The sequence below is a fragment of the Oreochromis aureus genome, linkage group 1 (genome assembly GCF_013358895.1).
Source record: "Oreochromis aureus strain Israel breed Guangdong linkage group 1, ZZ_aureus, whole genome shotgun sequence".
NCBI lineage: Eukaryota > Metazoa > Chordata > Actinopteri > Cichliformes > Cichlidae > Oreochromis > Oreochromis aureus.
Window position 1 is genome coordinate 24,384,221 of NC_052942.1, and position 68,915 is coordinate 24,453,135.

General features: G+C 39.1%; 6 protein-coding genes across 8 annotated transcripts in view; all 6 read left to right on the forward strand.

Moving 5' to 3' along the window:
• The first annotated feature begins 218 nt into the window (after window positions 1–218).
• Window positions 219–38,402, forward strand: si:dkey-234i14.2 (heterogeneous nuclear ribonucleoprotein C). 2 transcript variants are annotated; one of them, XM_031759563.2, is made up of 7 exons: window positions 222–446; window positions 4,741–4,816; window positions 27,140–27,190; window positions 33,310–33,479; window positions 34,922–35,035; window positions 36,148–36,305; window positions 36,680–38,402. In XM_031759563.2, the coding sequence occupies exons 1-7, from the start codon at window positions 425–427 to the stop codon at window positions 36,716–36,718; spliced, it is 630 nt and encodes a 209-aa protein (XP_031615423.1). In that variant the 5' UTR covers window positions 222–424; the 3' UTR covers window positions 36,719–38,402. The 2 variants fall into 2 exon arrangements, with proteins under 2 accessions (XP_039467077.1, XP_031615423.1); XM_039611143.1 differs by lacking the exon at window positions 27,140–27,190 and having other exon boundaries at window positions 219–446.
• A 947-nt stretch (window positions 38,403–39,349) lies between these two features.
• uraha (urate (5-hydroxyiso-) hydrolase a) lies at window positions 39,350–41,167 on the forward strand. Of its 2 annotated transcripts, none has more exons than XM_031759542.2 (4): window positions 39,350–39,530; window positions 39,850–39,989; window positions 40,110–40,245; window positions 40,410–41,167. In XM_031759542.2, exons 1-4 carry the CDS (start codon window positions 39,477–39,479, stop codon window positions 40,497–40,499), a joined length of 420 nt encoding a protein of 139 aa, XP_031615402.1. In that variant the 5' UTR covers window positions 39,350–39,476; the 3' UTR covers window positions 40,500–41,167. The 2 variants fall into 2 exon arrangements, with proteins under 2 accessions (XP_031615402.1, XP_039467100.1); XM_039611166.1 differs by having other exon boundaries at window positions 39,392–39,530; window positions 39,814–39,989.
• A 67-nt stretch (window positions 41,168–41,234) lies between these two features.
• Window positions 41,235–45,910, forward strand: pdcd5 (programmed cell death 5). Its single transcript, XM_039611173.1, has 6 exons — window positions 41,235–41,427; window positions 43,401–43,438; window positions 44,084–44,145; window positions 44,235–44,326; window positions 44,856–44,927; window positions 45,013–45,910. The coding sequence occupies exons 1-6, from the start codon at window positions 41,362–41,364 to the stop codon at window positions 45,058–45,060; spliced, it is 378 nt and encodes a 125-aa protein (XP_039467107.1). The 5' UTR covers window positions 41,235–41,361; the 3' UTR covers window positions 45,061–45,910.
• Window positions 45,911–46,340: 430 nt separating this feature from the next.
• Window positions 46,341–51,882, forward strand: mvda (mevalonate (diphospho) decarboxylase a). Its single transcript, XM_031759539.2, has 10 exons — window positions 46,341–46,568; window positions 46,792–46,862; window positions 48,028–48,142; window positions 48,243–48,389; window positions 48,508–48,707; window positions 48,830–48,904; window positions 49,032–49,250; window positions 49,635–49,750; window positions 50,847–50,955; window positions 51,344–51,882. The coding sequence occupies exons 1-10, from the start codon at window positions 46,493–46,495 to the stop codon at window positions 51,422–51,424; spliced, it is 1,209 nt and encodes a 402-aa protein (XP_031615399.1). The 5' UTR covers window positions 46,341–46,492; the 3' UTR covers window positions 51,425–51,882.
• Window positions 51,883–52,248: 366 nt separating this feature from the next.
• Window positions 52,249–55,662, forward strand: LOC116335780 (cytochrome b-245 light chain). The gene is made up of 6 exons (XM_031759540.2): window positions 52,249–52,424; window positions 52,632–52,701; window positions 54,132–54,206; window positions 54,294–54,377; window positions 54,518–54,599; window positions 55,011–55,662. The coding sequence occupies exons 1-6, from the start codon at window positions 52,367–52,369 to the stop codon at window positions 55,200–55,202; spliced, it is 561 nt and encodes a 186-aa protein (XP_031615400.1). The 5' UTR covers window positions 52,249–52,366; the 3' UTR covers window positions 55,203–55,662.
• Window positions 55,663–56,849: 1,187 nt separating this feature from the next.
• The window catches only part of tcf25 (transcription factor 25 (basic helix-loop-helix)), a 17,795-nt gene continuing 5,729 nt past the window's right edge, over window positions 56,850–68,915 (forward strand). The window contains exons 1-15 of the mRNA XM_031759575.2: window positions 56,850–57,207; window positions 58,538–58,684; window positions 58,783–58,851; window positions 58,976–59,100; window positions 60,086–60,151; window positions 60,270–60,352; window positions 61,629–61,759; window positions 63,197–63,296; window positions 64,558–64,651; window positions 64,809–64,901; window positions 66,809–66,914; window positions 67,012–67,171; window positions 67,347–67,434; window positions 67,568–67,726; window positions 67,888–67,978. Coding sequence (XP_031615435.1) covers window positions 56,986–57,207; window positions 58,538–58,684; window positions 58,783–58,851; window positions 58,976–59,100; window positions 60,086–60,151; window positions 60,270–60,352; window positions 61,629–61,759; window positions 63,197–63,296; window positions 64,558–64,651; window positions 64,809–64,901; window positions 66,809–66,914; window positions 67,012–67,171; window positions 67,347–67,434; window positions 67,568–67,726; window positions 67,888–67,978 — 1,734 coding nt within the window. The 5' untranslated portion in view covers window positions 56,850–56,985. The remainder of the gene's footprint in view (window positions 57,208–58,537; window positions 58,685–58,782; window positions 58,852–58,975; window positions 59,101–60,085; window positions 60,152–60,269; window positions 60,353–61,628; window positions 61,760–63,196; window positions 63,297–64,557; window positions 64,652–64,808; window positions 64,902–66,808; window positions 66,915–67,011; window positions 67,172–67,346; window positions 67,435–67,567; window positions 67,727–67,887; window positions 67,979–68,915) is intronic.

Consider the following 68,915-nt stretch of genomic DNA (forward strand, 5'->3'; position numbering starts at 1 on the left):
ACACACAAATGCACTACATGCACTATAGCAGCTTCCTTTTCGCCTGGTTTGAATTTGTAAGCCCGAAGCTCCTGCCAAAGCTCCTGTTGCTGTGGGGAGAAGCAGCTGCGCACTCATCCTACCCTCCTTCCAGTTTTCCAGCTAATGGAACATTCCAGTGCTCCCGTACACCCCTGCCACAATAACAAATTTGGTACATCCCATTGGTGTTTCTCTAGCTGGTTTGTCACTGACTCAGTAGTATCACAGCAGTCAGCCAAACAGTATTTTGAGCACACGCTTACCGGCGCGCGTACACACAAACAACACCGCGCACATAGTCTGAGAGTGAGGACATAAGACGAGAGAGTTATAAAACAGAAGGAAAGAAATCCTCGGCTAGTCCTTCCACTCAACAGTCTCCTGGTTGTTCTTCATCCCTGATATGACCCTGTTCAGTCCAAGATGTGAGTATACCGAAGTGTTTCTCTGTGTATGTGTGATGATGCCTGTTTTAGTGGATGTTTGCATGCACCACGGTGTTTCTGAAAGACAGTATTTGCCACTCTTCCTCTTATTCCTTTTCTCTCCACTGCCATTTTTCCCCTTCATCCTGGAAGCTTTTCAGCTTGTGTGTGCTCATCTGTGCACTTCAACCTGAAGCTCAGGTTTCTCTTCATTTGTACCTCAGAGCTGTTTTTCTTGCTTTTCCCTGTCCCTAAACATTAGTCCAATCAGAAAGTGCTGTGGTAATATAGGAGACACTGGACTTGAGGATGTTAAACACTGTGATGCATTAAGAGGTGTTTCAGGCAAATTTACCTTTAAGCAAAAGCCAAATGTGTCTCTCATATTGGCAAGGTCAGCACCTGGTCTAGTCTGGATACGAAGGCTTTTGCTAGTAAAATGACTTAAAGCTTAATTATGTTGTAATACCCATCTCTCCATATGGATTGAGATTTCTTTATAGTTTTCTTCTTCATCTGCAAAGTGAACAGTGCATCCATGAACAGTTCCTAATAAGACTACATAACCATGCAGGCACAGTGCCAACATCTTCTCACAACTTCCACACTAGTTTGGAAACCTCAGTCTGTTCTCAAAGCTACTTGTCTGGTGGGGAAGCAGAGGCTTCAGACAAGTTCAATATAGGCTAAAAGGCTTCACAGTGAAAGTAAAACTCATCTTAAACTGTTGAATATTTCCACAGTGCATAAATAAAGTCAAGTCACTGTTGTCGTCTCCCTCACTATAATGCGAGAGCTTTCTTTTAGCTGCGTTCTGCTTCATTGTTGAGACGTGGTTTTTAGCACACTAGCATCTCTCTCAACTTACCATGTATCCATGCCAACAAACAGTATATTTCCTGTTTTTTATTTGTTCCTTAGATCTGTAAGTAATAATATATGTTACACAGTTTCATGTCTTTATCTGTGAGTGGAAAGTGTTCATGGTTGCAGGAATGTGCAGAGACTTGGTATATCGACAAGAGCTGCACACGCTGCACTTATACCTAGACATCGTCAACACTTTAATATACAGGGTACCAGGATGTGAATTAATTAATAAGCTATATGACAAGTGAGGATGATTTATATGATCCTGCAGTCACAATGATCTCGTCAACTGTAAGTCTAAATCATATTTAGGTTAATAAAATGTTAATTTCTGCTCTTCTGGTTGTACTGCTTGATAGCACTGTATATACTGTACCTTGACAAATTTGTTCTGGTCCAGAATAAGTAGTAGTAAAAAAGTTGTATGCTTAAATAATGCCAATAACCAGTGATCAAAAGAAAAGGCACTAAGGACAGACAAAGAACAATACAAGAGCAGAAAATATCTTACTGCAGTTTAATCTTTTATCAAGGTTCTTTTGTAATTTAACCAATCTGTTAAATTGAAATCAGCTTTGCAGTCCTGGTTTAAATGATTGTTGCAAAAGCGTTCAGCCATACTTGCTCTCTTTTCTTTGACTTTTAGGATGCAGCGTTTCAGAAAAGCAAAGTGAGTGTGCGAGCAGCATTACCAAATATTCCATTTGAATTAAATGCCTCTGAAAATTTCAGTGTCAGTCAGCAGCTCAAGCGTTTGTGTTCTGCTCTGAAGTTAGTTACTCGATTAAGATGTTGAATCAAATTACGCTGAAAAATACATCAAACATTTAGGGATGCGGTTCAGCCCAACGCGTGATAAATTGAAGAATTGGGATGAAAATAAAAATGATGATAGAAGATGGCAGATTTAGCTGTTTTTATCTGATCACATTATCCAATCTCCCACACATCCGTGACTTCAAGTGTGTGTGTGTGCGTGTGTGTGTGTGTGCGTGTGTTCAGACTGTTTGCTAAAAAAGAATCTGTGAAAATAAAGTAAGTGCTGTGCACAGCTTCCCCTTAATGCATCTGTTGCAGACTCTTAAAGTCTGCAACTTTCAGTGTTTTCCAAGGAGGTGAATACACAGATTCATATTTCCTGACTTTGATCCAGGTCCAAGGTTTCATCAGAGCAGGGTGGGTGCAGATTGACTGGGATCTTCAGGGGAAATCTGGGCTCCTTCTAGCTTTGAAAACTCAGAATAAGAAAAGCTTTTCCACATTGTGTCTGTGTAATTTTGTTTCCAGGTAGTGTGATTAAGCTGGCTCTAACTTTGGCTGGGTATGAAGCGGCACTCTGGCAGTCAGCCTGACATCCGCTGATACAAAGCATAGTGATGGACTGTAGCGGAGACTGAGGCTTTATAACCCATTACAGCTGATCGCATGTGACCTTGCTGTGTCCTCTGATGCTCTTTGAGCCAGTTTTACGAAATAACTGTCTATCAGATTATACTGCCGTTTGAGTTCTATATCTCCCTGCCAGTTTGCACCTGGAATCTCTCAGGCTGGTCATGGATTTGTAAATGAGTCCTGAATCACTATACAATCTTGTTATGGCTGAAATATTAGTATTCGTTGGAAATAATCCAATTTTGCACATGTAGAAGAATTGCTGTCTGTACGGTTTCTAACCACACAGTGATGTAGTAATGTTTTAATTATGTGTTTATATTTAAACCAAATATTTTCTTAAATCTGTCATCTAAACTAGAAGCAAAAATAGAAATAAAACTAAAATATTGGGGTACTTGTGATTGCCCTCCAATAAAATGGACGGTATAAATGGATAATAAATGATAATAGTGAAACATTGTGGTGGTAATCTGCAACGTGTCCAAAGGCCTAAGATAGTAGTGTGTTTCAAACGAGTTATTATTGTTTTTATAGCTCTAATAAATGTGCAATATGGTTGCTCAAAGTGAGACTGTTTGGTATTTGCAAGGGGAAAAAAATGCATATTGCATCACAACAATAACCATCAATCACTGTTTCCTTTGCGTTCACCGTGGTTAGAGCAGGGTGGAGTATTTTATAACACTGTGAGTTCACTTCTTTTTCATAGGCCTCTATGTTTCTGTAGCCAACTATAGGGCAGAATCTGTGTGTGGCTCACCAAAAACAAGTCGTCATTTTAAGTGAAGTCATTTTAATTCAAAACAGTCGTAAACTTTGCAAGACGGTTTGCAGTAAAAGAAGGAAAACGCAGTTTGCCTTGTTTTTTGAAACTATACCTCTGAACAGAAAACCCCCAAAACAAAACAAAACAAAGTATAATACGCATATATGTACGTGCATACATGCGTGGGCATAGATGTGAAGCCTGCAAAGGAGGAGCTAACCGTGGTGTATATAGGATTTTGTTTACTCTGATAGCACTCTGATTACCTCCTGAGGTTTTGCTCCTGTTGAGCGACACAACTGTGCTCAGCAGCATCCTCCCCTCTCTTCCTGTGTAATGGCTTCATCACGCAGTCAATCATACAGTCATCCTGTTGCTCAGCAAACTCATTATAAAACTCAGTTTTGTTTTCCTGCCACACAATGCCGAGCCATTATATTTAAAAGATAATGTGTAGGCCTTTTGTCCTTGTAGTGTAAGGAGATGTAGTCACTTTTTCGTGAAAATACTATGTCTACTTTGGGAGGTAAAGGCGCATACGCATGTCTAAATTTCTTTTCACACGTTCAAACCCATACTTAATTAATTGTCGCTTCCAGCCGTTTGACAATCATGCTGTGCGAGTGGATGTGCAGCTGGCCCAGTCACACTCCATTCACCACCCATCTGTCCATGTCAGACCGGACTTCTCTCCTCTCCCCTTCTTTTTGCTGCTTACCTCCTGCCTGTTTTTCTTTTTTTTTGTCTTTTACTCACCTTTGGTAAATCGACAAGCAAGCAAGCACAGTGAGAGCAGTGAGCTGCTGGCGTGTCCTGTAATCAAGATGGTTTATGGTTAAATGGCTAGTACAAACATGTATATAAAAGTGTTTGCAGGAGAGAAGAGTGAGATCAGAGCTGAGTTGAGCTTTTTAGAGGCTGTGCCAAGTTTCCAATGTGTCCTTGCAGACAGGAAATAAAAATGGAGTTAACAGTCTAGCTCAAAGTGGCTGGACATGAAAACAGCTACTGGCTTCTGTCAGTCTTAGCTGGCCCTTTAGTCAGCATCATGTCAAGCTGCTGTAGATTATGTAAATGTTGCTAGAATAAAGAAGACCCAAGTGTAGGATAAACATGACCATAAAATGTGTATGTCAGTTACTCATCTGGAGGTTCCTCTGTGTGTGTGTGTGTGTGTGTGTTTGGTACTCTCTCTTTGTTGTGTTGCAGTATGTTGCTCTTTACTGTATCAGTACAAAGTTAATTGGTTGCTCTTTCATGCAGACATGAGCATGAGTGGAGAGTTGAAGTCAAGCCGCTCTAGGGCAGCCAGTAAGAGGGCCAGCAACACCACTTATGGGTGAGTATGACACCGCCCACCTCCCCACACCCACAAAGCACACACACACACACACACACACACACACACGGGAACACTCTCCTATCCCCCACACACTCAGAGATAATCATGCGCTCTATTATTTGCTGCAGCCCTTTATCTGTAACTCAATGGTCGCACCTCAGCTTTCCAATCAATGCAGCATTATTCGTTATTAGCTTCATACCAGTTTATGTAAGCTGCTATTGATTTTGGCCAGAGGTGCTGTCTCCATCAGTCAATGTTTGAATCCATCTGTTGATGTAGTGCACACATATGATTGGAGCTGATTACTGTTTATTGCTGACAGTTCAATACTGCGGTGTGCAGCTACACTAACGTAAACTCTGTGCTCAGATGGCTGGGGAAGGGAGTCGGAGGGGTAGTGGAAGAGATGACAGTGTGTGGGCTTGTTTGAATTCGTTCATGCCTTCATTACTCAACTCAAGCTCTCTCTTTGAACTGCAGATTTTACTCTGGCTGCGGCTCTGTAGGCCAAAGCTCCTTTTATTAGCACAAACCACAGAGAGTACCGTCTTTTTGTTAAGTTTGAGTCGATCCTCATTTTGTAGCACTCACTGGCTAATGGCTCATTGTATGTAATCTGTAAGTCCGTGTATGTCCTTCAGAATTAATTAAAAAGAAAGGGGAACAAAATAGAAAAGTGCAAGAAATTTAGAAAAATTTCCCAAATTAAATGATAGTTTCTGAAACATTACAAAAGTGTTTTTTTAACATTTAAGAAGCTAGGATAAGAAAAACATTAATTTTTAAAATATGTTGCTCGACGTTCACTCTAGGATAAAAAAAATACTTCAAAGTAGGTTACAAATGCAAACAAGAATAGAAAATGAATATTAACACCTGTAATGATATTGAGGCCAACTTGTTTGTCCCGGTCTCAATCAGAAAATCTCATTAATATTCTATCTTCAGTGCAACAGGGCTTCCACACATGTGTTTCCAGCTCCACAATACACACTGATGATTTTCAATTCAAGGCAGCTGTATTCATGTCCTCCTGTTGGTTTCATCGTATATTAGAGTGGTGTATAGATGTAAAAATAGTGCAATATGGGTCATTATGTATTATGTAGACAGCATGTCCTTGAAAACAGTTAATCCAGCTCTCTGCCTGTGCTCCCTGCTCCAGTCCCTCTAACCAGCCCTGCCTAAACCTTGAACCCCCAAACATTATTCACCCGTTCCACCATGCAGTTATTCAGCAGCACTGCATGCATTAATGAGGTTAGTCATACAACACACATACTCACGATGACTAACACCAAGTGGAAAACACCTGAGGTATCAACCCCAATGTAGCCTCATATAGCCTCCGTGATATTTCGCAGAGATGACATGGACTTAAAGCAGAGGACGTTGGATTTCTGTGGCTGTTTGAGGCTTATAGACACATCCAGCAGGCTAAACTAAGCACGGGACACATCCAGCCTGTTAACACATGACAAAAACATGATTACAGTCATGCGGGTCGCTCTGTGACGCGTGTGCAGTGGTGCTTTAAGCCTGATGTTAATCTTCACGTCAGCGTATTTATGGACAATGCTGTTCTAATGATAAGCAGGTACTGTTTTGTTAACCACTTTAGTTTACTATACTGACATTTATCACTTACAGCGCAGACTTGTGGACGTATTTATTTTTGCAGATTTTTGATCATCACTCGAACTGTGTGCCTCAGATCCCGTACTTCACATACTTACACCAGGAATGGACGTTTCAACTAAAATACTCTTCAATATTTACCAGAAACTATTCAGCTTTTCTTCGAAGATGTCCAGGCCCCATTTAGCTTTGACTCTCAAATGATCGTGCATAGTTTTTTAAGGTGTTCTGTAGGTTTTCTGTAGTAGTCATTGGCTTTGCATGTCTTTACACAGATCTGACGCTTTTTCGACCAACACCATCTTGCTGTAGCACCACCTGGTGAAAATGAGGGAAAATAATCATTTTGACAGTAGAATCAGTCAGATAAACTATATTTTGTTGTGCATTGCCCTGCATATTTGAAAATCAGTAACGTCTGAAACTCAAACTTGCTATTTTGAGTCTGTTCACATTTAAGGGTACATGAATGCATGATGGTGTACTAACTGTCACAAAACATGAGGGTGAAAAACTGTATTTTTCTCACCCTTAGTGGTCATGTGGTCATTTTTCTAACCACATAGCACAAACCACCAAACAATTTTCACCCAGTGGGAAGAAGATTCATTGCCAGTAGTGGCTCAGTCACACTAAAGCAAAAATAGGACAGCAGTGTCCTTGCGAGTAGGAAAAATAAGTGGCTGCCAGTTACTGCATTTATTTATTTATTTTTCTATTTGTATTTGGCAACTAGTTACAAGTAGTTTTGGTGAGCAACTGGTTTCTTGATGGTTAAATGTCCAACATCCTCAGCCTCTGAGTGACCAGATTGTAAGGACGTTGCCCTGCAACTCGAACCAAACATCACACGTGTTGTGTCATCTTGGTTTTATTAAACACAACTGTTCTCCTTCCTGGAAATGAATTTAGCATTATGGTCGAGGACACATCAAATTGCTGATGTTCACAAAATGCACTGCATGAGTGCAGCGTGCTAACAGAAGTACCTGAGTTGAGACACACTGTAAAGTCAGAGGATTACATTATTACAGTTCATCCTGAAAGGAACACATTTTAATAAAACTGACAAAACACAAACTTGTAGTGGCACTAGAGGAAGACTCAACAAAGTGTATGCAATGAGGATTTGTGTATATAGACATTTTCCTCAATTTTAAAAGGTAATCCATCAACCAGTTATCAAGACTGATCAAAATCAAATATGCATGACAGTAAATTGCAAAATAAAAAGGAATAAAATGCTTTCTTTTGGCTTTACTCGAAGGCAATGTTTATAGTTCCTCTGCATACCATACATATTTTGATTTCTAAGGAAAATGTGAGCAATACAGTTACACATGAAAATGTTGTGAGGCAGCTACCAAAAAATCTCTCTGTCCAGGCTCCAGTAATCTTGCTTTGTGCTGCTAGCAGCAGCGTGCCCCGACTACTCCCTCCTACTATTCTCACAGCGCTGGCCAACAAACGCTCGCCTGTGGCCTAGATTACTTTGCAAACAAACTTTCTAAGTCGTGTCTAAGATGCTAAAGCAGTGTAATCTACTCATCCAAAACCATGTAGTCTACCACTCCTTCTAAACTGTTATTATGGCTTGAAAGCTGGATTATGAAGCTCAAAATAAAAATTTTAAACACTATTGATAGTAAAACCCAATAAAGCTTTTCATTTTATGTCTTAATGCACTGCAAGTCATTTCTTGCCTCATGATATCAAGCGCTGTTTTTTTTCTTCTGTCTCTTCCCGCTGCCATTCTCTCATGCACTATATCTACCCCCAGGCTATTTCCTCTAGAGCGACCCTGGCAACATATGGGTGTTGTCATCATTTATCGTTCATGCTTTCTGACTGTCACAGGTCCTGTCTATTGGTGAGCCACAGCTGTGGAAGCAGTGATGGGGTGTAGCGAGTAGCAAATGTTCCACAACCCAGATGCTGTTGATGCTGCAGCCGTGGCCCTTGTGTGCTCCAGTGCATTACTACAAAAGCTCACTGCACTGTACTGTGTGGCCCATATAGGAAGGCTCAGGTGCCATACGAGGGGTCTCAGAGGAGCGTGTGTGTGTTTGAATGTGTGTGTGTGGTCAATGTATAGTTAACCCATGGCTTGGGTTAGAAGACTGGGTTGGGTGATGGAGGGAGGCTTGCTGTTTAGTCTTTTTTGTTCTTTGTCTCTCAAAGCATTTTCTGTCATAATTAAGATGGAACAATAACACACAGGCATAGTTATGTTAACTAATATTTTCTTCTCCCCTTGTTATGTGTGATAAGACATTTGGGGCTGTAGTTATAATTGTTTTTTCTCCCTGAAATATGTCGAGTCTATCTTAAGGTTACTACAGTATTCATTTTACTATCTGCTCCATTTGGCTTCTCGGTGGTAAGGGGAAGGAGAGAGGCACAGAGGAAGGGGGTAGGAGGGTAGCCTTGAAACCGAGTGGCAATGTGCTGAGCATCTGGTCGCTGGTATTTTCATCTGATTTCTCTTTGCACTTCATTCTTTAAATATTCTTTCATCTGTTTTAATTTTGAGAGGGGCTACTCATAGAGGAGTCGATGTTAGGATGGAAACAGTGCGGCAGACCCATCTGTTAGATCAGCTCAAAGACGCTGAAGGGGGCAGAAGGGGCAAATATGAGCTCTGAAGTGGCCAGAAGCAGTAGATGATGAAGTCCTACGTTATACAAAGTGAACCAGAACTTAAAGGCTAATTTGACAGCACAGCGATGGATGAGAGAGTGACAGGAAATATTTTAAGTCATATTTCTGACTTAATTTAATGTTGGTCTTTTTTTTAATTGGTTATGGTAACACTATACAATCACCAGTCACCTCATTAGGTACAGTTTGGCCTTCAGAGATCCCTAATTTAGCAGTACATAAATTCAAGTTTTTGTTTCATATTGACATGATAGCGTCACACAGTTGCTGCAGATATGTCGACATCAATGGACATCAGTGATGTAAATCTCCCAGTACACGGCATCCCAGAGGTGCTCTGTTGGATTAAGGTGACTGTAGGCTATGAGTACAGTGAACTCATTGTGATGTTCAAGAAACCAGTTTGAGATGACCTGAGCTTTGTGACATGGTGTGCTATCGTGCTGGAAGCAGCCATTCGAAGACGGTACATTTAAACAATATTTATTTGGTACTAAGGAGCCCAAAGTTTTCTTCTTCTTCCTTTGCCTGGTCCCTTTAAACAGGTTTTATGCTTTCCACGTCCACAAGTCCACTAGGGACCGCTAGGTACCTGTGACTTAATTTTGGGTCCCTGTCCGTGTACGCAACAGAGTATAATCCGGGCTTTAGTGGTCACGAAAGTAGATCATCTGCCTCCATCTCACTTTAACCCTAGCATCCTCTTCTGTCACACCAACCCTCTGGATGTCCTTCTTTACTACATCCATGAATCTTCTCTGTGGACCCTTTTTTTTTCCTGTTGCCTGGCAGCTCCATATTCAAAATCCTTTCACTGTTTCTCTTTTGCACATGTAAAAACCATCTCGGCCTTTCTTATTCTGTCTACAAAATAAAGGGCCCAAAGTGTGTCATCAAATAATATATGTTCTCTTTAGAGACGGCTGTGTAGGAAAGTCCCGGTAGATCAGCAATTTCTGAAATGCTCAGACCAGCCCTTTTTTGCATCAACAACTGCCATTTTCAAAGTCACCTGAATCACCTTTCATCCCCATTATGATGCTCAATTTGAACTTCAGCACGCTGTCTTGACCATGTTTACATGCCTAAATGCATTGAGTTGCTGCCATGTAATTGGCTGATTAGATTTTTGAGTTAAGGAGCAGTTGAACAGATATATCAAAAGTGGCTCTTGAGTGTACTATCCAACTGTGAATGGGAATGTGTTGTCATACACTGGGAGAGCCGAGTAACCAAGTACAAATACTTTGTGACTGTACAGAATTTTCAGGTATCTTTACTTGATTGCTTATTTTTCTTTTTACTGTTACACCCTACATTTTAACCCAAATATCTATATTTCGTACTACTTACATTTTCAAAACAGACTTGTTACGTTTGGTTTAAGACATTTGAGGAGATTTATTATTTCAAGTCTCTGCACCCGTTAAAACATCAAACCAATGTGAGCTTCAACAGTAACACATGAAAAGCAATTCTAATGGTAGATCAATCACTAAGGTTATCACTTAAAAAGAGATATAAGTTGTATCTGATATAACTCCTCATTTGTTAAACCGGATTTTGGATCTGAAGTCATGTTTTTTCATGTTGTGAAACATCCTGGAAAAAAAACTAAGGTATACTAACTGTGTGGTATTTAAAGGTACTGTGCAGTTTAGTGCAGGATAAACAGGTTAGTTTGCTGTACTGTGATGGATTGAAAGCAAAGAACAGTGTGTGACTGGTGCACAGCGGCTGTGGTGTTCATGGTCAGAGTTAGGCTAGATTGAGTGTGGCAGAGATGAATTTGAATTTAAGCTGATGATGCTTAGATTCATTCACTGAATGAAGTATAAAGACAGTGTAAACAGTGCACTGTCAGTGTAGAGGATGGAAATCAGCCAAGACCAATCATGAAACATCTGCTGACATCTTGTTGAATTCAGTTGTGTAGATCCACAAAGAGCAGTAAACCTCAGCTCAGCTGATCACAGCCTGGACATCTAAAATCTAATGGATCTTACAATAGAAGTTATTCTGGGATGTGAGTCTTTTCCCTACGTGGAACCACTGCAGTCGATCTTAAGGTTCCTCCACCCACTTCAGAGCCTTTTAAATAAGTTGTACTCAATTTGAAGTTAATATAAGTACTTCTAATTAAGTATTTTTTAACAGAAGTATCTGTACTTCTACTTAAGTACTGAATGTCTGTACTTTTGTCACCTCCGATGATGGGGAAAGAAGAACGAGCAGACAGGTTTAAACCAAGTTATTTTAAAGAAAACAGACAAAGATGAATATTAAATTCCAAACATTCGGGAAGATATATACACATCACAGTTAACACACTACACACGTCCTATTACAGCTTTCAATTAAACATACTTGTCTTGACTGTGCATGGTGTACACTATTAGTTTTACAGCATGAAAGACCAGTAAAAACTCTTTAAAAAGACAGACGGCATAAAGCTTAAGGTGCCATTCAAGACAGCAGTGTTGGGAATAATCCATAAACCTACATTTGAATCTTAAAAAAAATTCTCCTCCTTCTCATTTGTTTCCATGCAGCACTTGTTTTGACAGTTTGTATATGAGGGTCTTGCCTTAGGCTCGGTTGGCTGACATCTGTAAATCCACCAGCAGTGCAAAAGCAAAGGGCAAACTGAGGCACTGTCAATGTTCACCGATTTTAAGAATGACCTCTTTCTGCTGGATACAGTTCTGTGTCTCTCAATTGTCACAACGCAGCTGACTACCAGCTGTTCTGATCCCTACCCAGAGCCAAATGTGTGCACAACACATTGTAATCATTTTTAAAAATGACATTTGTAAACATTATTCATAGAGAGAGGAGTGCAGTTTGCACAGAATCAGAAATTTAAAAAAGGCCTCACATTTATTAGAAATGTAAAAAACAGACTTCTGTCACTTGTAACATATAAACGGGAATAAAAATGTAAAATAGATGCAAAACCTGATTACACCGCCTCCTGTGTTCTTCCCAGCGTGGGCTTTGGGTTTAGAATTGACATGATATCATATTTCAGGTTGTTCCTGATCTATGCCCAAGACTAGTGTGAGCTCATATCTGAGATTGTGTGACCTATGTATGGTAGGGGTAAAATAACATTTATTTCCTTTCATAAACTCAAAGTAGTTGCCCTGTCCTTGCTAACTTTGCAAAAAGTAACTGAGCAAGGGATATGATATCTGATGTTTTTCATCTGCATTCAAAAAGTATCTAACAAAGAAAATAGCTCACCTATTGCTTTGGTTTGGTTTGTCCATTTGTTTAAAAAGTACTTTGCTGTGTACTCCAGTTTACAGTGATGGATTTCTCGCTATTTAATTTATCCTTACAAATAGGACAAGTATTCTGCTTATGTCTGCACCTTGGAAAAATTAAGTTAAATCAAGTGTGGAGGAAGTTCTTTGTCTGTGTGACTAATGTATCCGTGTTTTCTTTGGGAGCAGCATCGCTGTTGTTCTGCCAGACGATGAGGCCAGTCGAGTGCGAGGCTCGCTGAGTGTGTCTCCGTGTTTAATATCGTGGCTCATTCCCAAATCGAGAAGATTTGAGTATTAACTGTGTCAAATCCTGAACACTGCATTATTTAAAGTGTTGAAGACTTGTGTGCAACTCATTTACGCTCATGTGAAAAAGTGGAAATCTGTTATATTGAAAGCACTACACAAAATACTGACAGAAATGAACCCAGATTAGACACTTTAGACGTTAGTAGATTTTGAACAAAGCACTTATTGCATTTTTTCATAACATCTGACATGTGTCCAGCAGCGACTAACCAGGACAAGTAAAAGTAGTGTGAACGTCTCTGTGAAGCTTTTTATTCTCATCACAACTACGTTTCTTTTAGTGTGTACGACAAAGTGACAAGGGAGGAGACCGTGGTGGCAGCCTTCACCTGTGCCTCGGCCAAAAACAGCCCACTAACTATTCATCAAAGCCTACTGTTCCCTCCCCTTTCCACATGAACATCAATTTTACAACACAACTGCCATTTTCATTTTTGTGTCCAGCTTTTCTCTCTGTCCTTTGTCAGCTTCCTCTCCGCATGAATGCACCTGTGTGGTGTGCCGTTTTCAGTGCATTCCTGAGAGATGACTAGGGTTGGACTGTGGGTAAAGGTCAGTGCAGTCAGAGGTGGATGTACTGTTGGGGAAAAGGTCGCTTTCTATGGAGACAGAAGGAAAGTGCATCTGCTGGTTTCAGGGCCACTGACAAAGCCTTTGAGACAGTAGAGAACAACAGAGATGATAGAAGATAGGTGGATGGAGAGAGCGGTACGAAGGAAGGAGCAACGGAGCGACAGGCTGGCTGCAGACACAATGTTCTTTGGAAATAAGGTCATGAGCCAGCAATGGTGACACCAGTGGCTCAGGGCATAATGGCAGGAAGGGCCATATTCCCCAGGAAGAAAAAAAAAATCTATCTCTTTCTGTGTGTGTGTGTTTGTGTTGGTTTATATCCATATACTGTGTGGCTGTGAGCATTACCAGGCCAGATGAGTTATCTTTCCTGTCCTACAGGCTTATCACTCTACCGGGGCTGGCCCCTTTGCTAATGAAGTCATCTCTATCCCCACAGCGTTCTCCACACTGGGAGGAGAATGTAAGGCAAGCAGATGGAAAAAAGGAGGCATGAATAAAGATTGATGCAGAAACTTGAAAGACAGGCAGGGTGTAATACCGTAACAAGACAAGTGTGAAACAATTGGGAGACGGGTACGTAAGAGAGAAAAATGCAGAGAGAGGAAGAAATAACAGCATTCAGGGAGAGCGAGGGGTGAAGAAAGCAAAGGAGAGAAAGCGAGTGAGTACTGCACTGCGTGTCATTGGCCCCCTGGCATGAACAATCCATCTCAAATTGATCTTCCAGTTCGGCCCAGCAGGGCATTCTGAATCAATCTCAAATTGATCTCTGTGCCAGAGGTCGGGAAAACTAGCAGTGGAGCTTATCAGAAATATAGTGGTGCTGGGAGGATCTGACAGGGAAACTTATCACACTGCACAACAGGAAATGGGCTCTGAGCCCCCGGGGCAGCGAGAGGACGAATCGGCTCCCTATACACACGCAAACCACAAGCACAATCACGCACAGATTCAATGTCTCTGCATGTACCCAACACACCCATACACTGACACATGCTCCCCAATGTTCAGCACAGTACAGAAAGGGTATACTGTGCATTCACACGGGCTTATATACCATCACACTCACACAAGCTCACGCACCCGTGCAATCCAGGTGTCAGCACACACGCCTACAGGCTGCCTCACAAAATACAAAGTTTGTCAGCGCACACTGTGTCAATATATTTTAACCTAGACATGTGAGATTTGAGACCTGGAGCTCTTAATGACTTATAACACATTTAATGTGTCCTCAGCAAGGCTGTGTGAATGGCCCGAGGAAGGACGATCAATACTGGATTGCATTTAGACGGTCAGTCAGCTTAGGGGAGCAAGCTGCCTCTCCAGGCTTGGTAAAAAAGTAAAACGATATAAACAATTGTTCAAAGGTGACTTTCGTCAATATCACTGGGAACACTTAGAAAATCCAGTCCAGGAGCATGTCCAGCTTCTTAAGAGCACAGAATTGGTAATGTTTTTAAACTCAACTGTGCATGTCCGGTGACCAATATCCACATGTCAACATCAATATTAAAACCATTTGCCTAATATTTTGTAGGTCCCGCTCATTAACCCTCATACAGTGTTCTGCACATCCTGCAGATATTCCTTAATTTCAGGAGGTTACTGGCTGGGTCAGTGCTTGGGCTCTTGGTAGTATTGACCCATTCCTGAGCAGTTTTTTGTGGTGGGGCAGGGTGTGGGAGGCTGCTGATGTTAGAGTGTGGTGTACCGACTGGGTGGGGATCCTTTATCTATAAGGATTGCTAGTTAGGTGGTACATCGACATAAACAACAGAACCCAAGATTACCAAGCAGAATATTACGTTGTAATGAGAAGATCAGTGTCAGTAGTTTTAATATTGTGGCTGATCAGTGTACGTTTCCACAGTCTTTGTATTGCTGTGTCTCACTTCCAATTACTTCTTGGATCGCAGGACTGTAGCTGACGCGCACTACCAGGGACCAGAAGACACAGAAAACGTACTCAAAGTTTATTCTGATGAGAGCTGCAGAATGGCACACAGATAGGGAAAGGTGAGCAGTACAAACAATGAGTGGCTCAGGGAGTACAGTGGAAAGGGTGATGATGGGAGGGGTGTGTTTGAGCATGTCAGCGTTTGGGAGGCAGGAGTGGCCTGAACCTGAAAAGCTCACTGTCAGCACAGAGAGGTAATGGGGGTTAGCGGGGTGAACAGAGGAGGTGAATAGTGAGTATGTGTGAGTATATAAACAAGTGTGAGTTTGTACAAAGACCACTACGGTATTTTAGTAACCCCACTGACCCTCATGGTTGCAGATGAACAACAATGGAAATGTATGTAATGCATACGAAACTGTTTGTCAGTTTGTTGCAGGATTTTGCACAAAATTATTTATTTTCAGTCTGTAAAAAGCCAGCTTGCACACATCTTTAAGTGGACATCTTGTTGTTTCCTGTCCTTTGCCAAAATGTGCAAATAACATCCTTTTTTTTTTTTCATGATAATCAAAAACAGACAAAACCTTTTTTTGACCTTGGGGCCCCATGAGGAACAGATTCATGCACATGCACACACTTCAAAGTTTCCTCCTTGCAACTTTACACTCCATTTATTCTTGCAACCTCACCTGCACCCACATCGATGTTTTCATCAAAGGGTCATTGGTCAACTAAATACATTCCTTTATTCATAACACACACCTAACATCACATGGGTGACACGGTTATCTGTAGACAGATGAAACACTAAAACTCAAAAGTACTACACTGTGTGCCATGTATGTATGCATTAAGTACTACAGTACAAACAAATTTCTATATGTGTTTTTGTTCATCTCAGACTCATAAGCTCCAGGTGCAAGATTCAAAAGACTAGATCATAGACTGTATATAACAAATGGGCATAGTTATCATCATTTCACTTTCTGGTTTATTGATTTGGACTTTTGAAGCCTTGTTGTTATGTTATGAACTGCAGTTTTTGGCACTTCTGGGATTTTTGAGACCAGTGGGCTATCACACATGTTTCTGGACAGACTTAATATGAATTTTCACCTTTAAAATGTACCTCATGTTCTGTCTGAGTACATTAAAATTTATTGGAATACCCTATTTAAAAATTCTTGACTGTGCGTATGTTAATTTGGATCATAATAACAATATGCTATTAAAATTACTTGATGACTGCACAGTGCAGAAAATAAATTGTAAGGCAAATCCATTCCTTCCATAAGTCAGTCCTGTTCATTATTTTGCAACATGTTCTGCAGTAACTCAGTACAAAAATAGATATTAAAGGGGAAGCTAACATGAAAAGAAATGCTATAGAAAATCTTATGTCACATAAATTTGTTATTTTCCTTATTTTTTTAAATTTATGTGTAATTGTTTTTCACAAATGCAAAGCCACATAAACCACACAGCATGCAGTAATCATTAGTTGTGCATTTGTTAAAAACTTTTGACAGCATCTGTTTGACCATTTAGTTCTGCTGCATTACCTTAGATTTCCTTAAAATTCTGCTAACGACTTCGTTTCCACAGCACCATACTGCGTAGTTTGTCTCTGAGCTGTGCAAACACAATGTCTTGAAGTATTACACTTGTCTCCCTCCTTTTAGACACATGTGCCACTTGATTCATCTGCCGCTTTCAGTTTTTGTGTTAGCAAGAGTCAGACAGATACAGGGAGGCTGTTGACAGAGCACAGCTCATGTTAGCTGAGGTTAAAATTTTGTCCAGTGAGGATTGTGGACTGCAGTCTGAAGTTGACTCAGCAAATGTCAGTCCTGTCGATCACAGTTAAAACCACAGACGGCTCTCGTGAGGGGCTTTCTGAATGGCAGCTTATTGTTTGCCCTAGATATCCTCTAAATGTTCATGTCCTCTCTTGCTAGGTGATGTGGAAGCTGACTGCGTTTTCTCCATGGCTAAATGTGAAAAGTCTGACTAGACACAGCTGCTCACACACGCTGAAAGCTGTTTTATTTTTGTTGCATTTTTATGACAGCGCCTTGTCTTTATTGCTTTTCTTTTGATAGAGAGCAAAGACGTTAATTTTAGCTCGGTGTAACCATGCTGCTTTGCCCTTTATGCAGTTGAGCCAAACTGACTTTTAGCTTTTAATTCTTCAGTAATATCAGGACAGCAGCATAGTTCAGAACATGGAAACGATGCAGGGGCTTGACAGAGTTGAAAGGGCTAGAAGGATTAATTACTCCAGGCAGCTTTGGTTAACCTTTTAAGTTAGCACTTTAAGTCGGTTCTGATGGGGGACCTTGTTAGTGGAAGTGTCTTGATATTTCTGTTCCTTTCACCCCTGTGGGTAATGGCTGGATTGGAGGGGTGCCGTGCATGTCACTTGTCACCTTCTCGTGTAATGCTGCTAATTAGCACTAAATATCCTGATCTCTGAAATTTCCAATTACTGCTCCCAGTGAGACCTGAGCTTTTGATAAATAACACCATACTAAAGCAGTTGGCCCTCCTGGAGAGAAGCCACACATATAAGTCTTCAAAGAGGTACATGCAACACATTACTTACAGTCAGATGACATGTTAACAAGGACCTGTCCCCATTTCCTTCACACTCCTTTATGAGCCGTTATCCAAAAGCTCCTTTCAGAGTTATTTTTTGTTGTTGTTTTTTGTTTTTGTTTTTTTAAAGAAGAAGCTTCATTCTCTTATTTTGTTGTATGTTGAGCTGTGTGCAGATGGTCTTAAGTCATGCAGAAGAATTGGACTTATCCCTCTCCAAACACCCTGCCTCCAGGAGGATCAGGCCACGCTGTCGACACTGCTGAGGAGAGACTGTTTCTAGTTCTCATACACATGGAACTAAAGCCACATTTATCTACATATGCACATATTTATGAAGTGCATACATACCTACACCCACATAAGGTGCATACGCGCTCACACTACAGCCGCTGTAGAATTCACCCAGTCACAGGGTACGCTGCATGTCTTCCCCTCATTTAAAAACATGAAGGTTTTGTTTCTGATCTTTTGTTCTTAAACTTGTTTTGTATTTCTGTGTCAAACAGAGGCCAGCCAAATCTAGCACCTGATCAGAGTGAATATGAATATGAAGTGTTTTGTCTGTAAGAACAAAACATGTACAGTATTATTTATTCATGTGCTGTCCTACTACTGAATGCTAAATGAGCAATTAGTAGAAAAGCTGTTTGGGCATCTAATCACAATAAACACCTGCACTGTAAAACCATCTGATTAGAAAGGCAGATGATGTTTTTTGTTTTTTCTTTAGGCATATTCACAGGCCTGCTAGTTCTCTTTTGTTCCCCTCTACTGTATCCACTGATGTGATTCTTTAGTGTTTTATAGCTTTCAGACATTTTAATTTCAGTCTTCAACTGTGCGATCAAAACCTATCTGCAGTTGTGTATGCATATATGCATTTTCCTTTGTGGGAAAACACAAAATGTAAGAATCTGATTGTCAGCTTTCCGTCGCTGTTCACTGGTAATATGTCAAAAGTCCCAAAATGGATGAGAATAACTTCCAGCTCATATTCTGTAGCTGGATGACCGATCAAACAATAACCATACCAGGCCCTACCCCTGCCATGGCTGATCCTACAAGCCCATTGTATCAGCCAGGAATGTCCACACCCTGACAGCTGTGGGAGAATCTGACTCATTCTGCCCAATGTCCGCATCCTCCTGTCTTTAACAAATGCTCCACTCACCCTTTCTCACTGTCTCTGTACCCTTCATTCTATCCACTCTGGTTTAAGTGCTCTGGAAAGGTGGCATTGCTCCGTTCTGTGATGTGAGTGTTAATTTACCGCTGATGATCACTCTTATAAGAGGACATAAGAGATTACTTCTGATGGACATTTGGGCTGGAAGACCAAATAGGGAAAGCACCTTTCTCCTGTACGACACTCTTCATTGAGTCTCCTCTTCAGTGATGTGTGCCAGCCGTCTATATGAACTGCCTGTTATGCTCCACCTCTGCTCCTGGTTCCTTTCCAATGCCTTAGTGATGCAGCAGCACTCCCCAGCTCCTATCTATTAATTTACTACTCTTTTGCACCTCCTTTTGATGGTGATGCTGCCAATCAAACCTAAGGAACTGCTAACCATACAGAGCTATTAAAACTAAAGACAAGAAGGATGAGTGCAATCTGACACATAACCTTTACCTGTTTACCTGTATTTCTAAGACTGAATGAAAAACACTCAGGCCATAATTTAACGTTGATGCATGCATGATATACATTTATGAGCTCAATTAGTTACAATTGGGTTGTAGCTGTATAACACCATCCTGGAGTATGGGCAGTATATTCAAGTAATGCAGACCAGTGGGCCAAGCAGTAAGGGATGTCCATAAGTAGATTGCACAGTGATGTGCTATTGATTAGCTACTGTCATTGATTGAACCAGCAAGATGTGTGATTGCTGCATGTTGAAATAGGTTCTCAGGAAATTTATGCTTAGTAAAATGTTAGAATACAAAACAAAAACTAGTATTTAATGGCTGTGTGAGGCCATCAGGCAGCAAGGCATTTTTTCTAGTCTCAAGCACATTTAAGATGTACAAAGATAATAGATGAGGCAAATTGAAAAACTGTCCTGCGGTCTGACAACGCAAAATTTCAAATATTTTTTTAATGATATCCCCCAGGCTAACAAGGAGAGGAACCATGCAGTTGTACTTTAATTAATGCTGACACTATATACAGGTTTTGTAACTGCCTTGCCTATTTCATCAAGACACTGCCAAACTACTTTCAGCAAATGTAACAACAATGTTGCTCAGTAATAAAAAAGAGCTTGAGTGCTATCTTATAGAGATGCACCAATGGCAATTTTTCTTGGCAGTTATTCATTTTTTCCCCAAGTGCAAAAGCCATAACACTGATATCAGTTTGAAGCATAATTAACTGTGCATGCTGCATCTATCAAACAGACAGATGTTTGTAGTTTATGCAGAATAATTGGTAATGATTGTCATCTCTGCACAGGCTTAAACTGACCACATTATATAAATCCATCAGAAATCAAATAAAATTGCTCTATAGTTCATATATATATACAGTATAAGTAGATGTGGCTCTGTATGTTGAAAGCAAGCCATTATATTGAAGTATCTTAGATGCATTTTACAAAATAAAAAGGACTTGGGGAAATAAATTAAAAATGTGAGTGGAATGGAGAGAATACAAGTGACAGTGATTAAATGAAAGTGAAAGAGGGAGTAGATTAGCTCAGAGTCCATCCTTAGAGAGTGCCTGATAGGGTGAACAAGCTGCCAGCACTCCCTTCATCTTCCCCTCCTCCCCCATCAAAGCTTCTCTGCTCTTATCTTCATCACGCTCACCCTTAATATATCATGGTCTGTCTTTCTTCTCTTTCTCTCTTTGTGTCTCCTCTCATTGTCAGTCCATGAGCATGATTGTAGTCTCCCCCCCCCCCTTTTTTTTGTGGCAGGGGATAATGAAAACTCCTATGTCATAGTTTTTACACAGAGTAATCTCATTTCTTCTTCACTGCTTCCTGTTTCCAGTCTCCCTGAGTTGGTGTGGGCTGTGCAATGTGTTCCCTCTTGATTATTCAGCTGTGTTTTGTTTTCCATATTTTTCACTGTAACTGAGTAGGGGGGCATGGTGACTACTGAACTAGCAATTCTTATTATGCAAAATGTCAACGAGACAAATAAATAAGACTTAGTTTTTCCATATTCTACATGTTTTATAATTATAATGTTAACTGGACTCCTGTACTAACAAAAAAATGCAATTACACTGAAAAAAAGCATTTTTAATAATTGTTATTTACATTAATGTGAGCTTGTCTGGGATGTTTACCACTCTACAGTTTAGCAGTCTGTCCTCAGGTTTCTTGAGCTACATTTTTGTCATGTTTCACTGCGCTACACATTGACGTACCCAGTGTACAATAATAACCTCGTTTGACCTTTGCCTTTCCATCACAAATGATATGGAGCTCTGGGAGTCGGTGCTGAGCCATTAGGGGGAAATGACACCTACAAGCATCAGAGATAGGCTCATAAAAAGTTTCTTGTCTGTCATTCATTTAAATCCTCACTTGAAATTAGTTTTTTCATCATTATTTAAACTTTTCTTTTTAACTATAACTGAACACATGCAAGGAAAGTCGTCTTTTCTTCAATACAAAATATTGTTTTCATGGCAAAATGAACAATTAAACTTGACAGTTTCTTTCAAACTGCAGTAAGTTGCTTGATCTCTAACTGAAACAAGTGAAAATAAAGAGGCAGAAACAATTAGCTGAAACTGAGTTGCTGTACACCCACCTTTACCTGACATTTTTTACTGTACCAAACAAAAGCAGATGCAGTAGATTTATATAACAAAACAAAAGCAATGTACATAAATTTGTAGTATAATTTAATAACTTCACCAGATAACAGGACATTGACCTTTGCTCATACTGAGGCTTTTACCATGGCTGCTGGCTTATGGCTGGTTCTGAGCTTGGGATGGTATTACATTTAGCCACTTAACTTTGTTAACTTCTTTCACTGTCCATATTCAGCTGGGTAAAGATTTTAAGTGTCTGATGAGGTTTGTTGCTATAGACATTTTTGTGGTGCTCCTCTTGTGGTTTGCTTTGGCGAACTTTGTGTCTTCATTGACAGTGAGGGGCTTCCATGCTAACAACATGTGAGTGTGACTGTTTGCCTGTGCCACTGTGCGCGTGTTGTGCATGCATAAAATGGAATTCCTTCTAGTCGGACATGCACGAGGCTGACTGGCTGATCTAAGGTCAAAATGTTGGAATCAACCAATTCCAGTCCCTGGCTGGTCAGTTTGTGCATCTCTAATCAGGATCTCTTATTTCTCCATCACATACTAATATACATTACAAGTAAGAAGTTTGGAAAAGACAGGATAGTTTGAGTATTTCAAAAACTAATGATCTTGAATAATCAGACTGGTCCAGAATAAATGGCCAGAGTTACTCTGATAATGATGTCTATAGGGAGAAAAACGTACCATGAATTCAATACTAACTATTTTAGCAGGTGGGCCAGAACACAGAAGACCACATGGGATGATACTTCTGTCCACTAAGAACAGGAAACTGAGGCGTTAGTAACAACAGTGCGTCAAAACTTGAAAAATGTTGTCTGATTTAATGAGTCTTCATGACTTTAAAAGCTTTGATTCATCCACTCTTGTAACAACAACTCGCACTAATGGTGGTCATGTAATTGTGTTGGGGGTGTTTGAGCCCCTTAGTACCAGCTGAGCATCATTTAAATCCCACAGTCTACCTGAGTATTGTTGCTGAACATGTCCAGCCCTTTATGACTGCAAATTGCTAATCAGCAGAATGTGGCACCATGTCTCAAAGCTCATTTTGTCTTGTTTCTTGAGCATGAGAATGCATTCACTGTAGTAAAATGGCCTCCACAGTCACCAGATCTCTCTCCAACAGAGAACCTTTAGCATGTGGTGAAACAGGAGCTTTGCGCCATGAAAGTGTTATCCACAAATCTGCAGCAACTACATGATGTCAATATGAGGGACATCCCCTGAATCTGTGTCATGGAAAACTAAGGAGGTTCTGATGGGGAATCCATTAATTAATTAGTATACATGCAAAAACGCTGTTTACTGACTGACTAAGCTTTTGGACCTTGGTCAGATCATCACACTCACTACATTATCTTTCCAATTAGGAGTCATTGCTCTGTGTGTACTTAATGCATTTTCACATTGTTTGAGTCCATAGAGTCACACTTACTACATAGCTGTTGGAGTTATCCAGTAAGCACAAAGGGTTTTTTACTTTTCTAAGGAAAGAGCAAAGAAAAGGTAAAGGCGAGGGAAAGAAACATTAAACTGTATTAAATAAAATACAAAATGGAAAACACATTAGTCTGAAGCAAAATTAAACTTAAGCATTTAAATATGCATTTTTTATTCATTCTAAACATATAGACACCTAGATATCGTGATCAAAATCATAACATTTCATGAAGGCTAAATTTAAAATAGAAGTTTGACTTATTTTTAGGCCAAGTTGTTGTAGTTCTTCTTTTCAGTGTCACTGTCACTCACCACTGTCACGAAAGTTTTAATTCATTGTCAGTAAAATTTTAAAATTGCCTGATTTGGTTCTAAATTAATTGAACTACATAACTAGTAATTAAACACAGTGCACACAAACAATGTACACAAAAATATACTCACACAATCTGTTAAGTTCTGATGGTGTTTTGCCTTTGGTGGGAATTTATGTTGGCGGAAATCCCTGGGATGCTTTGTTTACAGAAACAGATTACAGATGCCTGATCTCCACATTCACACACGCGCGTGCGTGCAGCCAGGCAGGCTTGTTGAGGCTAAAATGATTTATAGCCAGCCATGTCTAATGGATTGCTTTGGCACTTGAGAAATTATGAAAAAGAATTAATTAGCCTTTAGTGACCCTGCTGTCCATCTGCCTCTCTCTCTCCTGGCAGAGGCGCTTGGCTGATCACTTTGCATGTAATTACAGGTTAAATGGGCTGTGCTTACCTGTCACAGATTCATCTTCGCTAAATCACATAAAAAATACCTAGGTGTATCATTACTGCAGTATGGTGAGATTTTAATGGGCCAAACACTATTACAAGATAAATAAAGAGTTTGTTATCCAACATTTAGGGGTTGGGTGACAGCTAATCACTCTATATGACTCGTACTGTTTACATTGTAACGTTGTTACTGTGAATTTTGTACATACAATACCAGTAATTCAATACAAGAGCTAACACCCAACAAAAGGAAAATTTTTATTGATCAAAATAAAGTGACCAAGTGGAAATGAAACACTATAAAAGCTTTAATCAACAAAAACAAAGAAATCATTTTGAATTAAGCCTTCAATATTTGCAATTTACATGATTTAACGAATAAAAAATACTTTGCCATATAGCCTTACAAACAGCCAAAGGTAAACCAGAGAATCTCACAGCAAAAGAAACGAACAGAAAGTGAACAGCAGCTTAGTTCCCCCTCAGTGGGGATTATGGTGAATAGCTGTTATTTTCTCTCGTCTAGTTGAATTCACTTGGAGAACAGAAAGCCCTGTTCGGGTAAGAAGCTGTGGAGTTGCTGCTTCCCTTTGTCCTCCTCTGTCCTCAGTGTGTCCTTAACTGGTACAAGGATAAAAGGCAAATTCACTGAAATTGCTTTCTTAATTTTATACCTTCAAATGCGAGAGAATTACATGTTACCTAAGAAAATGAACTAAAACAACTTGTAGACCTTGTTCATTTCAATTAGGCTAACAGAAGGCCATCTTTAAATTGGACTGAAATTGCACTTTGCATTTTTGGCAAGTGTACAGCTCAGGCATGAGTACATGTTATGAATTATTTTGTGGTTTCCTGTCTCCTGAGCTCAGAAAACCAGCTGGTATGAGACAGAGAAGAGTCCGTGAGAGCGATACTGGAGGAGATGTGATTATGGTTCACTCCAAAATAAGCCTGCACTTCAGATCAACACAAACACACAGTACTAAGGCTGAGACGTTATTATGTTTGTCTTGCTTTGTATGTAATTCTGACTGTGTGGCACTCACTTTAGTCCCCTGATGTTTCTCCTTACACACAAGAACACCTCCTCTTTGAGATGAGCTGCATAACAAGAGAACCACAGCCCCCCTGCGAGCGACAGATAGGCAGATGGCAGGGACTTTGGTTTTGGTCGATTCCAAAAATATGTTGAAGTCTCCTGAAAAAATTTGATATACCAATCTGAAGGTATACATAAATGGCACAAGTCAACAACACAAATGAATGAATTAATACAATTTCATACCCCATCTTCATATGCACCACATTTTCTTGCACCCCTTTCAGTAAAGGGTAATGGACCACAAAACTCCCAGTACATAAGAGAAACCCATCTTGGTGTCAAATCCATGCGGAAATATAAATCAGCTAAGCTCTACAGAACTTTTTACAGTTGGTTTATTCTCTCTCAGCTCATTGTTTTGGATTTCTGGCTAGCAGCATCACAGCCTTGGTTTTCATACAGTGTACGTTTTGGCTGCAACAGCATGTTATTTCTAGCAAAAGGGCTCGGATAAATCTACCGTACACACTGTAGTCATCACAGTGGAGTAATTAGTTAGTCATATTCAGCTGCATGTATTGTAGATTTATATTGCATAACCAACGGCAGGATGCAAGACACAGGTGTAGAACATAAGGTGAGCTTTTTATGCTGATTAGTTTAGAGAATTCGAAAGTCCAAAATCCAAAGAACACAACGTATAAAACCAGGGAATTCTGGTTTTACAGAGCTAAGGAATACACAATTACACAGACGACATAACAAAGGACAAGGGAAGACTGAAACAATGTATACAACAGATAATGAGGATAGGGAAAAGAGGTGGAAAACCACACACAGCTCCATCAAGCAATCAAGAAAACAATCAAGACGACAAGCAGGAGAAACAAAATTAGACTAGATACAGAAGATCAAACTACTACCAAAATAAAACAGGAAGTAAGTGAGTTAGATAAGCAGGAAAACAAGATTAACTTGACTCGGAAGACAGAAGAAGGCAGGAGAACATTCAAAGAGATAAGACAAACACAGAGACAAGACTAAAGGAACAGATTGGAAACACAAAAGGGAACTAACTAAATACAAACTTCAAAGTTACCTCTAAGTAAAAACAGAAATCTAAAAAAATAAAATATAAATGAAGATAATTATGAATCAATACAACTCATGAAAAAGAACACTTGAAAACTGTATGAATAGAACGGTAAATATTAAAGAGAAACAAAATACACAGAAATCCAATGCAAGGACAACTTAAAATGCAAGTCTTACATAATCGGTTAAATATATAGGAGGTATTTTTTTGTTTCAAAAGAAACAAAGAATAGAAATCAAACACAAATCTCATCTCCAAACAAAAATGGATCATGAAGTCAAAAATTAAAAACTCTAAGACCATGACATTAGTTGCTAAGAGACTATATTTATAGATTGGCGGTATGTAATATTGTGAATAAATCTTGCAGAGCAAAATAAAATAAAATAAATTAGTTAATAATACTAATAATATTCTTGTAGGGCATTTACCTTTCAACTTTTGTGATTTGGCGCTACATGAATTGAATTGAATTGATTTGAATTGAATTGAATTCAACCATAAGGCTGACTAAGGGACAAATAGAGAGACTGAGGTCATTTTAAACAGAGAGAAAACATGACAAATAAATAAACAAATGACAGACAGACATAGCAGAGTGAGTCAGCGAGAGACACAATGAGACAGAGGGAGGATGAGCAACATGGAGGGATTATTAGTGACTCTGTGAAGGGATTAGGGAGGAATGCTGAGGTCTGACACACTAGAATGTGAAATTGCAGTGGCTTAATGTCACATTTCCCCCCTCCACTTCCTCTGCTCTTTTCCGCAGGTACGGACCATTCACTCCAGTCACATCACTCACCTGCCTCTGAGTCTCTCTCTCCTCTCTCTCTCTCCCTCTCTCTCTCATTCTGACACATATGCATCACTGCTTACCTCACCAAGCTTACACATAGAGGTGTTCAGTGGGTGGCACAGTTGGAGCATGATCCAATTTCTATGGATTATCCACCTTGGATGATGCAGCAGAGCAAATTTGATGTTTTTTTTTCTGGCTGGCTGGAGATCATGAACATTGTATTCTTTCCAGATGAAGTGTTTGTACTGTATAACTCTGTTGAGACTTACATTTACAGACTGACACACCAACCAAGCATGCTGTCAGTTATGTGAAAAATGTGATAGCTTTGGTAAAAGCCCATCATGTAGTTTTGACAAATTCTTGACCATTCACCTCATCTCCCCTCCGTCTTTTTCTCCACCTCTCCTGCAGATCTGAGTTCGACCTGGACTATGACAGCTATCACGAGGACTACTATGACAGGTACTGCCAGAAAGCTATGCATGGCAGCCTGTACACCTTATTGCTTGTCTGTGTGTCACAGGTGGCTAAAGGCAGAGGCTAAAGCGGATTCATCATCCTGACAGCCGCTGGTAGTGTCTGCTCCCTGTTGCTGTCTCCCACACAGCTGTCAGTCATTCTGTCTTTGCTTACAGTGTACCCATTTACTACACAACCTCACTAGTCACACACACACACACACACACACACACACACACACACACACACACACACACACACACACACACACACACACACACACACACACACATATATCCAAACACATCACAAACTGTATCTTTACACACTATTTACAGACACTAAAACGGTGGGTTTTGATGTGTATTCTAAATCAAGGGTGTCCTGAAGATACATTTGCACAAAGATAAAGAAGGCTGGCTGAATTTAAGAGGCAGTATGCATTATATACAGTACTGTGCAAAAGTCACCCCTCCTTTGTTTATATTTTTCTTGGAAAATGGGAAAATATGTTCAGTGATTTATTCTAACATGCAAACAATAAACTGCAATGTTTGTATGTTTCAGTATTCTTCAACACAGCCTGAACACTCTAAGTCAAACTTTAGTTTAATTTCTTTAAGCAGTGTTCATGAATAGTTCTCCAGGCTTCTTTGAAGGACATTCAAAGGTCTTCTTTGGATGAACTGATTCAATACTGTTGAGGTCTGGGCTCTGGGGAGGCCAATCCATCACTGATAGTGTTCTGCTGTGTGTTTTTCTATCCAGTTGGCAGTAATTGAAGTAATTTGCTTTACAGATGGTATCGCTTGTTGGCTCAAAATCTGATGATACTCCCAACACTGATGAAGCCTCCACCGTGTTTAACAGATGGCTGTAGACAGTCACTGACCTTCTCTCACATACATATTGATAATGATTTGAATATTGAGTGATGAATGGCTTCTTGACAGCAACCTATCTATTGAGGGCATTTCTGATGAAGCTTCAGCAAACAGTAGATGGATTCACTGAAGGACTAGATGCATCTCTCTTGTGCCAGGTCTTTGCAGGATTTTTTGTTATTTCTTAAGAACACGACCCCAGATACTGTTCATCTGCTTTAGACCTTGTTGGTGCAACAAAACGTTTAATGACGTCAAACTGTGTTATCTTTGGAATATTTCATATATTTACCTGAGGAAAGCGAAACAAATTATGTGTTTTTGCAACAGGCTGTTAGTAACACAAATACTCAGGCAATTGAAAAATGCAAGAAAATCCCTCTCCTAGGAAGAAAAATATAAGAAATGCCACATGCTTCAATACTTTTACTCAGTACTGTGTATTGTATCTTAATCTTTTCTTGAATAACCCAGTGAGATTGTAAACTTCTTGTCTGTTGTGTCTTTGTAAAGTGTTTGGCCAAAACCAGTTTGACAGAACTGCTGAGCTCAATTTTTTAAAGTTTTTGATCTCTTTTACAGGAATGAAAACCATTCCTCGAAAACAGTCACCTAGATGAAGTGACTGTGACAGTTCTAACATAATATTGATATCCTTTTTATACTCAAAAAAGTCTTTTAGTGGCCCCTTGTCCCCATTATTGAAATATTTTTTTGTTTCACCTCTTATTTATTCAAGTTGCTGATTTCAAATCTCCAGGCCTTATTAAGCAGGAAAACTAATAACTGATTTGATTTCCCTCGCACCTTCACTTTCAACTAAAATGAGGTCTTAAGAAGCAACTTGTACTGGAAATGACTGAAAAACTAAAAGTGCCATAACGCTTCACTTTAAATTGGTTGTAGAAAAAAGTGTCAAACATGACAGCTCTTTTTGTGAAAATGTGACAGGTTTTATTTAAGTTTTCTCTTTTAAATTTGCACTTCATACTAGTTTCTGAAAAAGGTTGACAACAGCCATACTCTTAAATTAAGTGACATCTCATAAACACCAAAATCTGTCTTTTGCACAGCATGCATTTGTAGCGTGAGCGCAGCTTTTAGGTAGATGGTGTAGTTAGCTGAGCTTCATTTAGGGTAGCAGCTTTTTTCATTGGTCACCCACTGAAACTGCTCTGGGACCAACCTGCCTCCCCTCAGGCTTCACTTATAATTGCTCCGCTCAGCATATTTGAATAAAAAAGGCAGTCAACTTGCTGCACAGGAGGATAACACCTCATCCTGTAGCTTCTCTTGCACCTAGTTGAGTATTATTGCTGAGTTGAGTGTTACCTGTCATTTTTTTTTCATTGTTTCATATTTTCATGTGGTTTTCCTCGCGTCGCATTTTTTCGTCTTGGTTCAGGGGGGAACACTCACTGCTGATTTTCAATTTGTTTTTAACACAGTGCGTGATTATTCCCCACACTGTTGGCTTGCGCTTTTGACAGCTGTGCGTGTTTGAGTGCATGTGCGTGTATTCCTCTGGGTTTGAGTGAGTGGGAGCTATGCGTGTGTACGCGTGCGCGCACGTTTGCATCTGTGTTTGTTGTTTGTGTACGTCAATATGTGGGAAAGGGAGAAATGACTGTTTTTGCCCGCTGTCCTCTTGAGCAAACACAACAGTAAAGTGTCTTTCAACACAGATAACAGCTCAGGCTGACAAAGCTGCTTTCCATGTGGGGTCTAATCCATGGAGACAAACACTCTCACCCACACTCACACACTTTTCTGTAATCCTCACTCTTCTACCGTCTCTCATTGTCTGAGCTTCTATTCTCTGAGATGACACTTCAAAGCCGGTGTAACAACACATTGTCTATCTGCCCCTGCACACAGCTCTAAAAGACTTTAAACTCCCTTAAGTCTTTGGTTTCTATGTCTCCCTGCACGGACAATGCTCAAAGCCTCTAATCTCACACACTTACGGTGGCCTAATACACTTCATACTTATGTGACATTGTGATGCATATGTGTCTGAGTGTGTATTGTGAATGTGCTAAGAACACAGTCTGTTCAGAAATCACTATATCAAGTAGACAGGCTTCACATAATATGACAGATCAGGAAACAATATAGAAAACTCTTCAGGAAGCCAGACTGTGTCTGACTGACTGGCTAACTGCTCAATCAGTAAATCTAATTGCCATCCAAAATCAAAGTCCTTGCAGATGACAGCTTCTCTTCCGGCTGTTAGCTTGTTATAGACAACAGAGGAACACTTCACTCGCAGGCTTGCAGAAATAATTTCATTTGTTTTCAGACTGTCTTTTATTCTGAAATTTTTAACACTTTGGTTATTTTTTTAAGTCACTGAGTCTATTGTAGTAGTGTCATGGTACTGAATCGTTGACCCAGTGTTCTGTGTTTTTGACCTTTTGCATCATGTTAAATTCATTTTTTGATTTTGAGAACTAAACCTATTTTCTGGATTTTATTAAGCTGGGTTTTCTTATTTAGTTCGTGTGACTAGAAATGGTAGCTTTTGCTGATCCCTGGTAATTTTCTTGCTATATTATTAGAGATCTCTGGTTTAGTTTTAAGTTAATTTAGGGTTATCAGTTTATGTTCCCGCTTCCTTGGTCTGGTTTTTCTGTTTTGTTGCTTGCCTGCCCCTCCTGTCTGCCATGTCTCTCGCCCTCTCTCTCTCATCCCTGTCATATCTCTGTGCTGTCCCCATGTTCTTCTCCCTGTGTTTCATCCTTTGTCTCCCCTAGTCTGTCATGTGTTTCCAAGTTTGTTTATCCCCATCTTCGTGTCAAGCCCGTGTGTCCTGGTCTGAATCTTGGTTTGCGTGCTACTTCCTGTTTTATTTTTGACAGTCCCTCGTCTCATGTGCATTGTGTTCAGTTTTGCTTCCCGACTCGTTATGCCTGATTTCAAATAAATTGAAAATAATGACAAAGTGATTGAAATTCTTGCAAAATTATTTTAAAAAGAAGCAAACATATAGCAAATGCATGTATTCACAGCCTTTGCCATAACACTCAAAAATGAGCTCAGGTACATCCTGTTTTCACTGATGATCTATCAGATTTTTCAACAACTTGATTCGAGTCCACCTGTGGTAAATTCAGTTGACTGGACATGATTTGGAAATACAAATGTATGCCTAAGTCCCATAGTTGACAGTGCATGTCAGACCACAAACCAAACCAGGACGTCCAAGGTATCATCTGGAGACCTTCAAGACGGAATTGTATCAAGTCACAGATCTGGGGAATGGTACAGTAACATTTCTCCAGCACTGAAGGTCCTGTCATCTGGTCATCTGTAAGAAGTTTAAAACACCAGGGCTTTTCCTAGATTTGGCTGCTCAACCAGGATGAGTGATTGTGGAAGGTCCTTCATCAGGGAGGTGACCCAGATACTGATGTTCCAGCGTTGCTCTGTGGAGAGAGGAGAACCTTCCAGAAGCACTCCACCATCAGACCTGTATGGTAGAGTGGCCAGTCAGTAAAAGGCACATGACAGCCCACCTGGTGTTTGCCAAAATGCATCTGAAGGATCCTCAGACCAGACTGAACTTTTTGGGCTGAATGCCAAGAGTCTGGAGGACACCGGGCACTGCGCATCACCTGGCAAATACCAGAGCTACACCATGCTACGGTGAAGCATGGTGGTGGCAGCATCATATTCTAGGGATGGTTTTTTGGCAGCAGGAACTGTGAGACTAGTCAGGGTCAAGGGAAAGATCCTTGATGATAACCTCCTCAAGAGCGCTATGAACCTTGGACTGGAGCAAAGGTTCAGCTTTGAAAAGGACAACGACCCTAAACACACAGCCAAGAAAACAAAGGAGTCGGAGACCACTCTGTGAATTTCCTTGGCCCAGCTATAGCCCAGACTTAAACCTGACTGAACATCCCTAGGCTGTGCAGGATGTTTCCTATCCAACCTGAGGGATCTTTAGAGATTCTGCATAGAAAAAGGGGAGAAACTGCCCAAAAATAGGTATGCCAAGCTCGTAGCATCATTCTCAAAAGACTTGAGGCTGTAATTGCTAGCATAGGTGCTTCAATAAAGAATACCTATGTAAATGCTATACTTTTGTTTTTATTTTCAACAAATCTGCAGGAATTACAAGCCAACTTTTTTGTCATTGTGTAGAATCACAAGGAGAACATTTTTTTAATCCATTTTGAAATAAGGCTGTTATGTGACAAAGTATGGAACAAGTGAAGCAGTACTTGAATACTTTCTGGATGCACTGTAACATTTAAAACATTAGCTTCCCACACTTTCTACAGGTTTGTCAAGTGATGATTGGTTGGTTTGGATCCTGTAGCTCTGTAGCTTCACCTGGTCACTGGGTCAGTGAGTGTGGAGGCCATTGCATTCTTCAGTCACATCATTATTTCTATTTTTGAAACACCCATGCTCAAACACACAGTGTCATTTTTTGTAACCACTATAGAGGTTGACAGTGATACACCCCCTGTCACCGGCACTACTAGCCTGCCGGGGAGCTATTGATTGGCCCTGACAGAACCAATTACATTCAGTGAAAGATAGAGACATGGAGCTGTCCACAGGGAGGAGGCAATAGTGAGAGTGAGACAGTTTCACTCTCTTGCATTTGATAAATAGAAAATAAAAGTCAAAGGAACATAGAATAGACACACCCATATTTATTTATGACAGCTGGACAACTGCTTTAATTTGCATCTCTTTTCACTTTGTTTGAATATGATTACATTTTTTTGTAGTTCCAGCATAACATCTAAGTTTAGGTATGAATGCTGATTTGAATTTGATACTTTAAGAACTTTGAAAACATACACTATACATTCAGCTGTGCAAGAAAATATTCCAAAATAACATACAAGCAAACTAGTCCCAGTTTTGATGATGCAGTGTGCCCTGCATCAATCTGCCATCTGAGTGAAAGTTAAAGTGGCCTCATGAGCATGAAACATCATCACCACCTGTTGCCTGAAATGGTAGATCTAAAATCTGTGTACTCAGAGGCTGTGAACAGCTCAAATTATCTGCAGAACAGTAATCTACATACAGCTTCTAATTTCAGTCATTTTCACCTATGTGTGACAAAATGCATTGTTTCCAGCCTCTGATTATCATTTCAGACACGAGCACAAAATCACACAGACACAGCTACAGCAGAAAAACACAAGTGTCTGCATGAAAACAGTCATTTAACAATATTTTTTGTTAAAAATGTGTCTACCTAATCTACAGGGTGTATGACTACCAGCGTGTGCCAGCTTCCTTTTCTCCCCTACCCCTGGGACCCAGTCTTGCCAAGCGATCCCGTTCCTCCTCCTACTCCTCTGGGCACAGACGCAGCCGAGACAGAACCCACTCCAAAAGCTCCAGAGCCCACTCTACTAGTTCAGCCACAGCCAAGTGTGAGCAATATGAATGGGATGTCACTGAGATTTGATTGTTGTGGAAAAAACAAACAAACAAATGAAAAAACTAAATGGCTTTATTCTACATATTAAATTAGACGAGTTGGATAATGTAGGTCCCATTGTTTGCCTGAAATGGTAGTAAAGCTCTATGCATTTAAACTTACATGATTAATATAATATATTTTATAAAAAAGAAACCATGCATTTTACAGTGGCACAGTTTTGTAGTTTTGTCTCTCTACACCACCACAGTGAACTCTAAAATCAACCAATCAATTGAAATGCAGACTTTCAGCTTTAAGGGGTTGAAAAAAATCATTGCATTAATTGTTTAGAAATTACAGCAATTTCTGGTCCTCCATTTTCTCAGAGTTAATTAGACAGTTGACTGACAAGCATTTTCACGGCCCGTTCCCTCGTTTTTCCATGACAAGCAGATGAAAGATCTAGAGTTGTTTCCAAGTAATGAACTTGTATTTGGTAGTTGTTCACAGGGACTCTCAATATGAGGTCCAAACAGATGTTGATACAAGTGAACCAAACAGTAGATTCAGAGGCAGAATAAAAATCTTTATCATCAGTCCAAAAATTCTTTGGACAGAATCAATCATGATTAACTTGTACCGGAATGATGGGAATAGAAAAGTACAGAGGAGAAAGGGAACATTTCATTATCTGAAGCATACTGCATGTATGTCCAATATGGCATTATGGCATGGCCATGTATGGCCGTGGAACCGGATCACTATTGTTTATTGATGATGTGACTGCTGATAGAAGTAGCAATGAATGCTGAAGTGTGCAGGTGCTCAGATTCAGCCAAATACTGTAAAACTGATCAGAGCCTCACAGTCCAAGTGGAAAATGAACTAAAGCATACTGCAAAAAGAACTCAAGAGTCTTAAAAGGCAAAGAAATGGGATATTCTTCAATGGCTGGGCCAGTCACCTGATTTCAGCACAACAGAGCATCCTTTTCAGTTATTAAAGATAAAACTGAATGGAGAGACCCAAACATAAGCAGCAACTGAAAGCGGCTGCATAAAGTCCTTACAGAGCATGTCAAGGGAGGAAATGCAGCATTTGATGATGTCCATGGGTTCTTGACTCCCGTTGATCAGACTGAAATGAATTTTCTTCCAACGGTTTAACAGTTGTTGCGATACTTTGGTCAAACCCTTTGAATTAAACCTGATGGTCTGCATCTCAATCACATCTTAATTCATTTAAAATTTACTGTGGCGATGTACTGAGACAAAATTACATGTATATGTGCATATTTGTCTAAATATATATGGACCTAACTGTATATTGATCCAGTGTCCTCACAGAGGTCTCACAGAGCTGAAGTACATTCAGAATTCTTTCCAAAGGTGTTTCCAGGTCGTGTAATTTCCTAATGTCACTTACATTTTCTCGCTCTCTCTGTCCTTGCAGTGGGGATGGAGGAGTTGCAGGTGATTAAAAAGGAGCTGACTCTGATAAAGACACAGATCGATGGGCTGCTTGACAGTCTTGACAGGATGGACACACAGAGGAATGACCACAAAGGTGAGACACTCATTCAGAAAGACAGTGGAGTCGGGTGGCTGTGAGATCGAATGATAGATAATCTATTTGCACATCAGAATCATTTTAAGGAGGACTCCGGCAATATGCCACGTTCAGATTCCTGCTTGATTAGCTCCTCCAGTCACAACCCCAATCAAAATGATTCAGGATCTGTATTGCAGGGAAACTGGGGGATGGGAATGCACTGCATGAATGGAGCCACTCTTATTTTACCTGACATATCAATTATTTTCCTCCAGTCAGGATTTCTTAAAAAGTTGAATCCAGGCGGATATAGGCTGTGGGGGGCGAGGTGTATAGATTTATGGTTGGGATCAAATTATGGAACATGCTGAACAAACAGTGTAGTTGAAGTAACTGACTGATGAGACTTCTGCAAACGCAAATAATCGAGTACTGTGAACAGCAGCAGATCGCTACACACAGAAGGAAGTGCTGTTGCTGCCCTCATGTGGACATCTCCGGGTCACTGCAGCTGGCTACGAGAAAACGGCTCGGGGAATAAAGGACAAAGCTCTATTGTCCTCCTTAAGGAAATTATTTTAGCCGCTGCCTTAATTAAACCGACCATAACTGAAACACTCAATTTACACCACTCCCTCTCACTTGATGCAGTTCAACCTCATCTGAGCTCCCAACCCCTCAGTCACTGTTACACTTAAATGTTGTTGACTGAAGACAGTACTTTAACCTTGAAACCATTATCACAACATCCGACTGAAAAAACAGTCCTGGACAACCTTCGTTTTACTATCTGTGGATTTGCACCTGCAAAAGTCTATGTTAAAACTCTCCTATCTACTTTGATTGACCTTGGCTGATAGATAGCTCTCATCTTTATATTAATTTATCTCCAGCTTTGCTTCATTCCCCTGTCCCTCACTGTCTAGCCTTGCCGTCTCTCATCCCCCTCTCGCTATCATCACATCTGTCCTTCATCTTGTCACTCCCACTCGTTTTTCTGCCTGTCATCTAGTATAAAATCAGAGAACACGAATTTTCTTCAATACGCTGTGCGAACAGCAATTAAGCTCAGATAAAACTGCGAATGTCGTGTGTACATATGTTTATTCTTTTTCTTTTTTTTTCAGGGTCTCCACTGAGAGAGGATAGTCCAGTTGGCTCACCATATGCTGCATCACCCAGCAGCCCAGAGCACTCCCTTTCCTCCCTCTCCCCTCCTAGTTCTCGCCATCGAATTCACAAGGAGAGCCCTGACCTGAGAGAGCCTGACGATGACCACCACACGGTGAATGTTGTTTATAAAGCATATGCTAGTTTAAGGGGATACTGATGCTATGACCAAAAAAAGTTTAATACTTTGTCTGGAACATTATTTTGGTCTCTGTTAGGGCTACATTTTGTGAATATGGATGGGCAGTAATGTTAGAATATAATTGTTAATATTTTTTAGAAAACACAGTTTTTACTTGACAATCATACAGGCAAGAAGCCCACATATTTCAGTCTTATGAGGGCCTTGGACATTAAGCAAGACTTTGCTTCTTGAAATCAGCGTATACTGGCATAACAACATTTTCCTGAGTCATTCTGAGCTGGCAGTTAATGAAATGCCTTCTTTGTTTCCCTCCCACTGTCTGTCTGCCTGTTTGTCTGTCACAGATGAGCAACCACAGCTCTGACCCTGAGGAGGAAATATGAAGGAGGAATGTGAGAAAACGTAAAAGACATGGATAAGGTGCCAAACATGGAGGAAGAGAACCTGAGCCATCAGGCTAACACCCACATCAGAAACTCAACATAGGGTGTACATATCAAATAACATAATGCATTTAATTGAATCACAGCAACTTATTTAACGTGACCATGATCCAGATACAGATCAATTTTGAGAAGCAAGTACACATACATCCGACTGACCAGAACTTGACGGGCTTACCTAAGAGAGTGACAGATAGACCGTGACCTTGCTGTAACAAATAAACAAAACAGAACGATGAATTTATGAGTTTTACATGTCTACCTGAAATGAACCAGTTCTACTGTATGAGTGAGTTTGCACCAACAGCAACACTCCAGCATGAATCACAGTGTTTCAGAAAAATAGGTATGAATCATTAAATCATTATGAAACAAACCTGCCAGTTTATTTTGCTCACGTCAGTATAAAAGATGGACGTAGCTACCGTGATTCACACACTGGTTTCTAAAGTCCTGTTTTGAAGCCTGGAGATGAGCATTTGGCAAACTGGAGAGAGACGTCTCACTTGCTAATGAGCGTGCGATTTCGTACCATAGATAAGCCTCTATTTTGAAACACAGTATTACCCAGGTTTATAAAACAAACTAATTTCTTTTTTTAAATTCAATACGACCCAAAACGAGTGGCAGAGCCCATAAACTGAGCAGGAATGTGTTTACAGGGGTCAAGTCAGAAAGTCATTTTCCCATGGACTTCTAAAGGACCTGAAGTCTTTGTGCAACCACACTGGTGTCTGTCAGATACTATGCAGGTTTTCAAGCACTTCCTCATTAGTTTAATCTTTTACTTCAGATTGTACTTTTTACCATGCACGGGTCACTCTGGGTTTTTTTCTTTGTTTTTATGAAAACAGATGACATACATTAATGTCAGACTTTACACACATTAATCATTTATAAATAGTGTTAATATGAGTGTTTCTACAGCTGCTTCATCATTTTTTTTTTTCCTTTCCCCGTGGAAACAGCAAAATCATTCAGAATGTCAAAAGGCCTTAAGGACCTTGAAGTAAATCATGCACAAAACACATAGGACTAGATATTAATAAAGCATGGGGTTTTTTGAACCATGTAAACATGCCACTGTTTCCAAAATAAGACTGGAACTGGAATATTGTGTGGACAGTATAATGAAAATGAACTCGGTGTTACTTCAAGTATTCTAAAATCTGCACACAGCTCTTTCATTTTTAATGCTTAACTCATATTTTTCAGATATCAGAATTTAGCTGGATAATCACTCAGGAGATAAATGGTTTGTTTTCCACCTGTAGGTATGAGTATGAATGATATACTATACCCATTAAGTATTTTCAGAAGGAAAGAGTATTTTATCTCCTTTAAGTGTATTCGAGTAATGTTATAACTCTCTTCCTCTATGTATTAGACACTTTAAGATGTGCAAAGACCCAGGTCGGTGTAATAATGTGTATTATTGTATACTTTACTGTAATTGTTTAGCCGTACGATTTTAATCTTGCTTTAGGACTTCCGTGTGTTTTTTAAAGAAAATAATGATGTTATTATAATTCCTATGGTGTTACATGTTTTTGTTTGCATTCTTAAGATATTGCCAAGTGGAAATACTCATTGTCACTGTAGTAAAAGTATTTTCATATTGAGTATAAACATTATTTGTGGTGTTGTGTTTTTATTCTGAAAGACTGAGGCAAAAGTAGACATTTGATAAGACTTTCCAGCAGCCTGTGAATTTCTGCTGAGTCAAAACACTGAAACAAAATATGACTCATTTTTTATATATGTCAGAGTTTGAAAAACAAAAATCCACCTGCAGCCTTTCCATCAGCAGCTGTCTCTTTAGAAAGCTGGCTTAGCCTGGGAGAGATAATCAAGAGGAAAAGGGAAAGTTTTACTGAGCTGAGATACAGAGGTCACATGTGGGGGAAATGGCCAGGTTTCAGTTTAATTTAGGCTATAGGTCACAAGGACCTGAAAGGGTACTAAAAACTAAGAAATGTAAAAATCTTTTGCTCTCTTTTTCTTATCAGTAATAATATGAATGGTTAATAAACAAACATGGGATGAAGACATGAAATGAAATGTAGCCAAATAGGACAGCCTGGTGATTTTCAGTGATTGATGATGCACATTAACCACATTGCCGTCTTGCGCTCTAATGTCAGCATGCACCTGATGATACAGTTTGATATGGAAGCATCAGAAAAAAGAACTGTATTGCTAAAAAGTCACCATTATGAACTCTGATGCAGAGCTCTGCTGTCAACAATAAAATCAACAAGCCTTTATATTTGACAACTCTGATGCTGAACTCCGGGAGTTGAATTTGAAGCTGAAGGTTTGGGTTGAGTGGTTCATATAAAATTATGTTGTGAATATTTTTTTGCGAAATTCAAGCAGGGGGAAGATGTGAGAATATAACTGACTTTGTTACTTTTGATGCAATTTACTGTGCTAATCTGCTCGGCCCCAGAGGAAGCAACTTTAATCATCCAAGTTCAAAGTGCTGAAAACGAAGTGTGACAAAAGGAGCTCTTGCATAACAAGCGTGCTGTTGACAAAAAGATAAGCACATGTGTACTGAATGTCATACTGAAGAGGACAGTGTTCAGAACTTTGTGGGGGTTTTGTAATAAAGATCTGACACTGTTACATATACCATAAAATTACATTACTCAGTAAAAAACTGCAAACCCTTAATTTTTATTCATCAGTGCTCATGAGCGCATCCAGGCTGCAGCAACTGAAGAGTCAGATTTTGCCTGATAATAAGGTAAGTGTAACATTTTAAGAGATACATGATAAAACTGAAGATTTGTGATTTTAAAAGAAAGTGAAACAGTCTTGTGGAAAATGTTGTGGCAAATTTAAACTGAGGGTTCTGTTGTGGGTGTTGTCTAAAAACGTTAAAGTGCCAAAGATAATTAAACATTGCAAGAACTCACTGGTGCTTTAAGAAAACTACACCGGCATCAGTATCTCATTTGCAAGATGTGAATGCGTGGATATTGTTTCATCTTAATATTACTATTAAATGTGATTCCTCCATATTTAAGCTGCTCTGGTTAAAGTCCTATGCCTTCGGTATGTAGCTCACAGCAATGGCAGGATCACCTAGTCCTCTGACCACACATGTGCTGAACACTGCAATGGGTGTCCCCGGGTCAAATATGGCCCTCAGCCTTTATCAACAAGACCCCTCCACAAACACCTGGAATTTAATTACCACCGGGTAAGAACCTGGAAAAAAAAAGCATCACCAAGAAACCTATAATTATTTGAAAATCTCAAAGACTGCTGTAAAAGTTGATGTCTTTGTGCAAAGCTCTTCAGTCTTATGCTTTTTGAACAGGACCACTAATGATGATGGACGTTGCCCTGGACTTATCACAAAAGAGTCATTTACATCTGGTGTGTACAAAATGCATTTTGAGACGGCTCAGTATTGGGCGAGTTTGGGAGAGACCTGCTTTTACCCCTATGTTGAGGTGAGGAAATGCTAAAACTGTTGATATCTCACAATTTACTTGTGGTCTCACCACGTTTTTTGAGACTAAATCGGTAAATTTGTGTCCAGTTGTAAGCACCTGAATATTAATCTTGGAATTATTTCTGTCATCTTTCTGTTTTTCTTTTTTTTTTCTTTTTGCAGATTGTCTTCACCATAAATGACCCTGGGCAAAAGTACCATATCCCTCTGCTTCTGAGTCGTTTCTCTTACAGTACATACAGAGGGAGCTAGATATCAAGCAAGAGGAACCTCCTGAGACTACTCCACCTGTCAGCTGTTTGACACATCACATGATGGCACTGAATGAACTGTCACACATCATTGGACATATTGACAAGGCACAATACTCCATTTCAATTATTTTTTTTTGTTGTAATAGTGCCACAATACCCTATTTTCTTTCTTTAAACAAACAAACAAAAACACTTATTGATATATGCTGTACTTTAGTCTACCATAGCAACTATTGTAAGCTGTTATTTTAAGATGTGTAACGTCTAAACTATCAAATAATTCATCTCTCTCAATCACCAGCGGAGTTTCTGTATGCGATACAAACTGAAACATATACATATTGATTGATAAATTGTGTTACATGTGCACTGCCTTTAAAAAGAAAGTAACCTTCAAGAAACCTCTTCAGGTTCTGTGAAACCTGAGAGTATATCGTCACAAGAACCATACAAATCACTGTAGGATAAAGATTTTTCATATTTCCAGTTAGAAATCCTTCTTCCAGTATTACTATGAGGTATAACTACTTATTGGTGGTAACTAACAACAGCCCTACCCTAACCCTATATTTTGGAGAAATGTCAAACGGACTTCCTAGGAAAAATGTTATAATGTTATAATGATTGCCAAGACTTGGGAGAATAAAATATATAACTTCAGAGGCATAATGATACAATGCACGCCTGCGTGATCCTGACTCTCTGATTGATTGATCGAGCCTGTCGGATCTGTTTTTCTGACGTCGATTATCCCTCCTTTAGTTAGGCAGGGCCTAGCCTGTGGTAGCAGTTTAGTGTGAATTTTACTGCGATACACCATCCCAGTTTTGACTTTTAGGTCAATAATACGGTTATAAAAAATGGCAGACGAAGAATTAGAGGCGATTAGGCGGCAAAGAATGGCGGAACTACAGGCAAAGCAAGGGGTAAGGATCGAAAAGGGACTGGAAAGCATGGTTTCACCCGCCTTATATGGAGATGCTGAGTTCAGTATACTGCTAGCTAGTGTAGCTAAAAAAAAAAAAGCACACCATTGTTCGTCTTAGTTAACTGCCACTTAAGGAATATACACAGCTTACTTAATAAGCCACATGTTTGGTGCTGATTATATTTGCTTCCTCATCTAGATGTGGTAACAGCAGCATAGTGCTAGCTTTGTGTCAGTCAGCGCACACCCCTCTGAAAATCAAAGCGCTGGCTAGTTGGAACAAAATTGACGATTTTTTTTGACTTGCTACTGATGGAGTGGTCCTTGTGGTTCCTCCTTTCTACAGCTAATTTGTGTGTGTGTGTGTGTGTGTGTGTGTGTGTGTGTGTGTGTGTGTGTGTGTATCTAAACTTTGACATTAGCACAGCATGTGAGTAAGCTGCAGCATTTTATGACGTGGTTGGTGAACTGACAGTAGTCTAATACATTGTCATATGTCAGAAATGCGTATTTATACGAATTCACACGCAGTGCAGTGATTAAAACCTGTACAGGCATTAAACAGCCAGCACTCTAGGGTGCTCACGTGTTTGGGTTTGTCATTGTTTTTGAAAATATTTTAGAATAGAATAGAATAATCCTTTAATTGTCCCACAAGGGGGAATTTGGTTGTATCAGCAGCAAAAAAACACACTTATACAAACTTATACAAACAGAACAGGACACAGAACAGAAGCACAATTTTTACATATTTACATCATGGACAATAGTTACCAGAGCAGAGTACAGTACAGTTGTTTAAATTAGCGTACACATAGTGTGCAAACATAGCAGGATACTGAAAGATGTTTAAATAGTTAAGAATATTTAGAATAATTAGAAAAGTGCAGATTGTTTATTGTACCTGTGCATTAAAAAGTAGACATGTAACTTTCAATAAGTTAGTGTATATATAAGCTGAGAAAAGTAATGTGCAAGTTGTAACAGTAGAATTTGTTACAGCGCTGATGTAGACATCTGTGTTTGTTGGGAGCAGTTCTGATTGTACAGTCTGACAGCTGCAGGGAGGAAGGACCTGCGGAAACGCTCCTTCATGCATCTAGGATGCAGCAGTCTGTCACTGAAGCAGCTCTGCAGTTCAGCAACATTTACATGCATGGGGTGGGAGACTCTGTCCATCAGAGATGTTATTTTGGCCAGAGTCCTTCTGTCTCCCACCACCTTTACACTCATAAATTTCTATTTATATGTCTTTTTATGTCTTTTTGACCTCAAAATATACAATGATCACTGGGTTTTAATGCTCAGGCTTGATGATATCCAACTTACCCAAGAAGACTTTAATAGGAACTTTTTAACTGAATGTGCTTATTTAACAAATCTGTCATATGGGTTTTGTTTGTTTGTTGATAGCAGACTAACTTTATTTGTTACAAAATAAATAAAGAACATTCATTGTCTAGAGGACATCATAGGGTACCTACCATAAAAAAATATCCAAAGCAACAAATTTGGGAAATCCACTTTAAACACAACTTGATAAAAGACAAGCCATTATGGTATACTTTGCTATACTGCTTTAAGTAAAATATAGAATTCAAAAGAAAAAAATAAAGAAACTTGAAAACATAACTAAAGAGATTGCTCTCATGCTGCTTCTTGTATCATCAGACCTGGTTTTCCTGATTAGTATCACTTGTGAACACATACCTGCTTTGAAAATGCTTGTACACAATCTTTGGTCTCCCATCTAAGACATTTTCTTGTATGCATGCATTACTAGTTTGAAATATAAACACATTCCAGTTTCATCAAACAATAATTTAACAGTAACTAAGTTACTTTATCAAATTTTCAACATTACCAACATTAAAGTACTGTTTTATTGATGGAATAAAATAAAATGTCTGCCAGTTAGCTGAATGTATAAATAAAATCTGTAATTAATGGTGCTGTCCTGTAAACTTCCAGGAAGGTAATAATCAGCAAGCAGAAGAGGCCAAACAAAGGTACGATGTGTAATTTATCTAAAAAGAAACTACTTTGACTGAGTTTTTCCTGTATACAGTACTTGTACTTGCATAAAGGACTGGGGTTTTTTTGGGGGGACTTGAAAGAACATTTGTGCATGTATTATTTCTTTAGAAAGTACTTTAAAAAACTTTGTTTTAAACAACATGAATCTATTAAGACTAACTGTTCTATAACTTAAGTATCACACTGTTTTTGTAACTGAACGAAAATATTTCCATACAGCAGAAATGTGTGTGTGTATATATAACTTCAATTGAATAAATATATATGTATGTGTGTGTGTGTATATATATATATATATATATATATATATATATATATATATATATATATATATATATATATATACACACCTATTTAATTCAGTCTTATTTATATAGCACCAAGTCACAACAACAGCCACCTCAAGGTGCTTAATATTGTAAGGTAAAGAGCCATTACATTAATACGGAGAAACCCCAACAATTAGATGACCCCCTGTGAGCCAGCACTGAAAGTTTTGATATTATACCAGCTGACCAACCTGGTATTCTTACTACATTTATATAGAAGCTAAGCAGTATCTTTTGTTTTCTTTTAGCTGGTCTCAGTTGACCAATGTAATTGTTTTCTAATTACAGAGAAACAGAAATGAGGAACTCCATATTGGCTCAAGTTCTAGACCAGTCTGCCCGTGCGAGATGTAAGTGTGGTTTCATATTTATCCTTCATCTTAATAAAACTCCTCTTTGGAAATCAATAGTGCTGTCTCATTGTATTTTATTTTTTTAGTGAGCAATCTTGCCTTGGTGAAGCCAGAAAAGGCAAATGCTGTTGAAAACTATCTCATTCAAATGGCTCGTTTTGGAAAGCTGGGAGGAAAGGTAAGAAAGTACAGACATGGGGAAAAAGTTTTCACAGCACTCTCTGCGATCCTTTGGAAAAACTAGATACAGCCCACCATTCCGTATCTTGTAGAAATCATTTTGTCACAACTTTATTTATCAATTTCACCCCCACACTTGTTTACAATGTTTCTACAGTTGCTTTGGGTTTGTGGGCATTCATTTATGCACAGGATTTCAATCAGGTTGAGGTCTAGACTGTGACACAGTCTAACCTTGGAGTGAATTCACTGGACAGATGGTGGCAATTTCTTAACACACCTGGATGCTCCAGACCAGCAAGGTGCCAAAACCTCTGCTTTCAGAGGTGGTCACACTTGCTGACGATCATTTAAGTCCTCCTCAGTTCCTGAGGAAGCAGCAAGAGTGTACTTTGTTTTTCACTATGCATTCCTGTCAAAACTCTTTTTTTTTTCTCAGATGACTTTAACTTTGAATAGTTCTAGCACAACATATTGATTCTTGTATAATGCCAGCAAAGAAATAAACTCATTTCCACTTTTGTCAGATTACAGAATCAGGCTTGATCGAGATCCTAGAAAAAGTCAGTCAGCAGACAGAAAAAAAGACAACTGTTACAGTAAGTTTCTCTGAAATGTCACATACATTTGATTTTTTTCCTGTAATTTATTTGTATTACATTTCTAATATACTTTACCTGACAGTTCAACAGACGGAGGGTGATGGACTCGGATGATGAGGACGACTACTAACTTTCAACAGGAGCTCTGGAATGAGCAACCAAATCAGAGCAGTTGACATGCTTTGCTGGGACTCTGACAGGATCGCTGACTAGTGTGTTCCTGTTAGCTAAACCCTGAGATGCCACACTAGCTTCTGTGTGTCTTTGGAAACTACCAACCAAGATGGAAAACAAGGACATTTGATATTGCAGCATTTGGCAGGATTGTTCAACACAATGTCAAATAACATTTTCTTTTGTAAACTCTTCAATCAAGATGCTACAAATTTCTACTGCTTATCTGACAGCTCATGACACTGTTTGACTCTCCTAGTCCTTCTCAGTAGTTTCCTTTATTTTCACCATGGTTCATGCATTTTCTTCAAACATTAGAAACTAGTTAAAATGCAGAACATACAGATGTTAATGCATTTTATATGGTCTACTCTGTAATTGCAATCTAGGGCTACTATCCCATTAGATGTTATTCTAGGGTTCTTGTTGCTGATGTGTACCTTCAGGGTTCACATATAAGTTAAATGAGCCTTAAATTGAAATATTTGTTCCTTATTAGTGGACTGTTTCTAAAACTGTCCTTCATCATTTAAATGAGTGTTAAATCTTTTTTTTAAGTTTCCAGTTAGAATTTAACACAAATTGTATTCCACTGACTTGAACATCAAATATCACAACATCAATACACAGTAACATCCCCACCATACAAAGGTAGACTGTCAGTCTATGGATGAGGTGGATGATTGATTCTGGACTTTTTTTGCTTTATAAATAAGTTCACATTTTGACTTTAATTTCAGAAGCAGGAGTTAACAGACTGCCAAATGTATCCAACTACTTTTGAAATAAAATGCATGATCTGGAAATGTGTTTTATATTAATATACTTTACTAAATCTCTAGGAAAGTCTGTCCGAAGTCACTGTAGTCACCATACTGACAGAACTACTTTTATCGGTATCGGTACCAATATTGATGTACAATATAAGAAAGCATTTAATGTACCTAAGTTGTTCATTACGTGTCAAATACAATAACTGAGTACCTTTTCAGCACTGGATGCTGCAGCTTTTCTCTATTTCACAATACTAATTTTCTGTCTCTGAGCAGTTATTAAGATTTATAATTCATATATAAAATTGCGTTGAGTTGAATAAACCTTAACGCCGACGATAGGGGTCTGGGTTGGTCTTACGCTTGCCTCATTTTCACACGACCGTGGTCAGATGATTTCCCATTGGCTATTTAGAGTTCAGTACACTCAGTCCGACTCTAATTGGTGCTCGGGTTAGTCACATGTTCATCACTAACCAATCGGGTGAGTCTGCTAGGAAACGCTACAGTAAGGTGCAGGCAGCCACGCTGAGAGTGCTAAACTCGGGGAGAGGTGTTGTACAGTGTGTTTTTAAAACATTCAGGTAGTCTTATTATTGGTTTATATGCAGAGCCATGCCGGAGGAAAGAACTGAGCAGCCACATATAGTTACATGTACCGCTCCAGTGAATATAGCTGTCATTAAATACTGTAAGTATCACCTCGACTTGTGTTTGAGTTAGCATTGTTTTGTTATGGTTGTATCATTTGGACTCAAGGGAAACTGAATCGACAGTGCCTGTGTGTTTAAGTCTGACTGAATATTGGTTATTAAAGGTCTGAATTACTCTCGAGTCTATTTATATTGTATCCTAATATCAGGCTGATGACACCTCGGTTGTGTACTCCTTGTTAAAGCCTTCTTACTTTTCAGGGGGAAAGAGAAATGAAGACTTAATTCTACCCATTAACTCATCTTTGAGCGTCACATTGCATCAAGACCAGGTATGTTAATTAAAACGAAATCCTCACGAAGCCTGTGTCTGTAAAAAAAAAACACTCAGCTTTCTCTATGTTTTCTCATTTCGTCGTGTGTCCCTGTCCAGAGCTGCAGAATAACTGTTGCTGTGGCTGTAAGAGTTCACTTAATGGAGCCAAAGTCTCTATAAAATAGACTGTTAAGAGAATATTATTACATAACATTACTGTTAGGATTAGGATTGCCAGCCAAACTTTAAATATTTATCTGGTGTTTTAGTATTATTTGTAGTGTGACCACAGCTATATTAAACTTTACCTGTCAACATCTATTAGATATTCTACTAAAAGAATATTGGGGAAAAAAGTATTGTGACTCTGTGGAAGAAATTCTCTGTTACTCAGATTACAGACAAATAACATCACTTTTGCACTGTCCCGTTAAACTGGGATACACAGACATACACTGTGTTTTGTGCTTTTCACATGTCTCCAGGGTTCACGTTGGACATTATGTTATATTAGTAATAACATACACTACTACATACAGCACCATTATTTCTCTAGTTTCTCTTTTTCTCTTCTTTGCATGTTTGCTGCTTTTTTGTTCTGTTCTCTGTCAAGTTTTGTCAGTTCTTTGGTCCTTTTTGAAGAACACACTGCACACCCATGATGAGATATGCTTTTGGCAAATAACGCTTTGGGAATCATCTTGTTGGTGCAAAGATAATTTTTTATATTTTATGTACCTTTACCTAAAGAAATAAGGAAAATGTTTTGGAACGGGCTGTTAGTAACAAAGTTCTTAAAGATACAATTTAAAATTGGTTTGGCTAATTTGTCTGTTATGTATGGACATAACACTGGTTCATCCCTTGAGTTAGGTGCCTTTTTTATGCTTGAGTGATTGATAGATCGGTTTTAAGTGGCTTAATAAACAAAAACAGATCTCTCTAAAAGTGGTCAGATACAAGGACTGGACAGAAAATGTGTATAAAAGCATCCAATGTCCAAAGTAAAACTTTGAAAGAACTTCAGAATTCCTGGAGAACTATTGCTCACGAGCACTCTTAAAAAACTACAAAAAGGTCTGGCTTCTTGGAAACAGAAAAAAGGGAGGGTTGGTTCAAGATTTTTGCACACCACTGTAAATGCAGCTTGATACAGACGTACCTTCCTTTTTTCTGTTTAGCTGAAAACAACCACTACAGTTGCAACCAGCAGATCATTTCAGGAGGATCGAATATGGCTCAATGGTAAAGAGGAGGACATAACCCATCCCAGACTGCAGTCCTGTCTGAGGGAGAGTGAGTGTTGTGCATTATATTTGTAAAATACAGCAGACAGAAAGGAGTGCATACTACAATGTAGTTTTCTTCTTTCTTTTTTTTTTTGCTTTATACTTAGTTCGACGATTGGCACGGAAAAGGCGTAATGACGGAGACTCTGGTGTGGATTCAGCTAGTTTGTCACACAAAGTCCACATTTGCTCAGTTAACAATTTCCCCACTGCTGCTGGACTCGCCTCTTCAGCAGCTGGGTTTGCTTGCCTGGGTGAGCTTGTCTGTGCTATAATTCACTTTTGCTAACATCTCCTTCTCCATCTTTCTTATAGTTGATATTGCTTCACTTAGTCCCAGTGTCTTTTTTTCCCGAATGTTCTGTGGTGCAGTTTACACTCTGGCTCGGGTGTTTGGAGTAGAAGGAGAGTTGTCTGGGATTGCTCGTCAAGGCTCAGGCAGCGCATGCCGGAGCATGTATGGAGGTTTCGTCCAGTGGATCATGGGAAACAAAGAGGATGGGAAGGACAGTTTAGCCCAGCAGGTGGAGCCAGAGACTCACTGGCCTGAGCTCAGAATCCTCGTACTAGTGGTAGGTCTGATTGTGGGTATAGGAGAGTGACACTAAATAAGTGTAAATAATGCTGATGAATTTGCGCTTTTACAAATGCAGGAATGCAAAAGTTACATCGATTTGATGCACTTCTGTCACAGGCCAGTGCAGAGCGGAAGCCAGTTGGCAGCACCTCTGGAATGCAAACCAGTGTAAAAACAAGCTGCCTATTAAAGGTTTGTTCACCCTATACTGCAAATGTCAGAATTTTAATGTATATCGATTGGCACTTTATTTAAACCCAACTCACTAATACAACACATTTCTGACTGTCATACCTGTGTCTGTGTGCGTCTGCGTTAGCACCGCGCTGAATCTGTCGTCCCGGGCCGGATGGTAGAGATGACTGAAGCAATACGAAAAAAGGACTTTGCTGCATTTGCTGAACTAACCATGAAGGATAGTAACCAGTTTCATGCCACCTGCCTCGACACGTACCCCCCTATCTTCTACCTCAATCATGTTTCACAACAGATCATCAGCTTGGTCCATCGTTACAACAAGCATTACGGGGAGACGAGGGTGAGCAGCTTTTACAGTGGTGTTATGGGAGAAATATCTGAGCAGGAACTTTATTCCTTTATACATATTTGTACTTCCATTCACTTAATTACATTTTATTTTATTGTTTTTCCATGAAATTGATTTTTCTTAACCACTCATCCAACTTGGGGTCACAGGTGCCTGTCCCAGCTGATATATGGTAAATGGCCTGTATTTGTATAACGCCTTACTAGTCCCTAAGGACCCCAAAGCGAGAGTTTAGTTTAACAGTGGACATGTTGCCAGTCCATCACTTAACACCATACCACGCTTTCACTGAAATAAAGAAAACTTACATTTCCTCATGGACAGGAAAATCTCCTTCCTTCTGCAATAGTCACATTCTGTTTATTATCTTTACAGGTAGCCTACACTTTTGATGCAGGGCCCAATGCTGTGATCTTCACTTTACAGCAGCATGTTCCTGAGTTTGTGCACGTGGTTCAACATTTCTTTCCCCCAGAAACCAACGGAGCAGAGTAAGTTGAAGGATGTTAAGCTCATTACCTTTAAAATCCTTCCATAGCAATTAATTAATCCTGAAAAATCAACATTTAAATGCAAATATAGATATATACAGTGGAAAGTATTAGGTCTTTTCATGTAATCTAAAACTGATGAATGAGACCTTTTGCCCATTAACCTACTCTGAAATCTGTGAAAGTGAAACTTCTTTTGGTTTGTTAAAAATCAAGAACTGAAATCAGTCGTTACCAGAGTGTTTAAACCCTTTGCTGTTGCATTCAACATTTTGGTCAGGTGCATCCTGTTTGCTTTAATTATCTTTGACACATGTTTACAACATGACTGTGGAAAGCTAAATGATTTAAGCACAGTTTACCAAGGCATGTGCCCGTAAAGAAAGTCTAACAAATCATATTGCATTAAGGCCCGAAGTCCAGGAAACTCTCTACAAACTGACCATAAAACTGTGGTCAAGAACACCATTTCTGAGGTTTTGAGTGTTCCCAAAAGTGCAGTGTACTCAGTAGATTAACATGTCTAAAAGGTATTTACCAGAAGTTACCTTGCCATCTAACCAAAATAAGTGATCAAACAAGAAGGGTCTTATTCAGTGAGACTGCTCTGACTGATCTTCAGAGGTCTTCAAGTTTTGAAAACCTGCTGGAACGACACCCAACTCACTGGTACAATGATCCACACACTTAACTCCCTGGACAGAACACTATTTCTGGCTAATACCAGGCACTGCTTATTATCTTGCTGAAGGCAAGTGAATCAGGGTGCTTGCATACTATTGGGGTATTTCTCCAAAGAAGGGACATGAAGATGGAGGGATGTAAGAATTCAGAAAGGGATCATGAAGATAACCTGCTTCAAAATGCATGCAACCTGAAAACACAGAAATAGCTTGAGCTAGAAACAGCCTGCCTAGAAAAATAAATCTAGAGAAATGTCTATGAAGATCTGAACCTGCAAATGCTGCTAAATGGACATCCACAAAGGACTTAATCTTGCATCTGTGTAATGTTTTACTTTTGTACTTTTGCTTATTAATATTGACCTTCAGTCTCTTTTAAAATGTGTCATTAAGTGCTTCTTTCTTCTCTGCAGCTTTATTAAGGGTCTTCCAGTCAACTGTGCTTCTCTTTCTGAGGAGCTGAAGCAAGGTATTGGTCTGGAACCCATGCCAAAGGGAATAAACTACATAATTAGTACTAAGGTATTCACTCATATTTACCCGCACAAGCAATTACTCCAACTTTGTATTATAGGCTTACTTTAAACAGAAGCTAAAAGATACAGAGGTTTTAGATTTGAATGTCTTGATCCATCTTAACTGCACAAGACTGCAGTGATGTGTCTGCTGTAGGATTGCACGAAGGGTCAGATGTGTCTTTACAAAACCTTTCAACATGCTGTTACGAAACATTGTCTTGCATTGTTCCATTTAACTAGCACAAGAGTTATCTGAATCTTTGACCAGTGAGTGCTTCATTTGAAAAGCTAATGTTTCCTAGAGGCAAGAATAAATGTAAAAATTTAAAGCTGTGAACACTCATGAAACAAATAATTAATCTGTCATTTCATCTTCTTGTATTGCCTTCAAGGCTGGACCAGGCCCGTGTGTTGTAGAGGATCCCACTCAGCAGCTGCTTTCATCTGATGGTTTTCCCAAGAAAATGATGTGATTTCCTCCTGCAGCGAGTTCTACTGAGCAATAGGAAAGCCAATGTGACTTAGTTGCATATAACTTTTATCGCAGCAATACCAGACACCTTCCTCACAACAGCAGAAGATGATACGTCTCCCTTTAAATTTTTAACTGTCCTGTTTGGTCTCTTTTCTTATCATCATTACTCCTTTGTGCTCTTTCATAGCTTTAATCATTTCTGTGTATCTGCAGGTAAACACTGATACTGCCTCGACTCTCTGGTAGTAAATAAGTGGAAACTCTTGCAGTGAGCAATGCACTGAGTCATAAATACAGATCAGACTGGAGCCCAGAGCTGACCCATTGTTCTGTCTGATCGAATTATTGTGTGTACAGTTTTCTTGTTTCTTCTTGTTAATCACCATTTCCGACCAACAGTGCATATTTAATTCATGTCAATTTTATGGCACACAATAAAATATATTTTGGTCAAGATTTCATTTGTTGTTTATGATTTTTGTCATTCCATCATCTGATTCTCATCCAGATGAGAAAATAATTATCTATTCAATCTCAGAACTTTAAAAGATTAACTCATAATTCTGGTAAAGAAGCAGCAGAAAGGACAGCAAATAATGGAAAAGGAAAAAAAATCTTTGACAAATTCCGGTAACCTAAGAATCACCGCCACAGTCAACAATCAGAGTGTGTATATCTTGCGATAAAGCCGGTCTTTCTTTTCCTTGTGTTACCTGGCAGGAGTTTTCGGTTCTTCCTCTTTCGCTGCTGCATTTTTTCGGAAATGACGCTTGAAATAGGGATTGGCTAAGGCAGAACAAGCCTCGCCCTCTGACCTGCCCACCTGCACCCCTCAAATCTCGTAAATACATTTTTCTTCCTTGTAGAAACCATTATCACCGTCGGTAATCCACGCCGGAGGAGCTCCAGGAGGCTGCAGAGCTGCTGTTAGGTTAACATAATGGGGAAGATTGAGTGGGCGATGTGGGCTAATGAGCAGGCTTTGGCGTCGGGTCTAAGTGAGTATGAAAACTTTATTATTATGGGGGTTATTTAGCATGTTTCTTATTGTCTTATTCGGTTACATGAGCGGTACTTTTAGCCTCTTGTCTAGTTCATTTACAGAGTATTTCTGACAGCATAATAAAGCACAGTTTACCATCTCTGTGTGTGCAGTCTGCAGGAGTGTATTTTTTAAATCTTATCTTCCTGTTTTCTTCTTTCAGTTCTCCTCACAGGAGGGATCGTAGGCGTTGCTGGACAGTTCAGAGGGTGGCAGTTTGCTGCTTATGCAGTGTATCCTTTATTTTCTGTTGTATTTTTTATTGTGTCTGAATTTTGGCTTATTAAGCCTTTTCTATGTTGTAGAAATAATAACATGCTAAATAGGATTTTATTTGTGGGGTTTTTTTGTTCTTGGGGTTTTTTGTTTTTGTTTATTTTACCAGTAATTTAATGCATACAGGAAGTTCAAATACTTATAACATGTAAATACATTATAGGCTACACAGCTAATACTAGAGCCTTTGGTATTCTAGTCTGTATTGACGTGATAGAACAGGTGATGTGATTCATCTGTCCTCCACTACACCTTAAACAGACTCTGTAGGATTGAGGTGTGGTGATTGTGGAGGCCATTTTAAGTTCAAGAAACCAGTCTGAGACTGCGTAGTGCACTGCCCAAGTGAAATGAGCATTTACAGTGTAGTCATGGAGGGACACATATGCTTATCAACAATACTCAGAAAGGCTGTTACATTCAAATTATACTGAAACAGTAACGATTCTTCAATTGCTACGCCAAATTTTGACCCCACCATCTGAATGCTGCAGAAAGAGGGTCATTGCCAATCAACCAGGCAACATTGTTTTCCAACCATGCATGCCCATTGTGGGCTCAGTTTCCTTTTCCTAGCTGCACAAATTGCAGCCTGTGTGGTCTAAAGCTGCTGATGACCATTTGCTTTTTTTGACAGATTTTGTGCTCAGAGATCCTCCTCTACACAACATGTGATTTTAGTTTTTATTGCATTGCTGCTCGATCAGTGCAGCTATCCCTCTCCTATCTTTATCATCAGGAAGTGTTTTCGCAGCTCAGTGGGTGAATTTTCTTTCTCTCTAAGGCTTATTTAAATTATTATATGTCAAAATGCATTTTGTTCCTGCCTCATAAGTGACTGAATTGGTGTTTTTATTGACAAGCAGTTGAACGAGTGTTATTAATACAATGACCGTCAAATGTTTATGATGCATCACACAGTATGTTAAGCACAACTATGCAGCAAGTTAACATCAAACCTGACCAAATGTTCTAGTGTTATGGATTTAACCGACGCTGTGCTTAGCAATGTTCACACTGACATGCAAGAACGTTATTTCTTTTTATTCATTAATGGCAAAAATACAACGTGGGAAAGTACTTTCTTTTCTCCCTCAGTAGCTATTCTTATGAAATAATGGAGATATTCTCTTTTGTATTAGGAACAATCCTCTCATTCATTATTGTCTTTGCCTGCTGAACCTGCTCAGCGTCACCAGTGTTTATCTTAATTTCACTTCTCAGACTTATCTCAGTGAGCATTCTTATCTGACTTCTTTTGGTCCGGTTTAGTTACTGCACTGTGTTTACTGATGATGATATATTGTTTCTGTTTTTGCGTCTGTGTGACACTTTGCATGCAAATAAAGAACATTATTTTAAAGAAAACACCTTGACAGATAACTAGTGCTGCCGGGGTGTTTGTGTGTCTACTTGAGTATCCCAGAAGCAAGAGGGCCAAGGGCACGAGCGTGGAGAGAACGTAAGCAAACACTGTTCGTTTGGATGTGCGCTGGACTTTAATGGACAAGTTCTAAGTCACTCATCATTGTGTCTTAATTTCTCTCAGGGGCCAGTACTGCTTCACTGTGTGTGTAAAAGCCTTTGGACCACTCACCAGGAACTACTATGTCAGGGCATTTTTACATGCTGCGTGAGTTCATTATCTCAGCCACAGTCTTTGCCAAACAGCATTCCTGTCACTGTCGATTAGTCAAGGATTATGACTTGTTTTCTTTAGTCTTTTGTCTTCAAAATCCATTTGTTTTTGTTTTTGATTGTTTTTATCCTCAGTATCTGTGTACCTGGAGGTTTTATGCTTGCCACTGTTCTCGGATGTGTCTGCCTTGGCATTGCCAGCCTCATCTACCTTGCAGTAAGTTTGCAGCTTTTTAACCTATTTATTTTTCTTCTATCCAGCAAGTTAAATAACTTTTTGATAAAGTTGTTAACTGAAGCAGGAACTAGCCAGTTGGTGGAAACAAGGAAATAGCAACAAGGAAGAGGTTGTTTCGTTACTGGCACCTCTGTTGAAAGATGGCCGTGTAGTTATGAAATCTGAACAGTTAGGGGTGTGACTGAATTCCTCTACACCTTTGTGGATTTTGAAGCTTTCGAGGTTGCACTGTTTATTTTTACATTCTCTAAACTACTGTGAGAGTCAAAGATAAGGACCAGTAATAATAATCTTCCTGATTTTCAGTAACAGTACAGTAACTTTCAGTCATGCTTAACTTAATCATGCACAAGCCAGTCATTGTTGATTTGTCATCTTCTTGCTTTGTAGGCCGCTATACGAGGCGAGCATTGGGAGCCCATTCTTCCACGGAAGGAGATCCGAAAACCAGTTGGAGAGAGCATCAAGAATCCTCCTCAGAATCCACCACCAAGACCTCCTCCAGAGATGCGCAGGAAACAAGCAGGCGATCTTGAAAAATCAGCCTATGACAACCCCATGTCTGTTACTGATGATGAATAATCAGTATAGCTTCAATCCATAACCAGTTACAGTTGGAGCTCTGGATGAACAAAGTTTTTCTAAAGTTTAGTGTTTCTATTGACCGGGCAACAAGTTAGACACACACCTCCTTACCTCAACTTGGAGAAAAATGTGAGGAATAAATGAAGGAAATAATTTGTTCAATGAAGAAAGAAAAATCAGACAACAGAATATAAATGTAAACACTGTAGCTACTAAGTGTCATCCGCTAGCAATCATTGTCAATTTGTTTTACGTTGCTCTGCATCCACAATAGTTACACTGTGTTCTTAACCCTTTACGTATTTCATAAAAAGCAGCTGATTCCAATGCTGTTTAATAGGAATAAATGGACCTGCTGTTTTTGACTGTATCTGGCTGATATTAAGCCATTTATTAAACTTTTTGTTCGCATTTTCAATGTGTTGTAAATAAACTCTTTTTATCCTTTGACTCATTATGTGTTGTAGGCGTGTTCTTTAAATCTGCATTCTACAAGGTTTCTCTGGTAAATTATTTTAAGCAATGCAACTTCCCCATTTCGCAAACGTACACAATTTCAATATGTCAGAGTTTCCCTTTCTTGTCTCAGCTGTTTCTTCTGCATTTTTGTCACATTGCCATCAATTGTTAGCTTACAATGGAAAAAAAAATCTTAGGATCATTCATTAGGTTTAGGTGCTTGTTGTCAGACAAGTTCTGCATGTATTGTCTTTTGTTACTGCTCAACTTTGTGTGTGTGTGTGTGTGTGTGTGTGTGTATGTGTGTGTGTGTGTGTGTGTGTCACAGCTGACCTGTCAGGCAGCTGGTTATCGCTATAAATAGACATCTGCTTATGAATAATGCATACTGTCAGATGATAATCCATGGGTTTTGTGGATTCTCTGTGGAAACCACAGTAGTACAGTTGTGCTTCTTTTTAGTTTGGGGCCTAACACCAATGTACAGCATTTGATCTATTTAAAAGAGGCATTTTTAATTTATGTGTTGTATATGATCGTTTTTTAAAATAATCATCAAGACAATATGATTCATATTCAAATTAATGTCCTTAAATCTTCGTATTTTCACGTTTTTTTTATGCGGATAGAAAAGTTGTCTGTCTTGTTTAAAAAGTAGGTTAATTTTGCCACCTCCTGTTCGACGAGAGAACTACAAACAGACTGCAGTGAGAAGTTGTGCTCCATGAGATGTTGATTCAAAGGCACACTAAGACTAGTTTTAAAATAAATTTCGATGATTCATTTGTTATTTTTGAAATTATTTAAAAGAAATTATAAACAACTGAGCTTAATTGTAATGTTCATGTTTTTTTAATGATCAAATAAATGTGGAAAATCTATAGAAACACGTGAGTAAACAAATGTAAAAATAACTTGTGTCCAACTCGTATGAAATTCAGTTACAGGTCATAAAACCATATTTTACAAGTTCTGATAATTTATCAATAAGTCTAGCGTAATTAATTGCTCAAGTTATTTAAATTGCATGGCTTTTAATGCCTTGGGTTGTGTATTCCCTAGTAGACATATTTATCTTGCTTTTCCATACTCTGCTGCTTGCCTGTTCCTGTTCTTACTTTGCATATTGATCGTTTTGTATTTATTGTTGCGATTCCTCATCCTTCCTATGGAGGGCAGTGACACAGGCATAAGCGCAGAAACATTTCGAAGAAGAAGAAAAGGAACCCAATGGAATTTGTCCTCAGTTCACTGGTCTGCTAGCAAAACAACAGTTTTAGTCGTTAATATTCAAGCGTGTGTGCCTCATGAGTATCAGAGAATGTCTACCCGGGCTCTTCGAAGGCTTAAAGGGAAACAGCGAGGCCAGGAGGCGTTGGACTTGGGGGATCTAACTTTGGGTGACACCCCGGAGGAGCAGGCTGAGGCTGAAGAGGAGCAGTTGGACACGGCTAACGTTTCTCTTTCTTCTAACAAGAAAAATGACGGCCGAAAGGCTAAGAAAAACAAGGCTCAGAAAAATTTCAGCAACATTTATGAGTTGGTAAGGTGACGGTGTAATCCACCACTTATCATGAAGTTAGCATAAAGTTAGTGTCAGTTTCTTAATGGCGGCTGTTTGCGGCTAGCTCTCTCTGGACTAGCCGTGTGACATGATGCCCAGCTGGCTATCGCTTTAAAAAATCGTCCAAATGTAGGCTTTGTTTATACCATCAGAAAGTACACCGCCAGAAAAGGTCTGGTATTTGTTTTCAGCGCGTCACTATTCTTTTAAAACTTACCTTTAAATTGGACTGTGATTGCACATGGACCGACAATCGACAGCTGTCTGTGTGATTCCTCATCAACACGAACATAATCCGAGTGGGTTGGGAGTCGTACAGGCGCTACCTTTTGTACTTACTTCTACTTATTGTGAGACTTAATATTTTTTTCAAGGTGAATGTGTGTGTTTTAATCTAACAAACTAAAACCTACAGAGCTGTGAAAAAGTATCTGATCCCTTCCTGATTTATTTATTTTTTCTCCCCATGTTTGTCACACTAACATGTTTTGGAAACTTTGGTTTAATTTTACTTGCCGCGACCAGGCTTGATTACTGTCAGACCTGTTGAATCAATAAATGACTTAAATGAAACTGAACCTGTCAGACAAAGTGTAGTAGGTTAAAACATCTCAAAAAGCAACACAGCGTGCTACGCTCTAAAAACACTAAAGAACAGATGATAAACAAAGTTTCTGATATATATCAGTCTGGAAAGGTGTTACAAAGCCCTCTTAAGGCCATAATGAGTGTCATTATTCATAGGTGACGAAAACCTGGCACAGTGGTAAACTTCCCCTCGAAGTGGCTGGCCTACAAAAATCACTCCGTCAATAACTCATCCAGGAGGCCACAAAAGAGCCCAGAACATCACCTAAAGAACTGCAGGCCTCACTTGCCTCAGTCTGAGATGCTTTGGCATGACCTTAAATAGGCCAGTAATGCTTGAAAACCCTGTGGTCGAATTAAAACCACAATAGAAGAATTCATCGATGGCAATGTGAAAGACTCATTCCCATTTATCAGAAGCAGTTGTTCTTGTTGCCATGGGTGGCACAACCAGTTATTAAATTTAGGGCTAATTACTTTTTCACAGGACTATAGCTTGTCTTAACTTAAGGCCAAGAAGGAAAAATGGTCACAGCATATCCACAGTGTCGCCAGCATTAAAGGGTTTCTTTTGTTTGAACACAGATTTTTGTGTATTAAATATTGTTTTGTGTTGGAGTTGTTGCTGTGGCATGTTTACATTAAAAGATGACGTTGTGATGTTACAAAGTGGGACGGGATGCTTTCAGAGCTTTAAATGCCAATGTCCCATTTTTACCAGATCGGTAGTGCAGACATCGAAGGAGAAAAAATTTCACCTGATGAAGAGGCAGAGAAACCAAACAGAAACAAAACAAGCGACCCAGCAAAGAATGACAATAGAGACACAGAAAAAGCGGATCAAAAGCATGAGGGAGAGTTGGACAAGGTAAAATGAAAATAAAGCGACAATGATGCATTTCTGCAGTCTTCTAGCTCTGTGGAAATCTGATCTTATTGTGGATCTTTGCATCTTCTCTTTAACAGCTACCTGGAGACAGGGTTAAAAAGAAGAAGAAGAAGAAAAAGGCAAAAGTGACATCAGAAGATGGAAAGGTAACATATTTACTATATACACTATATATTTAATTAATGCTTTAGAATCAGAAGGTAAACTTACAGTATGTATAACTTGAGCCCCTCTTTTTGAACTGACTGTGTGTATGTGCTTTATGTTCAGGAGGCTGCAGCAGATGATAACATTGATTTATTGCTGGAAAACTTGGAGCAGTCTAATGGTCTGAGTTTGCAAAATGACGATTCTGGAGTGTCAGACAGAAGACCTGTGCTGCATGTGGAGCACAGGTAAGGACATGTTTGATAAATGCAACAAAAGTGGCACAAAATGATCCTAATGGCACACCTTAGGATCATTTTTCTTTAACCAAACCTGAACAGCATTTGTCTTTATATATATTTGTACACAAAAATCAGTTTTTTAGCATACTGCATTAGTTCAAAATATAAACAAAAAATGTATCAAATTCATTTCATGGCTTTAGGATTTTGTCTTCAAAACAGTGCACAGCTGTCATTCCTTGATTTAGTCAGTTTTAAGTTTGTTTGTTTAATTTCTGTGATTCTGAAATGCTGCCATGTGGTGGCGCTTGGCTCACAGAAGAAAACCAAAACATAATAAGGCCATTTATCGTACGGATTGTACAACAGTTTATTAATACCAAAGTGCAAAAAGTTAAAATGGTTTAGAAAATGTTGCACAAGACAAATCACCAGTGTCGATGGCAAAACATCATTTGTTCCTTTCTGCATTAAAAGACTGTTATAGAACAAACACTTTTTTGTACCAGTAAGTCAGCTGGGTGGTTCCAAATAAATGTGCAAAACAGTCCGCACAGTCAAATTATAATATTAAGATGATTAGCAGCCACTGAGACATTTCCACTCAACTGTATTTTTCCTGTGGCTTTCGTGAGGACCTTATTTGCTGCTTTCAACTCGCAAAAATACAGTTAATCATGTGAAACTCGTCTGTGCCCGAAGCAGTAAACAATTACACTGATGACCTGGTTTTATTTTGGTTCTGTACTCTGACTGATATAAAGTGTGAGGCTTTGAAATTGGGTGTGCCTCTGGTACGATCACTTCTTAATCTCAACACTGATATGGTGTGTTTCTCATGGTCCTCAGTTAAATTGTCTGCTATATTATATTGTTTTGAAATTTAACTTTTTTTTTAATGGATTGACAACCCAATTATCTATTTCAAACAGCCTTGGAATGCATTTCCTCCACCAGTTCAAAGTGAATTTCATTTTCTGTGTTAACTCAGGAATCTCAACCCTGAGACGGAGCTGAAGAGATATTTTGGGGCTCGAGCTGTTCTAGGGGATCAAAGGTAATAGCAAAACAATTTTTTTTTTTTTTAATTTAAGTAGTCAGTGCCACTTTAAACAAATAAATGTATTATATAATCTATAGTTTAAAATATAATCTTGTTGCACTTTTTTTGTTAGGCCTCGACAGAGAAACAGACAGTTTCACCGTACCACTTGGATGACCAGTCCAAAGGACAGCTGGCCTCGCTTCAGCCGCCCAGGTAGGGCTGTTCGATATATCGATATATATCGGATGAGGATATAAAAACGTCTATAGTTTCATTTTACGCTATCGTTTGTTTCGTGGTGTCGCAAAATAAACTGTTTACGGCAATATTTTTTCATCATTTTGATGGTCACTGTAGTGGCTATATTAATTTCTTAATTTCTCTCTCTCTCTTATATTTAATATAACCACACTACGGACAGACAAGCGCTTGTTTTTATGCGTTGCGGTTAGCAACAACGACGGTAACACCATCGCGTGTCCGCTTGTTTATGTTCCACATAAACCCTTCACAATAAAGCTCAAGATCCTGTTGAGACTTTTCAAAATAAACTCAATCACGTAATTTAGATTCACATAATTTACAGAAAATGTTACATTTTTGTGATTTATATCGTTATCGGACGATAGAATTCTTATATCGGGATATGAGATTTTGGTCATATCGCACAGCCCTACGCCCAGGTATACTTTTATATGTGAATTAATCTTAAGGGATTTTATTTGGTGTGATTTGCTGGTAATTTCAGCAATACTTTTAATGATGCTGTAAGGTAGACTTTATCTGTTGCGCTCCGCTGTTTGAAACTAAAACATGAAAAGTTTTGTGATTACCTAATGGTTATTTTGGGATATGATTCAAATGCCAAAACACCACAAGAACGCTAATGATGACACTCAGAGTACAGGCAGCTTTCTGTGTAAATAAATGGTTCGTTAGATTGATGCACATGTATTTTTCAGTTGTCCCAGGATGAGGACAGTTTTGCCCTTTAAGCTCTTATATAACAGAGCAAAAGCAGAAGACTCACAAAAGCACACATAGCTGTGGTAAATTAGTTTAGGCCCTCTACAGCAATTTATATCAATCAAAAGCTCCTGATCTATTCTCTTTTAACTGTACATAATTCAAGCTGACAGGCACATAATGGTGTTAAGATCTTTTCATGCTACTTTATCTTGTAGTTTGAAGGAATTACATTTAGGGTAAAAGTTCTAAACTGTGCTAGTTATAAGAGATATTTAGCTGTAACATGTAGTGAATGTTATTTGATACTGCCATCGTAAGACCACCTCATTGTGAACGTACTGAAAGTCATCGTTGATGGATTATGAATCACATTTTCCTCATCTAATGTAATTTTTTTTAATCTATTAAAAAAACTTATTTTCAATATTTATTAGTTGTTTATCAGAGTGACTTTAAATATGACATGAGTTGTGCTTTTCTTTACGTGTTGCTTTGTTCCTTCTGCCTGACCTCTCCACAGGAATCTCAATGACCTTACTGGAGACAAAGGACGGCATTCATTACTTCACGTTTGAGCACAGTCGGGAATACCAACAAGTACAGTTCAAGTTCCTGGATGCTGTCGAGTCCATGGATCCCAACAACATTGTGGTAAATGAAATCCTTCAGTTGTGTGTGTGTGTGTGGGGGGATCACAAATATCACTGAAGGGGGGATAAAGTGCCTCATGTATAAACATGGTGTAAAGTTAGTGGATGGTCCTTTTAGAAACTCTGTGTTGACAGGATCATGTTTACCTTGCAACAGAAAGACTTAATCAGTCACTATGTGTCAACCTAAATGTTGGCAACCAGCTTTTACTTTCAAACATTTAAATCTGCACTGAAAAACCCTAATTATTTTAACCATTTAATGGAAAGTGAAGTAGATACAATGTAAAGATAAACTAGGTTCATGATGGATTTGAGTGTGGAAAACAAAGCCTGTTTCATCTTTAAGACTTCCAAGAAGAATAAAGACACCATTAAGACATGTCTCCCTATAATATATAAATATATGCATGTATGCATATATTTATGTATATATATGTATTTGTTCTGTCTGATCCTATCCAAGAATTAGACTCTATATAAGATGGATTAGCTTCTGGATGTGAAAGTGAAGCTAATGCTTAATACATCATACCACTTTATTTGTAATCATCAGCAGGGGGTCTTCTGCTTGCAGAACGGTGTCTGAGTCCACCGTTTAGACCATTGTCACTCATAGTGACCCGCCCGTTGGTTGTTGGAAGTTGTTAGAGGCTGCTTGTTGCTAGGTATAACTAGCTGGATAGAGGGATACAGTGCTGTGTTTACTGCTGACTGTGAATGTACTATGTAAATTGGTAACTGAGCTTTCAAAGTAAAAGCTGCGCTTTTTGAAATGTGTTGGTGCAGGCATAAAGCAGAGTTTTCACTTTGAAGGGGAATCTTAGTTTCTGGGTTGTCAGACATTCTCCAGCTTTTATTACGTCTCTGCAAGCAGTGAGTGACTGTTGGAAGACAAGTCTGCAATTATGGCAATCTGATAACAACCAAAGGAATTACAAGGTTTTTGGTACAGGTCCCTTTTTTATTTATTTATTTATTTATTTAATGACCAAATTCATCTAGTGGCAGTCAGCAACCACCAACCAGTTTGGGAAAATACATTTTTCACCAGCAGCAAGTCGTTGCCAGCAGGTTGCTAATGATATTTAGGGCTATGTGATCGATGCCTTACTTGACCTATGACTTCAATAAAAACTTGATTTTAAGTTAAATCAGCAGTATCGAGTAATATTACATACAAAGTGATCATTTTTAAATGATAAGAAAAAAGGTCTGTAAAACAGGGGATATTACAGGGTTAAACAGGTGATGTCAACCTTATGATTGGTTTCTCACCGCTTGCTTGTGATGTTGTGGTTAAAAATTAAGATGTAGAGTGCCCAAACACTCAGCTCGAGGCTTCAACACAGAGTTTTACAAACCAGTGGGTGATGATGCAGTACACTGTATCCAATTTTTATGTACTGTCTGTGTCGTTTTGTTTTTTCCCGTGCAGGCCCTGCTTCAGCTTAACCCCTACCACATCGATTCCTTGCTGCAACTTTCTGATGTCTGTCGCATACAAGAAGACCAGGAGATGGCTAGGGACCTTATTGGTGAGGATCATTGGATGCTCTGTGTCATGAAATACACTGTTAGGCAGCGTTTTTTTAATGAGGATAGCCGGGGATCCACTCTGTTCAACCACAATCTGTTAAGAGCAAATGACGCATCTAGCTTCAAGGGAAACTAATGATCTGCAAGTACGATGGTGATTTATTCAGATATCTTTAGACTGTAATGAAATTTTGAATCTTAACTGGGTTGTGCTTCATTCACTTGTGTGACCTGCACCCACCCTGGCGTTCTGATCTCAGTGACTTAATACATGAACTCTTTCTGTTCTTGCTGTAGACAAGAGGTTTTGGTACAGACATGAAATGCTGCCTATCTTAAGGCATTATTCTGCCTTTTAAGTGCATGTCTGTTGTTCATCATCGCTAAGAGGGCCGAGCATATACTGTACATTTTTTTTTTTTCCCCAGTATTAACTGATTACTTAGTTTGTTTTGGTATATGAATACCTTTAGAATTCAAGCATTTAATGTTCCATTTCTTTCAGTATAATTACAAATTTAAAAATGTGTTTTATCATCATTTGCAAAATAAAAAAAACAAAAAAAACCTCTGAACTCTCGATCAGTTAAAACCATTTAAAGCAAAAACACTGGGCTTTCTAAACTATAGGTGATGATGATGTGACACGGTGCCAGTTGAGGTTTTGTCATTTTCTTTTTTAACCGTTTTGCTGGTATTAAATTGATTTTTTTTCCCCTTTTTTTTTGTTTTGTTTTTTGTCTGTTCTAATCAACTCAGTTTATCCACTCCCAATATCTGATGTTTTGTCTTTGTAATAATTTCAAGTAAAATGCATTTTACCTCATTTCTAAATGACTGTTTTCATTTGCATTTACAACACAACTATCTTTCTCCAAGTTGATTTATATTTTTTGTTATTTCAGAGGTTAGGTAGTTCCTTGATATACTGTGAATAAACAAACTAGCCACTGTTAACCAGTCAAAATTCATACAAAGGACAATGATGGGTTTAATTTCACAGGCGCCATCCTAAATATGTATCTGAACTAGATTGTGCAGAAGACCACAGGGATACTTTGTCCTCTGCAGGGATAATTTGTGTGATTTGCGTAGGAACACTGCACCAGCCAAATGCAAGCTGAAGGCGTAAGAGACGGTGTTTTCACTGCTGGTACATGTTCATGTACCAGAACTTTAAAGGTGGAACGATGCAGCCTTGTATACCTATTAATAGTCATTTCCTAAGTAAAAATGTATTTTTGTTTTTGTTTTTTCCAGAGCGAGCCTTGTACAGCTTTGAGTGTGCTTTTCATCCTTTATTCAGTCTGACGTCGGGCACCAGCAGACTGGATTATCTGAGACCAGAAAACAGGTTGGTTGTTCCCTTTTGTACTTTTTACAAATGTTGTTACACATTGTACTTTTGTTAAACATCTTGTAGACTCTACAGTATAGTTTTCAACTTAAATTATATATTTATGAAATGATTGAACTCAGCAATTCAGTAATTCAATATTCCCTGTTTGCAGAGCATTTTATCTGGCTCTGTATAAGCACATGATGTTCCTGGAGAAGAGAGGATGCCCAAGGACAGCTTTGGAGTACTGCAAACTTATCCTGAGGTATAAAAAGAAAAGCTTAAGACGTGGGAAAGGATAAGATACATAATTAGATATGAGAAATTTATGATAGCAATAATAATAAATCCTCACTCTTCCCTATTCAGACTTTGCCCCTTTCAAACAAACTTTAACTGTTGTATAAAAACAGATTTTAACAACTAATTTACAGTGCTGTGAAAAGTCTTTGACCTTTCCATAATATTATGGACTCCTGTGAAAAACCAAGTTCACCCAGTGATTCTATAACTTTGTGTAGTTGCATGTTTTCTGTGACTTTATCACCTCTCACATTTTGGCCTCTTGTCTGTATAACATTGCTTTCGTTCAGTGATATTTGTGAGGATTTGTGATGCTGTGCATTATAGTCAAACATCTCCACTTTGGTCTCATCTGTCCAAAGGACATTGCACAAGAATTTTGAAACATTGTTCAGATGCAACTGTGCAAACCTGAGGCATACTGGCCTTGTCTTAACAACGCTTCCAAATAATCCATCTTTGTTCAGGCTTTCTTTTCACTGTCATGAGCTTTGACATTTAATATTTTTTGCAGTTTCCCTGAGCATTGTGCAGTCTAACCCTGGGGTGTATTTACTGGAACGTCCAGTCCTAGGAAGATTTTGTAACGCACCTGAATGGTCCAAACTTTTAAATGGTCAAAACTGTTTTACTTGGTGATGATCAGTTAATCAGCTGCATTTGATTAGCAACACCTGGCTGCTACTTACCTTCTTAATTGCAGAGGAATTAATGGGCTGATTGGACATGTGAGCAATAATGATACAAGAACACAATCTTTTCTACTCAAAGAGAGAGGATGCACATTTAGACGCTTTCACTGTCTCATTACATGAAAAGTATTACATAAATTACTTTCTAGATAAACAAGAGGAACCTTTATTCCCTTTATAAAGTAAACACTAAACAGACAAATTTGTTGAGGCACCTTTTTTATGTGCACTAATGTGGTGAGACTGTCTGCTGATAACGATCGGAGATGGACTCAGAATTATTTATAAGGTAAAAAACAAGTGAACATGTGTTTCAGATTCATTCAGGTCATGTATTGAGATTCGGGCTAATATCATGACCCGTCCTTTACACATAATAGAATTAAACTTTTATGGAGACATAATCTAAAAACATTCAGTTCATGTGTTTATATCATTACCTCTTGTGTTATGTTGCTCAAGAAATCACTTACCATAAAGCTTTTCACAAAGTGTTCCTGTGGGGACACTGCTGCCATAAGCTTCAGCTTTGCAGACTATTCATATAGTAGTCAATATTTTTTGTGATTTTCATCAAATTCCGGCTTCCTGATTTAATGTTCTGGCCTGAAGAGCAGCAGTGTGGTAATAAAAAGCACTGGCCCTTCATCACCGGCAGATATTAAGTCATTGTTTGCTTTAACAGAATCGTGAAAGTGTTGCTTGAAGAAATGCTACACATACATTATATGAGATGATTAAAGAAGATAATTAATAATCTCATCTGCTATGATGTTTAACACACAGACTTTATTTGTTGTTATAATCACAGTTGTTCTTAAAGATTTTTTTTTTGCCCTTAGATTGATTTTAAGCTATTGTAAAAAGAGACTTGTGTGCATAGATTAATAACTCCCTCCTGGTTACTTCAGTTGGTTTTCTGCCTGAGGGTGAAAATTTACTGAGGAAACAAACAGCAAAGCAGTGGTGTTTTGGAGCTGTCTGGTTTCGACCTTCTTCATTAATGCCGTCTTTACTAAATTCACTAAATGCCATAACCAGCAGTGGCTGTAATGTCTGAAGCACCGTAAGCAGCCCAGATCATCGTGGTGTGATAGATTTATTTGTACTTAGTCTAAGACACATCTTTGTCATGATTGTTTCATATTAATTTTTTTTTCTTCCCCATTTGAATTAGTTTGGACCCAGACTCTGACCCTCTTTGCATGCTGCTGCTCATTGATTTCTTGGCACTTCGTTCCAGAGAGTACCAATCTGTCCTTCAGATATATCAGGACTGGGAGGTAAAGTGTGCACCTACTTTCTGTGTGCGTGCATGAGTTAGTGTGCCACTGTTAAATTTTCAGTCTGTCACAGGAATTGTTTGTTTTTGCTTTTCAGGAGCACAGAAATCTGTCTCAGCTGCCAAACTTTGCATTCTCCACTGCCCTTTGTTATTTTCATCTAAGTCAGCAGGAAAATATAGACCCTGAAGAAAGTCACAAACAAAGGCACAAAGCTGACGAGCTGCTGCAGATTGCCCTTATCATGTTCCCTGCAGGTTAGACCCTCAGCAATGAACTGAATCAAATGGTTGCCGTTTATTTAGCTCTTCATGTTCTAAGGCATACTTTAAAGAATTTTAATAACTTCAAGGACTGTTACCATTCACCGTTTGAAAAGTGTAACTTTGTAATTCCCTGCCCTTTGACGTGTTTCCCTTCTCCCCGCTATAGTCTTGATGCCTTTACTGGATCTGTGTACTGTGCAGCCAGATGCTGCAGTCACCTCCCATAGTTTCTTTGGTCCAAATAGTCAGATAAGGTGATGTATGCTGTCTTTATTTTCCGAACTATTGCACAATGCAGGTTTTTAAAAACAATACAATAAAATATGTTTTTTTTCCTCCGTCTTTGTACTCTCATGTTAAAGCTCTTTGCACTTGTTCCATCTTTAGGCAGCTGCCAGCTCTGGCTGAACTGACAGGTTTGTATGTGGGGAGAACTTACACTCTGTGGAGGGAGGCAGCAGTAATGCTTTGGCTGGAAGAGACGGTGAAAGAAGTGCTACGACGAGTTGATGCCAAAGACCCTGTAGTGGAGGACTGCCAAAACAAGTAAGCTTTTTTTTTCCTTTTGTTTTTTAACATTAGAAGCATTTGTTGATGACAAAGAGAGGCAAAATTAACTGTGGGCTGGGTCTTACCTCTACACTTAGTATTCCTTTAATTAAAAGTACATGCCTCTCAAAACCTTCCCCTTCATGTCTTTCTAATAGGAGAAAGCAGAGGTACCAAAGTGCACCAAGGAACATCCATCGCCATGTCCTACTCTCTGAGATCAAAGAAGCCACCTCAACTCTGCCTCTGGTAAGAAACAATCACCATCTGCACTTCAGTGTCTTCTATTCTGAGAATTGCACACAGCAAATTGCAAGCCCAGTGAAGTGTAAATGTTTTGTTTTTTTCTTGGTTACTTTACCTTGATTAGGGTACTGAACAGTCTGAGGCACCACTCTGATAGCAGAAAGCATACTCCAACAATTGCTAGTGACACGTCTCACAGTGTCTTCAGTTCACTCTCCAAATCTCTAACTCTAAATCACAGAATAATTGATCTCAGTATCATTGTGGAGAAATGATTCCCTGTGAACAAGCACACAGCCACAGTGCAGAGAAAACGGAAATCTCTGGCAGAACCAGATTATGGTGTGTGGTTAGTGGAAAGCGGCTAGAGAAAAGAAGACCTTTGAGAAGCAATAGCTGTTTTACAAACTATTAAATTGTCTAATAAATTTTAAATTAAAGTTTTGTACCAAATGTAGTTGCTTCAGAATCACATGATTACAGCTGTATTTCGTAACTCTAACAGAAGTCTGCTGTTCTCCAGCTCGCCCAAGTCATCGCCCGTAGATTTAAAAATGGTAAATGGCCTGTATTTGTATAGCGCTTTTACTAGTCCCTAAGGACCCCAAAGCGCATTACACAACCAGTCATCCACCCATTCACACACACATTCACACACTGGTGATGGCAAGCTGCATTGTAGCCACAGCGACCCTGGGGCGCACTGACAGAGGCGAGGCTGCCGGACACTGTTGGCCCGGGTGAAGTGTCTTGCCCAAGGACACAACGACCGAGACTGTCCGAGCCGGGGCTCGAACCGGCAACCTTCCGATTACAAGGCGAACACCCAACTCTTGAGCCACGATCACCCCAAGTAAAACTATAAGAAGACAAATTACACTGCTCAAAAAAATGCAGTGGATTAAAAAAACACATTAAAGAAACACTTGATCATCACTGT

What these genes read in the sequence shown, in the direction of transcription:
- pdcd5 (XM_039611173.1), top strand. Translation starts at nt 41,362, where the DNA reads ATGGCAGACGAAGAATTAGAGGCGATTAGGCGGCAAAGAATGGCGGAA. An exon ending in AACTACAGGCAAAGCAAGGG is followed by an intron (nt 41,428 to 43,400) that starts GTAAGGATCGAA and finishes GTAAACTTCCAG; the next exon opens with GAAGGTAATAATCAGCAAGC. An exon ending in CCAGTCTGCCCGTGCGAGAT is followed by an intron (nt 44,146 to 44,234) that starts GTAAGTGTGGTT and finishes TTATTTTTTTAG; the next exon opens with TGAGCAATCTTGCCTTGGTG.
- LOC116335780 (XM_031759540.2), top strand. Translation starts at nt 52,367, where the DNA reads ATGGGGAAGATTGAGTGGGCGATGTGGGCTAATGAGCAGGCTTTGGCG. An exon ending in GGCTTTGGCGTCGGGTCTAA is followed by an intron (nt 52,425 to 52,631) that starts GTGAGTATGAAA and finishes TTCTTCTTTCAG; the next exon opens with TTCTCCTCACAGGAGGGATC. An exon ending in CAGTTTGCTGCTTATGCAGT is followed by an intron (nt 52,702 to 54,131) that starts GTATCCTTTATT and finishes ACAGATAACTAG; the next exon opens with TGCTGCCGGGGTGTTTGTGT.
- mvda (XM_031759539.2), top strand. Translation starts at nt 46,493, where the DNA reads ATGCCGGAGGAAAGAACTGAGCAGCCACATATAGTTACATGTACCGCT. An exon ending in GCAGTCCTGTCTGAGGGAGA is followed by an intron (nt 48,143 to 48,242) that starts GTGAGTGTTGTG and finishes CTTTATACTTAG; the next exon opens with TTCGACGATTGGCACGGAAA. An exon ending in AAACAAGCTGCCTATTAAAG is followed by an intron (nt 48,905 to 49,031) that starts GTTTGTTCACCC and finishes CGTCTGCGTTAG; the next exon opens with CACCGCGCTGAATCTGTCGT.
- si:dkey-234i14.2 (XM_031759563.2), top strand. Translation starts at nt 425, where the DNA reads ATGACCCTGTTCAGTCCAAGAT. An exon ending in ACAGAGGAATGACCACAAAG is followed by an intron (nt 35,036 to 36,147) that starts GTGAGACACTCA and finishes TTTTTTTTTCAG; the next exon opens with GGTCTCCACTGAGAGAGGAT. An exon ending in CTGACGATGACCACCACACG is followed by an intron (nt 36,306 to 36,679) that starts GTGAATGTTGTT and finishes TGTCTGTCACAG; the next exon opens with ATGAGCAACCACAGCTCTGA.
- uraha (XM_031759542.2), top strand. Translation starts at nt 39,477, where the DNA reads ATGAGCGCATCCAGGCTGCAGCAACTGAAGAGTCAGATTTTGCCTGAT. An exon ending in TGGAATTTAATTACCACCGG is followed by an intron (nt 39,990 to 40,109) that starts GTAAGAACCTGG and finishes CTTTTTGAACAG; the next exon opens with GACCACTAATGATGATGGAC. An exon ending in GCTTTTACCCCTATGTTGAG is followed by an intron (nt 40,246 to 40,409) that starts GTGAGGAAATGC and finishes TTCTTTTTGCAG; the next exon opens with ATTGTCTTCACCATAAATGA.